Below are 72,089 nucleotides of genomic sequence, written 5' to 3'. Positions count from 1 at the left end.
GCTTAAATTTTTTAATGATTTGCTAAGTTTTGCAGATTTGACCAAATAATGTATCTACGAGATGACACGGTTAGAAATCACCTATGTGAGTGTGAAGTGTAAGCCGCTTCAAATAGAATTTTATGTCAAAAGCCTATTTTCTATACACTCATGAAACCAGGAGGTGCTCATGGCTGAAACGAACACAACCGTAAGAACCATAAATGGTAAAAGGTTAATTGTGTGACATATGGTTGTCTAGGTATAAACCAAAGCTCGTTGTTTCAATGATATCACATCCACCGATTGACTGAGTATATCCGACATATGTTCACTACGGAAAGTCCAAGGGGAAACCTACTTATCCAGATGCAATTGATCCTTGCTTGTAAAGTACACACTCGTCCGTGCATTCCTTATGGAGGGAAGATGAAAAGAGAGGAACTTGAAAAGTCCTCTTATGCTTTAGTAAACAGGCATTTCTCCCTCATCGGTGGTGGAAAGAAAAATAGAAGAGTTTAAATAGAGAAACATTTCTATTAATTGTTAAAAGGTTTGGAAAGAGGGACCACCCTCGCGCCGTCGCCGTCGTCGCTCACTCGGCTCGGCTTCGACTTCGGCTTTGGAAAATGATCTATCGAGAGATGGGCAAAGTTTTGTTTTAATTATTTATTTAATTAAATAAATAAAATTAAATGGCCAAAAACGTTTCGACCCGACTCGGATCCGTGTGACCCATTTTATTTAAATTACTTTCCCGTTTTATTTGAATTTCCCACCGTTGGAGATGACTGTTCTGAAAGGTTGCAACTTTCAGGAACAACCATGACCGTTTGAAAGGTTGCAAACTTTCTGAAATGGACGTGTGGTTTCTGAAAGGTTGCAACCTTTCGGAACCAGTTCCTCTTGGCTATAAATACCAGTTATTCTTCTGACTTTTACTTACGAAAATTTCTGATTTCTTCTTCTTCTTCTACACAAATATTTTTCGTGTACTTTACTACCATTGAGTGGATCGCTGACACCAGGGTTTTGGGTATCAATACACTAGTGATTGAGATCATTCTATCCTGGGAGGACATATTCCAAATCAAACCTCAGATACTAGATGGAGAATAATTTCCTTAAGGGGACACTGTGCATTCAGTGGGCTTGATCTTTTTCCGTTCTGTCTTTTTCCAGATTCAAGTATGTTTTACAGATTTTAATTTTTGTGAATTAATTTTTGTTCTTCTGTTCTTCACTGGTTCATTGGAAACTTTGGTTACTTCTTGTTTCTGCAAAGTTTCTGGTAATCAATATTACTATTTTTTAAAGACAGATTGGCAACAATTATCATATGTACTATATCTAATTATATTTCATGAGTTACTAAAATGTTCTATCTATTTGCATCCTCTACTTAAATAACGTAACATGTCTTCTGATCAACCTCCTTTTACCAATTTTTTCATCATTTAATCCATCTATAAATAGCAATCTCTATGATATTGTTAGCTACTAATTTTCATTTTCTCCTTCTTCTTTTTTTATCAATATATCTTCTTCCTTTTAAATGTTTTCCTTCATTTGGTTCATCATCATGTGGTTAAAATCAAAAGAGATGATATAGAAAAAGTCTCCTCAACTTCCTTTTACCAAATTTTCCATGATTTAATCAATCTATTAATAACAATACTCTATAGAGTGGTTAGCTACACATTTTTATTTTCTCCTTTTTTTATCAATATATCTTCTTCCTTTTAAATGTTTTCCCTCATTTAGATTTTGATTCATCATCATGTGGTTAATAATCAAAAGACATGATTTAAAAAAAGTGATGTGACAATTTATAATCACTTTGATGAAGATTATAGATATATTCTTCAAAATTTTGTTTTATGTCAAACACAAGTTCACCGTATGAAAAGAAAGTTTGATGGCAATGTAAGATTCATCAAAGAGAAATGGTAAGCTTAATTTGATTCAAATTCATCAAGAATGAAGTTTAATGATGCGCGAAGATCATCAATAGAGATAGTCAAATTAGTTTGAAAAAGTAGAAGTTTATATATGTCAAATACAAGATGTTATTACAAAATTTTACACTTTGTGTATGAAAGGCAACAAAAAATGGTCAACTTGCAGGAGTCATTGGTCAAATTCTAGTTAATTTTTAAAATAAATTTAATTATAATATTTTATTTCTTCAGATCTCACTATTGCCATTTATTTCATTTTCTTAGGTCTCTCTTCAATTTATCAATTATACTTTTTTATTTTTTTAATCTTTCCTCAATTTTTCTCTTATTTTCTAATTAAAGGATTAAAAGAAAAGCAATGTTACTATTTATTTTTTCTCAATTTATTTGGCTTTTTACACTCTTTTTTTATTAGTATTAGTTTCATTTTGTTAATTTATTTTGCTCTTTACTCATTTTTGGTTAGTAAATTACTATAAAGTTCACGCATTATTATTTTTAATGAAAGAAACGATAATGGGTGTGCTCAATAGTTACAACATTCTCATGTTCCATATTTATGGAATGCTACAGCCTTTTCATATTCCGCCTACGAGAGTTCAAACAAAAATCTACAGAACTAAAAGATAATCAATTTATTATATTACTAATAAGAGTTAACAAAATTATGATTTTATGATGAGGGCAAAAATGAATAAAAGGTTATTCCAGAAAATAGAAATCATTCTAATTCTTTTTATCAATTAGAATTGATATTACATGCCATTTTATGGAAGTAAGGGCAAAGCCTTTAGGAAATGAAAGGTTAGAGAATTTTTTTATATATAAAACATAGCGTTAACAATAATATTAAGTAGTAAAACTTCATTTAGATTTTAAAAGGAAATTTTCAAATATTTTTAATTTTCAAATATAGTATAAACATAGTTTGTAAATCTAATGAGACTTTTTTGTGTCGGTGAGAAGCGCGATTAAATTTACCCTTTATAAAATAATTCTAAATGATGAGAGAGTCTTTAAGTATCCAAAGCCAACAGCCGTGTACTATGTATGTTGCTACATTTCTCTTGTGAGAAGAATATTAAATACCAACATTAATACTGCATCATCAATTAGTAGTTTAAACTTTTGGGGTCTTCAATAGTAGACAAATGGGGTGTGTGTTTTTAATGTACGGTTTTAGGCATAGATGCTTGTATTTAATTCTAATTAATATTTTTTTTGGTATGTTATTAATATATGTATTAATTATTTAATATTTAATTAATTAGATATTTCACAACATTTTTATTTGTAGGGATTAAATGGTAATTCAACTTTTCACTTTAGAACTTCCCAACTTGAATTAGTGTAGGAATGAAATCATAATCCAACTTGATTTAGTGTAGGGAATTTAAGCTATAATGATCTTGTAATAAATTTGGTTTGAAATATATATATATATATATATATATATACTTCGATGCCTTGTCAGAAAACTGAACAAATCATGTCAAACACTAGTCATCCTGGCTCATACCGTCTTCAGTTCGTTCTTGACTAAAAATGCACTATATATATATCTTTAAACTTAAACTTAGAAAATCAATAGATCAAATACTTGCAATGCAACAAATTAATGTTACCGACTTGCATTTAATAGGTCTATAATATAATTATTCATCACCACTTAACAAAGGCAAATCTATGAATTCACTTAAGTTACAATAAACAATATATCATAAGTCTCTTTCAATATGAATCTGCCTCTTCCAATTAACTTGGGAACAGAAAAACAATCAATTTACTATATGATAGAAAAACTAACATGAAAATTATAAACAAAAATATATATTAATAACACAAATGCAAAATTATTCACTTATGTTGAAAACTAAACAAAGACTTAACAATCATCTTTGGTGAAGTTTTAACATGTAAAACATTATTAAAGAAAATTTACATTCTTATGGAATTAATTAACATGTAGGATGTTACCCAAAGGAGATTCTTCAACTGATGAATGTGTCTGATCTTACTAGATGCAACTTGTGAGTCATCTTCAGGTACATCCTTGAGAACATTCATCACTTCAAGAATATCATTTGAATAACAACTACAGACTCGTGAAGGCTATTTACATACCAAAGAAAAGGAGTATGACGGCTAAGTGAAATGTAGGGTTTTGAGGGCTAAAGGAAGAAGAAAGACTGAAGCTTTTATAGAGCAAAAAGACATTGCACTTCTTAAAAGTTTTTAAATTTACCTCTAAGAACTACATAATTTGTCAATTAGTCCTTCTAAACTTTTGACTAAATGCATACATTGCCCTTTAAATTTAGCATCAAGTGTCAGTTTAATATTTTAGTCCTTTTAATGATTATTCATATATCTTTACATGATAGGTATATGTTTCGTCAACATATATATATATATATATATATATATATATATATATATATATTAAAAGCATGAACTCCCTAATATGAATGTTAAATTATTATATACCCCCAACTTAAAACACCCAATTTATTATTATATATTCTATATTTAATATTATATTTATATACACTATATTATATTAAAAGAAGACACCTTTTCACATTGATGGGTAGTGACTTTTCCGAAAGGTTGTGATTTTTTTTATAGAGTTGTGACTTTTTCGATGAGTTATGACATTTCTGAAAAGTTTTGATTTTTCTGAAAGGTTGTGACTTATCTGAAAAGACATGATGAGCATCTTTTCATACTATCCTTTGTTGTCTATAAATAGAGGGGGTTTCTCACACTTTTAAACTACGAATTTTGTAAGTTTTCTATTCTTCTACTTATAACAAGGAAGATTGTGAGAGTTGTTCGATTAAGCAATTACAATATTTTTTTGTTGGTAAATTAGATAGATCAATAAAAATTGATGCAACAAGGATAATGAAATAACTCACCTTCAAACCAGAAGAGTATCGTGATAATTAATATGCACTCATTTTCATAGCCATAAAATATACATTTGCATTTGCAGCAACTCTTACTTGACAAGAAGTTTAATGATTTTTGGTTGCACAAACTACAACTTCATGTTCAGAATCTGAAAAGTCTCAAACTAATGGAGAAAAAGTATTTGATCAAAAACTTGTTTGAAGAATCCAAACTACATTTAATAAGTATTCTTTCATTTTCAATTTATTTGTTGTACTTTTATTTTTATTCAGTTTAATATAGAATGTTCTTTTTTCTTGGGGGGTGAGGACGCATCTTTAAGACCACAAAGTTAAAAGACATTTTAATATATTCGACATATGATCCTTAAATTAAAAGTCTTCTTTATTTTTTAAAATTTCATATTAAATTAAAACTAAACCAATCTATATCTATCTTTTTTTATCTATACTACCTTAAACGAATAAACTAATAACTTAAATTTTAAATTATTATAATACCCCCAACTTAAAACACCAAATATAGTATATCTTCTATATTTTATATTGTATTATATTTATTTATGTGTATTATACTATAATATATTAAAGGCATACAACTTTTCACATTGAAGGGTTGTGACATTTTTGAAGAGTTATAACTTTTCTGATGAGTTGTGACCTTTTTGAAGGGTTGTGACTTTTCCGAAGAGTTGTGACTTTTCTGAAGGGTTGCAACTCCGAATAGTTGTGACTTTTCCAATGGGTTGCGACTTTTCTGAAGAGTTAGGACTTTTCCTATGAGTTTTGACCTTTCTGAAGGGCTGTGACTTTTCTAAAGGGTTGTGACTTCTTTTTGATAAGGCACCACGAGCAATTTTTCATATACTACCCTTTGTTGACCGTAAAAAGAGGGGATTCATCAAATTTTTAAACTACATTTTAAAAAAATATAATAATAATAATTATTATTATTATTATTATTATTATTCTTAAAACACCCAATTTCGTATATCTTCTATATTTCTATGATAAGAAACAATATGCACATTCTAATACTACACATTTTTAACTATAAATGGAGGGGGGGTTTCATATTTTTAAACTACGGTTTTTTATGTTTTCTATTCTTCTCTTCTTAAAACCTAAAGTTTGATTTATAAACGTTGACAATCTCAAAGTACAGTAAAATTAGAACACTCCGTGATATGAATGTTAAATTAATCTAATACTCCAGCTAAAACATCCAATTTAGTATATCTTCTATATTTTATATCAATATTTTTTTATATTATATTATATTAAAAGTAAATACACCTACAAAACAATAATAACAAAGTTGTGAACTATGGGAAAGGGAGTAGAAAGTTTATTTAAGAGTTGTAACTACGTGATTTTAAGAGTGATTAATTTTTTATTTAGCAATATTCATATTATTTTTAAAAATAGTGTGGTACATGATTTGATTTTCACGTGCAACGCACATGCGTCAAAACTAGTATATATATATATATATATAGTGAAATTGGCAATGTCAGTTTTATCGTTTACATTTTAATCATTAAATAAAATTCATTAAAATAGAACTATGCATTTGACACCAAACAAGAAATAAATGAAGCTAATTAAGATAATTAATGTAATCTCTCATGGTATGAATATGTCAATAAATTACTACTTGAATAATTAATAAATGTATGATTTGCCTTTAACAAAATTAACAAAAACATGAAGAAGTATATATATTTCTCAAAAACTTACAAATAAAGCACAATGAATATCATTTGTCTTAACCTGAATTATTGTAGGAACAGTATTTGATAATGCCTTGTATCCGCTGCAAGAGAATCCACTCTTTGACACATATATTAGACAGTAACACAAGAGACAATTTGCTCTAGTTTTGTAACCAAGCGAAAAGGGATTCATGGACAGAAGTTGCAAGTAAACCCTTGGTTTGCCCTCAACATTGAAGGGTAAAATAGTCCATCAACTAATTATTATGGACATTTTGATAATTTGACTTTAGATTAGGAGCTTCTCATTTATCTTTATAATCTAATTATGTTTTGATCATTTGTGTATTGAACGTTTATCACATCTTAATCGGCATAAATTTTTCATATATGTATTTCAAGTATAGTGGAACGTAAGTAACCATGGAATATTGGTCTCCTTAATTACTCTATAGGATTAAGCGGAAAAGAAAATCTAAATAGATTGTTAATACATCTAAATAAATTTATGTATTCACAAATATAATAGGTAGACAATAAACATGTAGACATAAACAAATCGAGAAGGCACAAAAAGTTGAAGCCAAACTACAAAGAAGACAAAAGAATTAAACAAATCCTTGCAAAAATAACTTATCAAAAGTAAAAGGAGAACTTTAAGTTGAAAAAATTATAATATTATTTGTTAACAACATACTAAAAATTCCATCGACGCTCGATATATGTTGACACCCAATTTTGGCTCTCCACATTTTGTTTAACTAAAGTTTTAATAATAATAAAAATAAAAATAATGAAATATATATATGTTACGAAATTGTAGGAATACGAACAGATTTTTAATTATTATTTATTTTTATTTCATAAATACTATTTTTTATAAAAATTAAATATATTATATAAATATTACTACTTTCTCATTTTTAGATTTCACGTCAAATAAATTTTGTTCTTAAGGGTTAATTCGATTTTTTCTAATTATATATAATGTCTATTGTTACAATAAACATTTTTGACAATTTTTTTTTTAAAAAATAAAAATAAATAAGGAAGGCTTAATTAATTAATGAGTTACTAATTTATATTAATTTTATTTTTTTAGAGTGGCTAATTTTAACAAATAAGCTAGTCTTGCAAAAAATAATAATTAATAAACTATGTCTATTTAATAAAGAAGAGGTTATAATTTAAATGGAGTTAATTTGAACAAATTTGGCAATCCAAGTAATTTTAATTCGGCCAATCCACGCGTGCCACATAAGAAGCACATGAATTGTGTTCTTCAAATTTGATCTCAACCGTCCGATTTAATCTAAGGGCCCAATTTAATTCAGTATTTTTCTATAATATATATATATATATATATATATAACTCTTGATTAATTTTTTACCGTCCGATCAAACGATCAGACGGCCCAAAATAACCAAAGACTTTCTTCTCCTAAATAGACTCTACCACCGCCCCTATACTCTATTTTTTTTTACTAGAAATCACGCTCTTCTGTTCTTCTTCCCCGACAGAACGTCTTCTCCATCAGCCTCTCACACCTCTTCCTCTTCCCAAAAAAAACAACACCCCAAGCTCCTCTCCCATGGCACCATGGCCTCCCCCACGTGATCCCCTATCTCCCTGTCAGAGAACCGGCTCTGGGCTGCCAGAAAAAATGCCCCATCAGTCACTCAAACCTCTCAAATCGATCTGAAAAGGTCGATTCTTTAGAGATTTTTCTTCTATTTCATGATTACTTTGTTGTTTCCTCTTAGAGTTGTGTTTCCAAGAATTCAAAATTTGAATTCTTGGAGTCCAAATCGGCTATAAAATCATCTCTTTGTTCTCATGGAAGGGAATGGAAAAAATCATCAAAAAATCAATAAGACAATTCGGAAATCCAACAAAAATCCAAGGAAACCAACAAGGATCCGAAAAAACCATCTGACAAGCAGATTTTAAGGTGATCTTTTGTCCTCTGTTCTTATTTGTGTTGAAGTTCGAGTTCGAAGTTGAAATCTCTTGACGTCAAAACCTTAGTTTGCTGCTCAACACAAGGTAAAATCTTTTTCAAACCTCAATTATTTTTAGTTGATATGCTTTTTCACTGATGGAAATAAGTTTAGTCTTAATGATATAAACCTATGTTCATCTAGCATAACTTAAACCTCTTGACGTTTTGATATCATACTGTTTGTCTTCGTTTAAAATCGAACGTTGTATTAACCTAAAGTTTCCCAATAAGACTAGCTATAATTTCGAGATGTATTTTTAGGATTGTTCTAAGTTTTGGAAGTGAGTCTTTGCTGATTTGTATCTATCAATTCATACATACCTATATTTTAGTTGAATATGTTGAAAGTTTTTTAATTAATTTGGGGCTGCTTGTTCTGATTCCTCTATAGAGTTACCTTTTTTTTAAGAAAATCCATCAGTTCGATGTTTGTAAGTTGCGGAAATTCACTCATGTTGTCAATGCAAATTCGAGTTGAAGTTAGCCTATAAAACATAAAGCATGTTTATGCTACTGATCTTGAGTTTTTTTAAAAAATAATATAATTTCGTGAAATGTTCAGCTTGATTCGTGTTGCTCTTGGCTCCTAAGTGCCATTAATGTTTGAGTCGATGTGTTATAGCTTAAAAGCTGCATATGTTATCTTGTTGTTTCAAAATTCAAATTCCACTTAAAGTTTGTGAATTCTCTATTCCAAACTTTGTTTACTTCTCCACTTGTAACTAAGTTTTTGTATATATAAGAAGATGTATTCTTAAAAATATGAATGAAGCAGCGCTTAAAATCAGCCTCATGTGAAAAAAAAATGGTATACATCTCCTTGTTTTTGTTTTGATTTGAATACGATTTAGGACGCATACATATGAAATGTTGAGGATGTGTTTCTGGCTTGAGTTTCTAAACTGCAATATAGCTTAATCTCTTTTTTTTCCTAAATAAAAAGCCCCTGTTTAATTTATGTTGGTTTGTTAGCATTTTAATATTAATATTTTAATATATTAATTTGCTTTATTTTGGAGTTAGAAGAATGTTGATTGTTTCAGTAAGTGGGCAGTTTCATTCCTACCTTTGCATACGTTTGTTGACTTTCATTTGCAGAACGTAGGGGGTAATGGCTTTTGGCCGTTGGTGGCACTTAGTGCTGCTTTACTCCATTTGGAGTTACTGTCTGTTATGTTACAATTCCAATTCTTGAAGTAGCTATTAGCCGTTGGTGGCCTTTGCCATTACTTCTCCATTATTCTTTCTCCATTATACCTTGTAACCTATATAACTCCTATTGCCATTTATCCTCACTATTTACTACCCATTATCTTCCTATTAATTGGTAGGAAGACTTCCTCAACTATAAATAGTGATAGTCTTCATTTGGTTTGGGATATACTACACACAAGAAAAATATAGAGTGAAAGAGTTAGTAAAAAAAAAAGAGAGTTCTTATTAGTTGAAGGAAGGTGTTCTTTTTGTGGAGCTTTGAACTCAACTCTTGTCCAGGGATGTTGAGTTATATATTGTGAATAGGTTGTTGTATCCTGGAGGGGACAAGTCAAGAAGGACTACTGCTGGACCGGTGAAAACATTTGCTGCAGTGGGCTTGAATCTCCTTAAAGAGAGTGAGATATCCGCGCCTCAGCCTAAAGAGATTTATTTCTTCATTTTTATTTTCAATTGTAATCTTGTATTTTCTGTTATCTTGTAAGTGTTTCACTAACAATTTTAAGGAGAATTCAAAATGGCTACAATTGAAAAAACCGTGGATGTCAAGATGGGAGACCTTAACAAGCCATTTCGGTTCAATGGTAACCATTTTAAGAGATGGAAGGGTAAAGTACTTTAGTACTTTTCTACTTGAGTCTTCTCAACGTTTCTTATATGTTAACTGAGAAGAATTCTAATAAAGTAGACATCACCTCTATGAATGATGATGAAACTATTTCTCATCTAGAGAAAGTGGAAAAGTACGATGGTGATTTCTTTAAGTGTCGGTATTATATTCTTAATTGTCTATCTGATAATTTGTATGATTATTATGATAGAACTTACTCTAGTGCAAAGAAAATTTGGAAAGCGTTGCAGAGTAAGTATGATACCGAAGAGGCTGGAGCGAAAAAATATGCGGCTAGTAGATTTTTCGTTTCCAAATGGTGGACAACAAATCAGTGGTAGACCAAGCTCAAGACTTTATAATGATTGTTGGAGAGCTTAGGTCCGAGGAGGTTAAAATTGGAGATAACCTTATTGTTTGTGGCATAGTAGATAAACTTCCACCTTCTTGGAAGGAATTTCAAAAAACTATGCGCCACAAACAAAAGGAAACCTCTCTTGAAACCTTGATAATGAAAATCCGCATGGAAGAAGAGGCAAGAGACCAAGATGCACTTTTACAAACAGAAGAGAACAACATCACAACGAAGGTAAATTTAATTACTTCAAATAATGCTACTCCTGAAACTCACAAAAATACTTCTTTGAAGCCTAAGAAGAAAAAATTCAAGAAAAATAATGGTAGACCTCCCAAGAAAAATAATGGTGAAAATAACCAAGCACAAAATCAACAAGTTCAAGATAAGGGACCGTGCTTTGTTTGTGGCAAGAGTGGGCATATTGCTCGATTTTGCAGATTCTGGAAACGTGGTCCTAATCCTCAGGCAAACGTTACCGAAGAACCTTTTGTGGCGGTGATTACCGACATAAACATGGTTGAGAGTGTTGATGGATGGTGGGCTGATTCTGGTGCAAACCTTCATGTCTGTTATGACAAAGACTGGTTTAAAAAATATACTCATTTTGAGGAGCCCAAAACCATCATGCTTGGTGATTCCCACACAACTCAAGTGCTTGGAACGGGAGATGTCGAATTGTGTTTTACTTCTGGAAGGGTATTAACTTTGAAAGATGTACTTTATACTCCTTCTATGAGGAAAAATTTGATGTCTAGTTTTCTTCTTAATAAAGCAGGCTTTAAACAGATTATTGAATCTGATCAATATGTAATAGTGAAGAAGGGTATTTTTGTGGGAAAGGGGTATGCATGTGATGGGATGTTCAAATTGAATGTTGAAATGAATAAAACTTCCACTTCTGTTTACATGCTTTCTTCTACCAATTTTTGGCATGCTCGTTTGTGTCATATTAATGATCGTTATGTTGAAATCATGAGTAGTTTAGGATTAATTCCAATGATTAAAAAGAATTTTGAAAAGTGTGAGGCTTGTAGTAAAAGCCAAGATCACTAAAAGGCCTCATTTTCAAGTTGAAAGAAAAACTGATTTGTTAGAATTAGTTCATACTGATATTTGTGAACTTGGTGGAATTTTAACTCGTGGAGGTAATAGATATTTTATCACTTTCATTGATGATTTTTCTAAGTTTACATATGTTTACTTGATGAAAAATAAAAGTGATGCTTTCGAAATTTCAAAACTTATCTCCATGAGGTTGAAAATCAGTTCGGAAGAAAAATAAAAAGAATTAGAAGTGATAGAGGCCGTGAATATGAGTCAAATGAGTTTAATTCTTTTGTTAGATCATTGGGAATAATTCATGAAACTACTCCACTTTACTCTCCTTCATCTAATGGAGTAGAGGAAAGGAAAAATAGAACTTTGGTTGAATTGACTAATGTCATGCTTATTGAGTCACATGCACCTTTAAATTTTTGGGGTGAAGCTATTTTAACTGCTTGTTCTGTGTTGAATCGCGTGCCTCATAAGAAGTCTAAATTGACACCTTTTGAATTGTGGCAAGGTTACAAGCCAAGTTTGGGATATCTAAGAGTTTGAGGTTGTCTAGCCTTTGTGAGGCTAATGGATCCCAAGATTACAAAGTTGGGTAAGAAAGTTACTACTTGTGCTTTTTTTGGTTATGCTTCAAATAGTACAGCCTATAGATTTTTTAATCTTGAAGATAATATTGTGATAGAATCGGGTGATGCTGTTTTTCATGAGAATAAATTTCCTTTTGATTCTAAAAATAGTGGGGGTCAAAGGATTGAACAAAATATTTTGTCACTACCTAGTTCTTCTACTTCTACTTTGAAAAATAAAGAAGCTGATGATTTTGAATTAAGAAGAAGTAAAAGAGCTAGAGTAGAAAAAGATTTTGTCCTGATTTTTATGTGTTTAATGTTGGAGATGACCCTCTCACTTTGAAAGAAGCATTATCTTCACATGATTCTATTTTTTGGAAAGAGGCTGTAAATGATGAAATGGAATCACTGATTTCTAATAAAACTTGGAAGTTAGTTGATTTACCACCGGGTTGTAAAACTATTGGTTGCAAATGGTCTTAAGAAAAAAGTTGAAACCGGATGGATCTATTGATAAATACAAGGCTAGGCTAATTGCAAAAGGTTTTAAACAACTAGAAGGCCTAGAATTTTTTTATACTTTTTCACCGGTAACAAGAATTACATCCATAAGACTTTTAATCGCTATGCTGCAATTTTTGATTTGCAAATTCATCAAATGGATGTAAAAACTGTTTTTTTAAATGGAGACCTAAATGAGGAAATTTATATGGATCAACTCGAGTCTTTTGTTGAAGCAGGCCAAGAAAGCAAAGTATGTAAACTTACTAAATCCCTATATGGCTTGAAACAGGCACTTAAGCAATGACATGAAAAATTTGATTCCTGCATGATTGAAATGGTTTTAAAACAAATGAGTGTGATAAGTGCATATATCATAAGTCTTGGAATAATTCACATGTGATTATTTGCCTATATGTTGATGATTTATTGATCTTTGGCTCTACCATAAATGTTATTGATGAAGCTAAAAATATTCTTAGAAGCCATTTTGATATGAAAGATCTTGGTGAGGCAAATTTTATTCTTGGAATAAAAATAACAAGAACATGTGATGGAATTTTCCTTAACCAGTCACATTATGTTGAGAAAATTTTGAAAAAATATAACTTTCTTGATTGCAAGCATGTTGCTACTCCTTTTGATTCAAGTATTCACTTATTTCCTGTTGAAAGTGAAAATGATGTAATAAATCAAAAGGAATATGCTAGCATAATCGGAAGTTTGAGGTATGTGACTGATTGCACTAGGCCTGATATTGCATATGCAGTAGGAGTACTTGGCAGGTTTACAAGCAAGCCAGGTAATGAACATTGGCATGCTATAACAAGAGTTATGAGATATTTAATTGGAACAAAAAATTGTGGTTTGTTCTATAAAAAATATTCTGCTGTACTTGAAGGCTTTTGTGATGCAGATTGGAACACTTTATCATGTGATTCATGTTCTACCACTGGTTATGTCTTTACTTTAGGTGGTGGTGCTATTTGTTGGATATCAAAAAAGCAAACTATAATTGCTAACTCTACCATGGAGGCTGAACTAATTGCTTTAGCTTCAGCTTGTGAGGAAGCGAATTGGTTAAGAGATTTATTGTTTCAAATACCTTATTTTGAAAAACCAATTCCTCCTATTTTAATTCATTGTGATAGCACTGCTGCAATTGGTAGAGTTCAAAACCGTTATTACAACGGTAAATCCAGACCTATAAGGAGGAAACACAGCAATGTAAGATCATATTTGACAAATGGTACCATTAATGTTGATTATGTCAAAACTTGTGATAATCTTGCAGATCCTCTTATTAAGGCCTTAACAAGAGAAAAGGTCTGGAGCACATCGAGGGGGATGGGATTGAAGCCTATAAATCATTGAGTCATATATGAGGAAACCCAACCTGGGGACTAGAGATCCTATAACCAGGTTCAAAGGGAAAAACTAATCATATGATGATTTGTTGTGAAAAATGCACTATCTTTTTATTCTCTCCCTATGATGTGAGTGCATTGTTTCCTGTAGTGATTTGTGAAGGTTGAGTTGACAAAACTCTTAATGAATATCTGTAGCCCGTATGGGTGGAGTGTTAAGCTTACAGGAGCACTCTCAACAGATTTCACCTATGTGATGTGTGGAAGTAGGTCGCTTCCTATGAGAATTTGGCTTATTCTCAAAAGCACTCATGAAACCGGGATAGGCTGGCTTTAAAGTTCATGTCAACACCTTGATTATTATGCGTGAGCAGTGATGTTTTATTTCCCTTAAGCAGTCATAGTTCAAGTCTGAGACCACTACGACTCTGGAGTAAAAATTATTGTTTCACTAAGTGGAGGTTCAATGAAGAGCACACCTTCATTATGCATAGTAGTCTTCCTTCAGCTGATATACTCTCTTATCTAATATTAAAATGAATGGGGGATTGTTGGTTTGTTAGCATTTTAATATTAATATTTTAATATATTAATTGGCTTTATTTTGGAGTTAGAAGAATGTTGATTGTTTCAGTAAGTGGGCAGTTTCATTCCTACCTTTGCATACGTTTGTTGACTTTCATTTGCAGAACGTGGGGAGTAATGGCTTTTGGTTGTTGGTGGCACTTAGTGCTGCTTTACTCCATTTGGAGTTACTGTCTGTTATGTTACAATTCCAATTCTTGAAGTAGCTTTTAGCCGTTGGTGGCCTTTGCCATTACTTTTCCATTATTCTTTCTCCATTATACCTTGTAACCTATGTAACTCCTAAGGCCATTTATCCTCACTATTTACTACCCATTATCTTCCTATTAATTGGTAGGAAGACTTCCTCAACTATAAATAGTGATAGTCTTCATTTGGTTTGGGATATACTACACAGAAGAAAAATATAGAGTGAAAGAGTTAGTCAAAAAAAAGAGAGTTCTTATTAGTTGAAGGAAGGTGTTCTTTTTGTGGAGCTTTAAACTCAACTCTTGTCCAGGGTTATTGAGTTATATATTGTGAATAGGTTGTTGTATCCTGGAGGGAACAAGTCAAGAAGGACTACTGCTGGACCGGTGAAAACATTTGCTGCAGTGGGCTTGAATCTCCTTAAAGAGAGCGAGATATCCGCGCCTCAGCCTGAAGAGATTTATTTCTTCATTTTTATTTTCAATTGTAATCTTGTATTTTTTGTTATCTTGTAATTTTTTCACTAACAATTTATGATTATGGAAGTTGTCCCCTCTATGTAGTCATTTGATGAAAAGGCTGTGGTTTCTTTTATGCTTGAAGTTGGTCAATGTCTATTTTTGGATATGTACTCAAACAGTTCCTGATCGTACATTAGCTTCATTAAGTTACTCAAAGTATGATGTTTATTTTTAAGCATGGTCAGGCTCGTCTCAACTTCGTGTTTGAATTTTCTTTAGTTCTCTGTCCAACATGCGTTTTTTTTTGTTTCTTGTGGTAATTTATCCAAAAAATCTGGTTACTGTTCATGTGTTTAAAAAAAAAACTAAGCTGGATGTTCTGTTTTAATGACTGTCATGGTGGAGCTTATGATTATAAAGGCTAATATGTTGCTCTGTTTAAGTTGAGTTCTAACAAAGAATTCAAACTCTTTTGAACGCGCGAGGAAAGTTTTGCTGATACTAAGGGATTTGAATTACTTAATAGGGGTTACCAAGTCGAAATTAGTATGCCATTATATTCTTAGATATGTGCGATCAGTTGAATCTTTTCATAAAGATTGCCTTAGCATTCAATCGACCCTAGTTTTGTTCTCAGAATCATCGAGGGGGTTATTTTAATACTAAGTTTTTTTTTATAGAAACCTTTTTACTGGTAAGATGAGATTCATTTTTATGTTAACTAGTACGTCCTAAATTCTGCAACTTTAAGTTAATAGAAATCTGATATATTTTTAATTGATGAGTTCTTAGACATGGTTTGAAAATCATTTTGTTATGTGTACCTAGTCGTGGCTGATTATATGCTTACGTGGTCAATGGACGCGATCTATATAACTCGCGGCAGAATGTTTTAGTCACTGATTTCAAGTTTATAACATACACCTTTTGTTTCCATTTAATTGAATTATTTCCAGATTAGAGTGAACTTAGTTCAATTTATAGTTCACCGTTTAAGGTTCCTATTTTTGTCGGAGTATGTTTATGTTCTTTTCTTTTTTTTTGAGAGATTTGTGTACCTCTATTGACTTACAATGCAGCGAACTGGTAGAATGTCAGTATGCTTCAGGAAATATTAAAAACACGATCAGACCTTCCTTCTATAGACCAAAAATAACAATTTGTCCCCGAAACCTATAAACTTTTTGTCTTTAAATCTCGTGAATATCAAGTTGGAGTTAACAAAATTCATATATGTAGAGTTAGAATTACATTGTTTCCTTTGAGATTATACTTAAACATGATATAGTTTTCAAGCATATATAAGAAGGTACAGGCACATTTTTGCTTGTGACTGAGGACATCGTTGTCTGGCATGCTATCATTCATCTTTGCCTATTGTTATATTATGTCTAACTTTGTCCTCATTCCCTCTTTTTGAAGCATATAGCACGTATTTATTTTCACTGCAAGTTCTTCTTCTTATAAGTTCCTCATCCTTATTTATTTAACTCATCTAAAATTAAGACACTACTTTAATCTCTTTTCTTTTTCTTTCTTTTGTACATGTACACTCAGGAGCGCATTTGGAGTTATGATACGACTCCATTCATCTGTCCCAAATCAGATTTGTGCTCATCGATACATTATAAGCTCGTGTTTAGCAGCCTTTATCGCGTCAACAGTGTCCAACGCTTCCTTCTCGCTTCAAAGTTTCATGTGCCTTATATACATATATGTGTTGCTATTTTTGACTAACATTTTCCATATTTTCGTATTTATGTTTATGGTTGCTTTTATTTTGTTTGGTTTGGAACAACTAGAACGATGGTAAAGTATAGTCGTTCACCCCCACATCCCTTTAGTTATTGGGTTTATTATACTTATTTAGTTTAGAATGACATTTTTCAACTAAATTTTATTTGTTACTTGACACATTTTGGTGGTTATGAAGACCTATCTTTTAAAGAAGTTCACACGGGAATAATATTTTCAACTGTTGTGAATTTATTTTCAGATTTTTCTTTTTATAAACAAGTATTTAAAGTACAAGTATTAGCAACTTAAAGTTTGATATTTTGGGTCTCAAAAGTGCAGATTTTGGTGGTACAAAGTGCAGATTTCAAGGTTAAATATATCACCTTTCTTGGAGTTAAGAGTGGTATATTGAGTCCCAAAAATGCAGCATTTTGAGCTCAGGAAGTGCAGTGTTTTGAGCCCAAAAAGTACAGCGTTTTGAGCTCAAAAGAGTGCCAAATTTGAGCTCAAAATGTTTGAGCACAAAAAATGCAGATTCTTAGCTTAAAAAACTGCACCTTTAACTAGCTTTACAAAGCAGATTTTTTTTAGTTTAAAAAATTATTTTACATAACTTAAAGTATAGATTTTTGGAACTAACCGTTATTCTTCGAGATTTTAAAAGTACAATAGTTTGGGGTCCAAAGGTGCTTTAAACACTACTTTCGAAAGAAAGAAGAAGCGTCATTTTAAAAGTCGAAAATGGATGTTATAAAGCTCGCTAGAATTGTTACCTTTTTAGTCTTGAAAACACACGGCTTAAGTTATTCGTTCCGAGAAGGACCAAAATATTCATTAGCTTTATCTATAAACTCTCACTTAGGATTTTATGTTAAGGAAAAACTTATCCTTTAAAACTCCCAAATGATTTTGAAACTAGCGTAAGGCTAAAGTTGTTACCGTTTTAGAAATATTCTTTTTTTTAAAAAATAAGTAAATAAATAAGGAAGTAGGTCTATATATTTTATTAACAAAAATAAATGTAACTTATAGAATAAGTACCAATAGTTAAGCCTATCTTATATTCTTTACATCAGCCCTTTACAAAATATTGACTATTCTTACTTTTTTTAAATCAATTATTACTAAAACATTTTGATTTCTTAACATGATATTTCAAGGTTTTAGATATGCCAACAGATTCAAAATACAATGTACATATATATGTCATACGCAGAAAGGTACAAATTTTATATTTTCTTAATTTTTCTCTATACGTAACTTATTATTTTATTACACTTCATATTTTTTTTCTCATATCTACTATCACTTTTACAAATGTCGCTCATTTTTAATTTTACAAATCCCTACACTTTAATATACACATTATTTTACTACATATCAGCACCCAACTATTATCTTATTTTAATTTATTTTTCTTTACATCTTAATTTTATATACAGATAAAACAACAAATTTTTCATATCCTTTAAACTCAAACATTTATTTTTGATACATTTATATAAGACACATCTATATTTTTTTTTAACATATAAAAGTGTCATACATTTTTAGTACATTTATTTATTTATTTTTACCGTATGATAAACATACTACTATTGATTTTATTTAATAGACATACATATGTCGTACCTTGTATTTTACTATTTTCTTAAACTAATAAAATTTACTTACCATTGATTTTAAAGCAAATAAATAAACAAGTTTTCCTAATTATATTTTCCTAAATTGAGTTTAAGGACTATCTTCGGATAGGCTCTGAGGAATGTTTAATACCTTCCCCTCGAGTAACCAAAACCCTTACTCAGAAACTCACTGGTTTCGCAAATCCAAACAGAGTTTACATTTACATATTATAAAAATGGTTTTCCTAATATTTTCCTTAAAATTTTAGGTGGCCACTCTAAAACAAAAACAATTTTCTTTCAAAATCAGAGTGTCGGCCATATTATGTTGTGAACTGTTTCGGCTGGTTCGAAATAGTGTGCGACAATATAAATATTGTATCTTAAAATAATTTTATGTTGAGCTTTTTACACTCTCGTAAGAATAATACAGTCTGATAGTTATTTCTTCACAACTACTTCATCCAACCTCCAACGGCTATAGATATTCTTCTTCTCCCGTTTTTATTATCTTTCAAACACAAAAAAGAATCTAATATGAGGTAAGTTTTAACCCTTGATTGCCTTTATATAGCTCTTTCTTGATTGGCATTTCTTAGGAAAAAAAAAATATCGCGCAATATTAACCTTGAATACATTTGTGGGCATTTGAATGAATACATTTCACGCTTTATTGCCTCTATTAAACCTTTTCTTTTTGGTTATTTTATAAAAAATATTTATTTAATGGATTAATATTTATTGAAACTCAAACTTACATTTTAGTACACAAAGTTTTATAGTCGTTATCAACAGAAAATAAAAATACATAGAAGTTGCATAAAGAATATTATGACCAAACAAATGGTAGAGGGTTTTAGAAACTATGAAGTCCATAATATCAGAACTTATGAAAGAATGTTAAAATATACACATTAACTCATCAAAATCAAATATCAGAATATAAATAAAATATGAACCAGTCATTCGTAAACAAAGATACACTATTTTATCAATATACAATGTTATAAGAGAAAAAGTTGAGGGGAGGGGGGGGGGGGGGGGGATTAACCTAGGATAATTCAAAATGAAGTACTGCTCCAAGTGGAAAAACAATCAATTTTTAGGAGTGAATATTTTTTGACATAAGGAATAAAAATCTTATAATGATCTTATATAGTAATTGGATAATTACACAAAATTTAATTCAGAATGTGAAAACACTATAAAAATAATCCACTGTTGTGGAAGATAATCAGTTGAAAATCAGAGTAATTTTTTTGTAAAAAAAAATCATAATTAAAGAATTAAAATGCACGATATGGATTTTAATTAATTCTGCATTTATGTAGATATAATAGGACTTTAATTAATTTCTAATATTTATTAAATAGTTAATTAGATTTTAATTTAGTATAGAGGCAAAATGTATATATATATATATATATATATACTAGTTTTTCAATACATGATTACCAATTTAGAAAATGTATATGTTATAGTAAATAGTATTGCTTATTTAAGCGAAGATTTGAATAATTACCTTTGAACAAATTAATATTGCAGATTTTTTTGTGAATGCTCAATGTAGATCGTCATATCTCTTATTCACGTGAACCTATGAAGATGGTCAATGAAAAATTTTATTAGTTAAATGCAATAATTTATATTTTTATTTCAATTTGATTAGGTTCAATCATATAATTAGTCGTATCTCACTAATTTTACCTTATAGATGATATTTATTGTATATTGTTCTTGTAATCTAACCAGTTGTTATTGCATAATCAAGACTTTTGTCATCAGTTTTGATATTCCTCTTAAAATTGCTACATAAAATTGATCATGTGTCAAAATATGTTAGTGGTAGATATCATTCAATATTAATTGGGTTTGTATGACCTTGTCCTTTATTTATCTTCTGTGTTTTGACAAGTAAGTCAGCCATAGTATTTATTAACTTCACTTTTTATTGTTATTTCCTATATTTCATATGATGTTAGCAAATTGTATTATTTATTTTTCATAACGTAGATAATTAACATAAAAATAAAGTGGAAAATGGAACGGAGTAATAGTATAAAGATATGTATAACTTATAAACATCCAGATGGTATCTCAATTATAAGCCATTTGGTTACTGTATATGGTACATTTTATTCAAGTATAAAAAGCTACATAAGTACTACTATATTTGGTAGAAATTTTGTATTAGGTAGAAAAGTTAACATAACTTATAACATGTTTGGTTGATAGGATTCTAAATGTTGTTTAAAAGTTATTCATGTATTAATTATATATGGTGTTTAGTTACGTTTTTTGTAGTCTTACATAATTAATATCAACATAACTTACGAGGAAATCTATGTACAATATGTAGGGTAGAAGGTGGAATAAGTGTTGATTTAGAAGCATTTTTAATATTGTTATTAAAATTATGTTGATGTGCTTTTCCAATTCCTTAGTTGCACACCTGTCAGAAGTTAAGCATAATGGCCTAATTACTAAGCATATTGCATTACTTCTTTTGGCAGTTGAATTTGGATTAATTGTCATTTTTCAATACTGATAAACGTTGTTGAGAATGTAGGGCATATTTGTTGTCTGTTCTGTGTTTTTTTGGCAGAAAGTATGTAGTGGTCAACTATGACCATTACTTCTACATTGTTCTTCCTCCATTATATCTGGTAACATATGTAATATCTAGACCATTTATCTTCACTTGGTATAGAATCCGAATTTAAGGATTTGGGTTAAGTTTGAATATAGTAAGAGCAGACCATTAGACTCAGACTTAGAAAGAGTAACCTCATTCCATACCCAGTCCAGCCGTAATTCGAGGACGAATGATCTCAAGGGGGAGATATTGTAACACTCCGAAATTTTTTTGAGCTAAGACTCGAACCATCCTTCGTAGTGAGTAAGTTTTTACCAAGGAATTTAAATTTTTCTTGAGTGTTAAGATCACTAGATGTAGCACCTTGAGTTTCAAGAAGAACTAAAGAGAGTTCATTCAAGTCATTCCTAAGTTCCTTTAAGTTTTGGGTCAACTTCAAACGACCATAACTCTTAGTACATAATTCGTAAGGTGGGCTACAAGGTATTCAATGAAAGGTCTTTGAATTATTTTTCCAATGTCACCGAGTTTGCTAAATTTCGAGCTCAAACTAAAAAGCTATGAATGATTTACTAACGACACACAAACCTGGCAGCAGCTCCACGTTGGCTCCGCGTTACGGAGCCAATACCGACCTCACTGCTTGGTGAAAAATTATTCCGACTCCCAGCTCGTTTTATTTATTTCTTAAAGGGCATTTTAGTCCTAAAAACCCTTAGGAGGTCAACTAAATTTCCCTAAACGTGTAGAAAATTCAGTTTTCCTAAATCAAACCCTCTCATCCACTCCAAAAATTCTAACGCTCAAGGAATTCAAGAAACGCTAAGGCTAAGGTTCTTCTTCAAGGATTTTCCTTCAAGTTCTTCAAGAAGATGGTTCTTTCAGGTATGTTATAAGTTTCCATAGTGTTGGGTTTGTTCACCCACACGCCAATCATATTAATTTCAGCGTTAAATTCGTTCTAGAAAGTTGAAAGTATGATGTTCTTGAATTATGTTCTTGAAATTGGCTTTAGTTCTTGAGATTAGATGAGATTGGTGAGTTCTTGGTGAAATCATGTCGATTTTAGAGTGGTATATGAGTATGTTCTTGTATCCTTTTGCTGGGTATCTAAATCTAAAGAGGAGTTGCGAAAAAGCATCGAATTTAGGCGAATTGGGGTTAGAAAATGAAGAAGGAAAAAGTCGGGCGAATCTGGCAACCCAGTCCGCGTCGCGGACATGCCTTCCCATTTAACAAAAAATTTCTTTGCGGAGTGGAGCGGTCACGGACCGTTGTGCCTCAAAAGTTATTTCGCGATCAAATATTAAAAGGCATCTCCGCATCGCAGACTTGCATGCTTCCAGAAAGTGATTTCTTGATTGATTCTCATGTTTAACTATCTAAAAGCACTCCTAAACATCCCAAGATCTTTCGTATCACAAATCACAATCTTGAATTCATAAATCAATTGAAGGTAGAGTTAAGAGTTGAGTTTTTGAGAATTATTTTGAACACTCTAAGAAAGTCTCTTTGAGTCCTTTTGTGGAGTTTTCTACAACTTCTAGTAACTTGTTTCAAGACTCAAGTAAGTGAGCATGAGAGTGAGGAGAATGTATTCATGAGTCTACTTTTTCATCATGAGATCTTTCATATCATGAACCATAACTCTTGAATTCATAATTCACATTCAAGAGAGAGTTAAGAGTAGAGTTCAAGAAAGTCTTTGAGTTCAATTGTGAATCCTTTGAGATCCATCATCGATTTGAGTTAAGTTTTGAGTAAGTAAGTATGAGAATGAGAAAAGTCGTAAACATGGGTTCCTTATTGATATTTTGACCCTTTAGTCGAGTCGTTCATGCCCATAACTTCCGCATGAACTCCATCAGTTGAGTATCTTTGAGATGAGTAGTATCATTGAAATTCTTGAGTTCCAAGTATTGAATTCTACCTATGGTTATTGAAAACATTGCATTGAGTTGTTCACATCCATAATTTGACATGAACCATATTTTAAGAAGTCTTTTACAAACGTTTAACTTTGTTTTAAGACTTAAGCTTTGAGTTGAGTAAAGAGTAAGAGTAAAGTTCATTTTCAAAAAAATGATGTATGCACTAAGTATTCCCAAAGAGTAAATGTTTTCACATTTAAGATGAGAGGAAACTGAGATTTCCAAAAGAGTTTTGAGCAGTTTGAGTACCATCTCTTTTAAGAAAGAGATTTTTGAGTAATTATCTCCGATCAAAGAAAAAGTTATGTTTTTAAACATATGAGCTGAGTATTGTGAGAGTAGTATTGAGCACCGATATGGGAACGAGTTTGAGTTCAGATAACTCACGTCTCCATAAACCATGTAGCTATCATGGGTAGAAAGGATCATACATTTTAGATGATTCCTTAGTGTTTTTAAGCATACACTAGTGGATCCACTTAATTAAGACATTCTATATGACAGCAAAGTATAGGACAGTTCTGGCAGCGTGAGCAAGAAGTTGTATCATCACTTAGGCTCATAGTGGTGATTGTCGGTTAGAGAAACTCCCACAGAGTTATATTATATTTTATTATACATAAATTGAGTTGTTATTGTATTCTTCAATACACTGAGTTGATTCTACTGTTTTAAAAGTTTTCCATATATTGCATGTGTATTGTTGCTTTATATTGAGTTGAGTATCCAGAGTTGAGAGTCAAGAGTTGAGTACCCAGAGTCGAGTATCATATCTTTGAATTGAGTATCTAATCTCTGAGTTGAGTATCTTATCCTTGAGTACTTTTGGGTTAAGTAAGTTTGAGTAGTTTTGAGTATCCTATAGTATTCCTTGAGTTAAGTAAGTTTGGAAAAAGGTAAGTATGTTTCCTTTTTATCAAATCCAAGTTTATGTTTATGTTTTAGAATTTCCCTTACATGCTCGTACATTCCACATATTGAGCCGTTTGTCCAGCTTCCTTTTATGATGCAGATACACGTATTTTGGGTTATCAACAGGAGCTTCGTTGATACAACATAGAGTTCGAGTTAGCTATGGTGAGTCTGCTTGCTTCCGGGGGGTTCCACTTTTACTTTTAGTTATATCAATTGTTAAGAGGTCGTGGATCTTGTCCCGACTTCCATCTTTGTCAATTAGAGGTTTCATAGATAGACAGTATAGTTTTAGAAGTCTGTTCATTTATTTTGTTAAATGTTTTAAAGACTTAAGTAGCCCATTTTGGGGCGAGTTGAATATATTATATTATTCCGAGTTTTCTTTTAAGATAAATCTTGTATTTAAGTTTTTCATGAGTTTTTATTCAGTTTTAAGCTTTGTATGCTTGAGTTAGTCTTCCGTTTGTAGTAAGTCAGGATGAGGGTTCGCTTGGAGACCAACAATGGTTCTTGAGTGTTGGCCACGTCCAGGGTGTAGACTCGGATCGTGAAAAACTTGGTATCAGAGCACAGAGTTCAAGTGTCTTCGGGTGTCTATGAAGCCGTGTCAGTAGGGTCTTGTTTATGGTTGTGTGGGTCCTACTTCTATAACTAGGGACTACAAACATTTAAGGAAAGTTTCCCTTCTTTCATACTCTTAATCGTGCAATAGAGCTATGTCATAGAGACGTATTCTAACTCGTGCATTCTCATATTCTTTCAGCTACCCCTCGTACTAGAGTTGGTTGAAAAGCAAAGTCAGTCCTTTATCAAATGAGTTACTCTTAGCAAAATCTTGAGAAAGTCATGAGACTCCAGAGGGGATTGAGAGAAGGCCATGAGTGAGTTAAGTGTTGAGTTTCAGAGTAATACCTTCATATGAATTGTGCATTTGAGCTAAAAGAAAGTTGTACTCTCTTCCCTAAGCCTGGTTTCAGTTGAGGTCCTTATGAGGAGGTATGTTTAGAGCTTGGGTAAGATTTTCATCCGAAGAGATAGTATGAGTTATGATTCTATAAGTAGTAGTATAAGAAAGTGCCCAGAGTTAGAGGAAAGTATGCAGAGGTTTAGTAATCCTAGAAAGGGAGATAGTGATGAGGCAAGCTATGTTATTATAGTCATGCACCTAGTAAGTTACTAATGAAGAGTTTTCCCTTATGGGTAGACTAAGAAGTGATGAGTTGTGGAGAGCTCATGATAGGAGGTAGAGTAAGAGTTGCAAGTCAAGATGAGTTAGAGTATACCTTAATTAGAAAGGGGTTATGATGATGTGTCGTTGTGTTAGTAATGACCAAGTGTAAGTGGTGGATAGAAGAGCAAGAGTATTCATGAGGTGATAACTCTAAGCTAGGCTTATGATCTTAAGGGAAATCTCGTAATATTCAAAGTGTTATAGAACTAATTAGGCATTGATGTATAGTGGATGAGTGAATAATACTCAAGTCGTGAAGGGAAATGTGATAGTAAATTGTAAGTATGAATACTAACCGGTGAGGATTGACTATTTGTCATGAATTTTTAGTGGGAGAATGATTATTATTTTTGCATCTAGTAGTTGTAAGTTAGTATAGTAAGCGAGCAATCATATTGATATTCGGGTTTAGTAATAAACATTAAGCTTGAATTTGATATGAGTGTCATGATCACAAGAATGGCAACATGAGGGTGATAATGTTAGTCTTAAGATTTGATCTAGAAGACTTGACATAGAGTAGGTGAGGAATTGAAGTGATTAGTTGCAATAAATATGAGTGGTACAAGTGAGTGACCCTAACGTTTAGATAACGGCAGTGAAGTGTGACTAAGTCACAAGAGTAACAAGAGCATTAAGAGGTGTACCGAGATGGTATGTTACAAGATGAGGTTCCAATTAAGTTATAATTTTCCATGTGTGCCTAGATAGCATAATTCAGTTGTCAATGTGGAATAGGTCCATAGCCTTCAAGTGTCAGTTTTAGACCTAAGGGGGAGATGATAAGATGACAAATCAAGTCAAGTGTTGAGAATTTCTTAAGGAGCTGGTCAGTAGGAGTCCGTGGAGTTGTTAGAGTACTAAGCTTGAATGTGGTGTTGTTAAACATTAGGTGGTTCTTGATATGATCCCAAAGTGGTGGTAAAGAGTAATAGTTTTAGGATCAGATTCCCTATAGAGAGGTATAGAATCTGAACTTAAGGATTTGGGTTAAGCTTGAATATAGTAAGATAAGACCATTAGACTCAAATCTTAGTAAGAGTAACCCTATTCCTACCCAGTCCAGCAGTCATTCGAGGACGAATGATCCCAAGAGGGAGATATTGTAACACCACAGAATTTTTTTGAGCTAAGACTCGAACCATCTTTCATAGTGAGTAAGTTTTTACCAAGGAATTTAAATTTTTCTTGAGTTTTAAGGTCACTAGATGTAGCACCTTGAGTTTCAAGAAGAACTAAAGATAGTTCATACAAATCATTCCTAAGTTCCTTTAAGTTTTGGGTCAACTTCAAACGACCATAACTATCAGTACCGAATTATTTAGGTGGGCTACAAGGTATTCAATGAAAGGTCTTTGAATTATCTTTCCAATGCCACTGAGTTTGCTAAATGTCTAGCTCTGAGTAAAAATTTATGAATGATTTACTAACGACGCACAAACCTGGCAGCAGCTCCGCGATAGCTCCACGTTACGGAGCCAATACGGACCTCACTGCCTGGTGAAAAATTATTCCGACTCCCAGCTCATTTTATTTATTTCTTAAAGGGTATTTTAGTCCTAAACCCTTAGGAGGTCATCTAAATTTCCCTAAACGTGTAGAAAATTCAGTTTTCATAAATCAAACCCTCTCATCCACTCCAAAAATTCTAACGCTCAAGGAATTCAAGAAATGTTAAGGCTAGGGTTCTTCTTCAAGGATTTTCCTTCAAGTTCTTCAAGAAGATGGTTCTTTCAGGTATGTAAGCTTCCATAGTGTTGGGTTTGTTCAACCACACGCCAATCATGTTAATTTCAGCGTTAAATTCTTTCTAGAAAGTTGAAAGCATGATGTTCTTGAATTATGTTCTCGAATTGGCTTTAGTTCTTGAGATTAGATGAGATTGGTGAGTTCTTGGTGAAATCATGTCGATTATAGAGTGGTATATGAGTAGGTTCTTGTGTCCTTGTGCTGGGTATCTAAATCTAAAGAGGGATTGCGAAAAAGCATCGAATTTAGGCGAATTGGGGTTAGAAAACGAAGAAGGAAAAAGTTGGGCGAATCAGGAAACCCAGTCCACATCGCGGACCTGTCTCCCTATTTCACAAATTTTTTCTTCGCGGAGCGGAGCGGTCACGGACCGTTGTGCCTCAAAAGTTATTTCGCGACCAAATATTAAAATGCATCTCCGTGTCATGGACTTGCTTCCACACATTGATTTCTTGATCGTTTCTCATATTTAACTATCTAAAAACACTCCTAAACATCCCGAGATCTTTCCTATCACAAATCACAATCTTGAATTCATAAATCAAACTCAAGGTAGAATTAAGAGTTAAGTTTTTGAGAATTCTTTCGAACACTCTAAGAAAGTCTCTTTGAGTCCTTTTGTGGAGTTTTTTTACAACTTCTTGTAACTTGTTTGAAGACTCAAGTAAGTGATCATGAGAGTGAGGAGAATGTATTCATGAGTCTACTTTTTCATCATGAGATCTTTCATATCATGAACCATAACTCTTGAATTCATAATTCACATTCAAGAGAGAGTTAAGAGTAGAGTTCAAGAAAGTCTTTGAGTTCAATTGTGAATCCTTTGAGATCCATCATCGATTTGAGTTAAGTTTTGAGTAAGTAAGTATGAGAATGAGAAAAGTCGTAAACATGGGTTCCTTATTGATATTTTGACCCTTTAGTCGAGTCGTTCATGCCCATAACTTCCGCATGAACTCCATCAGTTGAGTATCTTTGAGATGAGTAGTATCATTGAAATTCTTGAGTTCCCAAGTATTGAGTTCTACCTATGGTTATTGAAAACATTGCATTGAGTTGTTCACATCCATAATTTGACATGAACCATATTTTAAGAAGTCTTTTACAAACGTTTAACTTTGTTTTAAGACTTAAGCTTTGAGTTGAGTAAAGAGTAAGAGTAAAGTTCATTTTCAAAAAAAATGATATATGGAAACTAAGTATTCCCAAGAGTAAATGTTTTCACATTAAAGATGAGAGGAAACTGAGATTTCCAAAAGAGTTTTGAGCAGTTTGAGTACCATCTCTTTTAAAAGAAAGATTTTTGAGTAATTATCTCCAATCAAAGAAAAAGTTATGCTTTTAAACATATGAGCAGAGTTAAGCGTCCAGAGTTGAGTACCCAGAGTCGAGTATCATATCTTTGAGTTGAGTATCTAATCTCTGAGTTGAGTATCTTATCCTTGAGTACTTCTGAGTTGAGTAAGTTTGAGTAGTTTTGAGTATCATATAGTATTCCTTGAGTTGAGTAAGTTTGGAAAGAGGTAAGCACGTTTCCTTTTTATCAAGTTCAAGCTTATGTTTATGTTTTAGAATTACCCTGACATGCTCGTACATTTCACGTACTGAGGCATTTGGCGAGCATCCTTTCATGATGTAGATACATGTATTCAGGGTCATCAATAGGAGCTTCGTTGATACCACATGGAGTTCGAGTTAGCTATGGTGAGCCTCCTTGCTTCTGGATGGTTCCACTTTTACTTTCAGTTATATCAATTGTTAGGAAGTCGTGGGTCTTGTCCCGACTTCCATCCTTGTCAGTTAGAGGCTTCATAGATAGACAGTAGAGTTTCAGAAGTTTGTTCATTTATTTTGTTAAATGTTTTAAAGACTTAAGTTGCCCATTTTGGGGCATATTGAATATATTATATTATTCAGAGTTTTTTTTTTAGTTAAAGCTTGTATTTAAGTTTTTCATGAATTTTTATTTAGTTTTAAGTTTTGTATGCTTGAGTTAATCTTTCGCTTGTAGTCAGTCAGGATGAGGCCGGGTTCGCTTGGGGACCAGCAATGGTTCTTGAGTGTCGGCCACGAGGGTGTAGACTCGGGTTGTGACAAAATCACAACCCTTCGGAAAAATCACTACCCATTAATATGAAAAGGTGTATGCTTTTAATATAATATAGCGTAAATAAATATAATATTAAATATAGAATATATACTAAATTAGGTGTTTTAAGTTGGGGGTATTATAGTAATTTAACATTAAGGTTAGGGAGTTCATGCTTTTAAGGTAGTATATATATATATATATAACTCACCCTCTGTATCAACAGAATCAATAGGTTAACAGACTCATAAATACCATCATTAGTTAGAAAATCAATAGGTTTCTCAGTGTCAAGTAATGGTTCATCCAATTACATGATAGATAAATATTTTTAAAATGTATTCATGTTTTAAGTTTTTAATTAGGTCCAGGAGATGTAGGTTAGATTTAACTAGATAGAATTTTATTTTTTTATCAGTGAAATATTTCATTGCATTACTTTAAAACATGTTTTAGATGTTCATAAGACATCATTGTATTAGTTACAACATAATTTGGGAAGGCAGAATCCCAAAAAATCCTATTTATACATGAAATAGAGAATTTAGCTAGATTATGAGCTAACACATTCCATATTCGAGAAATATATATATAATCTTAATTTCTTCAAAAGACTTCATCAATCGCTAGACATCCTCGCAAATAGTCTCTATTTCCTAGGATATCATCAAATTCTTTTGTAACATTTGTACAATATTCTTTGCATATGATAGTATGTGAATCTTTGACCAACTTTTTTGCAATGTTCTTTCCACAGACTCACGAATAGCTATTGCTTCAGCAATTATGAACTTTCCTACAAATTGAACAAGAGTGCCAAAAGGCATGAAGCAAATAACCACAACTATCCATAGCAACCATTTCAATGCTTGCTTTTTTCTTCCCTCTTTGTAAACCTACATCTGTGAAAACAACAATTCCATCTCGAGCAAAGTAATAGTTACATAATAAATCTTGTTATGTATAGGAGTCAAAGCTGCCGAATTTCGCACAACATCATTATATTTGTGTAAATCAAATAAAGTCTTATTAACTATGTCATTAGGTTCATATATACCACCACTAAAGCACAACGAATTTCTCGTTTTCCACATTTGCCATAAAAGAAATACACTCTATCTTAGTAGCTCAATAAATTCTACATATTGACATGTACTACAAAATAAGTCATTCTACCATATTGAAAAATTCATAACATCTTTTAAATTAGGTCAGTTGATGGAAGCTAACTTTCACACTAATTGAGCTTCCGGGCAACTAAAAAATATATGATCAATTATTTCAGTTCTAAATCATAGACCCTGCAAACATCATAATTTTGATGCGATCTCTTAGAAATATATACATTAACATGAAGGACATTAAGAATGCATTTTATAAGAAAATGTTTTTATTTGTTTTTTTTATTTTAAGTGAATACAAAAAAAAATCCAAAGACTTGAAAAGACTGACCATTGGCTTGAAGTCTTTCACTTCTAGAATCAATACTATTAGCTAGACTTTTCGCTAGATGATAATCATTTCCTAAATTGTATAATGTCAGATAATTTTATCATAATTTTCAATACTAAATATTGAGATAGACAAAATAGAGTTGATAACATTAGGGTAAAACTAGTGATGAAGATCTTGAATATTCCATATATGATTGTGTTGATCTATAAGATCGCTTACCCTCAACTTTAGATTTATTTGTGTATGTCCTTGTAGAAGTGTAAAACCGATTGAATTAGGAATCTAAGGATCACTCCAAACCTTAATATCTTCTCCATCTTCAACTCTTCATTGAATTCCTTCTTACGACAAATTTCATCCCCACATAATACTTTTTCAAATCCAAGAACTTGATGAGGGACATTTTACACTCAGGAAAGAAGTATTCATAAAATATTAAATTTTTAGCATCCTATGAAGCAAAGAATCCTCTTATTAAAACTAGGTGGAATTCTTTAGTCAATAAAGTTTGGTCCAAACAGTTGTATAATCTAATTCTTTAGTTTAATTTAGCAGTTCTAATAACCCTTATCTATATAAATGAGTGCTGACACACAGTTTTCATCATAAGTAGGAATATAAGTAATATCGAATAAGGTTCTCCCATGATGAAATCAATTAAAGCAATTCAAGTAACAAAATATACTCATATAACCCACCCAACAACTAAAAAAACACAATTTTAATGTATATTTTCAGGTGATGGTAAAAGGAATATTAGGAAAGAGATGGAATATATATTCTCATCCCACAAATTTCATAGATGGAAACATTAAGAGCTCTAACTTTCTAAACGAATTATGTGAACAATAAGTAACCGTTGATGACTTGTGCCTTTAAATTACAACCAAATTGAACATATTGTGGCGAAAACGTGACAATGCTACCAGAATTTTAGGTTGTATAAACATACTATCATGTGCAAAATTTATTACAGAAACGACAATTTAAGTTCTTAAATAAGGTATGAATCCTGTATGACAGTGCTACAGCATTTAAGCTATTCAAGGTTACAACTCTTTTATTGTTCTCTCACTTGCACACTATAGGAATTATGCAGCCAAAGAAACTGTGGAATTTTAGAAAATTAAATTCTACCAGCCAAGCTACATAAGACAACCAATTGGAGGACAACCAAAACCACTGGAGTACAACTAGTTACTGCTAAAAGAGGAAATAGTTCCTGGAGAGTGGTACAGTAGTAGCCGGGGGGCATGTAAGGGCTGTTCCATCTGCAGTCACCGTGTATGTCTCAGGATCGACTTTGATGTCAGGCAGTGCATCATTGAGCTTCATATCTAGTTTACTGATATTTCTCACATTAGTTACAGCTTCAACCCTCTTGTTTAGTCTATATGAATCTTTTATTCCAGCATCCAAAGCTGCCTGTTACATTTAGAGTAGTTAAGAGCATATTTTGTACAACTTCCCCCCAATAATTTGATCCATTTTTGTGTAGATGCAGAGCTTATGTCTAGCAAGGCTACCAAGAACATCATTAAAACTTTAACTGTCCCAACGTCGACTCTTATTAAGTATGGTGGACTGACATTGTATAATTATTTTATCAGGTTAAGTTACCTAAAGTAGCTATTAGCAAGTCTAATATTGTAACCTGGAAATTAAAATAGAGTAGATAGTAATTTTAACAGGTTATGCAAACAACCTTTACCCTGTTAGTGTATACAAAGTAAATCCCAACTTCTAAATATATAAGAAAGTGCCCACACACTTTTGGGGCTGAGTGTGTGTGTGTGTGTGTGTGAGAGAGAGAGAGAGAGAGGGAGAGAGAGAGACATGCCTTGCTGACAAAAGTAATTGAATTAGAACTTGCAGCCTTGGAGAATGCTCCAAACATAGGCCTCATTGTCACCTGTGACAACTTGTGCTTCTCAGTAGTGAAAATACAGATAACAACTCTGACTTCAAGGGGATGACAAACCCGAATAAAGGTTTAATTGGCAGAGGCTATTAGTAAAACATAAGCAATAATTCAAGATTCAGACATGAAGATGAAAAAGTGAATTAAACTATACAGTTGTTTCAGAAACATTACTCCGATGTTGGATCTCTTGGATGCAAGAACTTAGGTCCAATAGCTGGTTACAAGCAAAACTGTGAATAAAAAAGAGTGCCAATGTAAAAAGTTACCGGTTCAGGAGTTGGGATACTAGCATTTGGGTCTCCCATGTTTGACCAAGCTATTACGCCTCCTTTGATCACCATTTCTGGTTTTGCTCCGAAAAATGAGGGTTTCCACACCACAAGATCGGCTAATTTCCCTACCTGCAAGACATCCAATAAATGAAACTGCAATCTATGACAATGAGAGTTGAAGTGCTAGACTTTTCGGAGGACAATGCCTTCAGAACTACAATGATAAAGGATAGAATAATCACCTCTCAAGATTCTAATAGCTTTATGCAACGCAAGTTTCTAGAAATTAGTTGAACTAGACGTGCTTTAAGTTTTCTAACATGGTTTATATTATTGTGATTTTCACTCGGTATGTTGTTTATATCATTGTGATTTTGTTTCGAGCTAATCAAATCAACTCCTTGGCTTTCTCTGTTTGATTAAAATGAGATTAATAGTTTTTACCTAGAGCTCCTGAAAACTGCATATTTTGATCCGCCCAACTTTAATAAGGCCGGATAATACCACATTTAGATTGTCGACCCCACCCAAACAAAGAAAAAAGAAAAGAAACCTTCATTGACTGATGATACAAAGGTATGTGAGTCCACATCATAGGATCTGATAAAAGTCGGTCATTTCCATACCTGCAGCATACTGATAAAATCAAAGACAAAAATCTATCGGCAAAAAGACTAGAAGCTTCCTTGTTTTACCAAATTAAGTTACTCCAAAATCATCGCCATAGAGCAGATATTAACTTATTCTACATTTGAAAAGCCATAGAAGGGTCTCCTTCTTTATCTCAACAAATGGAGTAAACTCAGTGTACTAAAATTTCTTAATATGTGATTGATGAGATTTGGCTTTCGCTTTATGTTATGCTAAAAAATGATATTAAACGTGTTTACTTTGTACTCCTTCGAGATGAATTCAACTCTATCTTTTCCTTATTTAGTCAATCCCCCGCCCCCCAAACTTAACATAGACTCAGATATTAGGTTTGTATATGGGATCTAACATGGTCACGTCCGATGTTTTTACAGGCATTTTGGAGTATTTTGAAGGACTTGCAGAAAATATATCCATACCCTTATCATACACCTTCAATACATCTAGGTAAATGAAGAGTCCATGTATCATAAGCAACCCCACCGTCTAAAAAGTAAAGAAAAATTTGTCTGATTCATATAATCACAGAAGAATTTGTCCAACTCATAGAATCACAGAAGCATCTCTCTAGAGAATTTGGAATTGAAAGTCAAAGGTAAAACAATCGGTAAAGAATTAAACAAACATGAGATGAACAGTGATGATAAGGACAGACCTCAACTGATCCGACATATTGAGAGATCCCATTAGCAATTGCTGGATTTATAGTGTATTTTGCGATGTATCGCTTGATCCGGAAATTGTCATTGTCTGATCCGTCAATGTCCAATGGTCCTCTAAATGACTTCATCTTGTGGGCAGTCTGCCATGTTCTACAAATGACCTGGTAAGACAAGTATCTGTTCAATATTATATCATACAGCCAAGTTTCGTAGAATATATATTCATCTCAATCACATTCAGTGCTAACTCACAGCAGGTAGCTGATTACAGGCTTAGCAGAAGAACCTGACACTACTCAGTTAATTGATATTTTCACATCGACTAGACAACATAAATTGTCCTGTTGCAATTAGATCCCCTGTCCATTTTTCTACGCCCACTGCAGACACACATATACATTGATAACAACAGAGTTAAACTTTATCATATACTTCTGCGTTTTGAATCTCTCCCTTGAGCTTTTAAGAAGATTACAATCAAGTTATTATTATGATTTTATGAAGGATGGCACTCACTGTACAAAGGAGATAAAGCAATTTTAGAGTCTTTTCAAGTGTTATGAGATGGAAAACTAAAGATAATAGTTTAGGAGAGCTGGAAGGAGATATCAGTTTGGCGCTGCCTCTCCTTCAGACCAAACTACTTGCTGCTTGTAAGTTCCTCGCACAAGGAAAATTGCAGTCTCCCGTCAAAATCTGGTAACTGCAGGGCGTTAGGTCTAGGATATGACCTACTCAATTACTTTCTTTTTCTATATTCCACCTTCAAGAAATAACAATAGCCAGGAAAGAAATAAATTATACTATATATTTGATGGCACCTCTACTTCTTCATTTATTTTCCTCAGCTTAATTAGGTTCCGGACTTCTGGTACATGGGATTGTAAGTGAGATTTGTCTTACAAAAAGTTCTCTTATATGCACTTTCGGTTTAATCATGACATGAGCTTATTATATCCCAAGTTGTGTGGACTCTTCACTATTGGTGCCGCACCCTTATTGGATTTTCCAAAAATACACAATACATTTGGAGAATCTGATACGTGCCCGTTGACATTTTTGAAGAGTCCAAGCAACATAGATTATATCAACTAACAAGTAAGAAAGGACAGATATTGCTTTCCTGGGAAGCCCTAATCATAATAGCAGGATACATACTATAACCTATGTTGAAGTGTTTTGACCATCTCACATAAAAGCTTAAACTATTAAAAAGACTACAGTTTTATTTACCTAATTATGTCTTCACCACGCCACCTTACTTGTGGGCTTGATTGTTTGGAACTTTGGATGATTCAAGCACATGGAAATTCTTTTTGATAGTGGTAGTGGTGAGACTCAAACCCAAGACTTGTACCTACTTTGGTACCATAATAAAATGGACCTTGGGTCTATCTCAATCCCCAAAGTTAGCTCAAGAGGTGAGGATTGTCTAAGACCACACAAGGAGACTACAACTCATTTCATCTACCAATGTGAGACACTTAACACCCCCTCCACCCAGGGGGCAAGACTAGACATTTGGAGCTTGGACAACATAATATGGGGCAATATTGAGTAAACCATAAGTAGAAATACTCTAATACCATGTGAAAATAGAAAAGAAGCTCATTGACTTGATTTACAGTGTACAAGAGGTGCTCCTTATATAGGAGTCTTAGGCTACATTAAATGGCGTAGGTAAGCAATTCCTATGCTAAAAGGTAAGTAAATATTCTATAATTAGATTCAGAATATCCTAGTGTACCCTATAGAATATTCTATATGATTTTCCTTATATGATACAATGAATCTCGACACATATTCACTTAATATTCTAACAACATAAATAGAACATTGGGTTATTGTAGGTAGACGTTCAGAACGTCGAAGTACAAGCTGCATACTGCAGTATGCTGATGTGATTATACAAAAACCAGTCATTCTGTTTACTGGCCCATAACAGATGATATCCTGAAAAAAGCTAATAATTGGTTAAGTTTGCCTGCAATATCATATAATTGGTTAAGTTTGCCTGCAATATCATATAATTGGTTAAGTTTCCCTGCAATATGATGTTTCTCAATCAAAAAATTTAATAGGAAATTAGACTACTGAAAACCTCTCCAATTCGACCCATGGCTTGTGAATCAGAAGATATAATGCTAATTGCTCCCATATCATGCAAAATGTCTTCTGCAGCAATTGTTTCAGCCCGAATCCGGGATTCAGCAAAAGCTACATCCTCTCGGGAGTTCTTGCAGAGATGATGGCATACCATCTGCAAGTAGAGGTATCAGGACAATATACTATTCAGGAGCATAGAAACTTCACCTCAATATAAGCTTCTCTTACCAGCATGTCAAGGTGCTCGTCCACAGTATTCAAAGTGAATGGACGTGTTGGATTGGTTGATGAGGGAATTACATTCTTTACACCACAAACTTTGATTATATCCGGAGCATGTCCACCACCAGCACCTTCACTATAGAATACATGTTACAGATATGAAATAGAAGAATTCTGTTTATTGATCTTACAGGTAAGCAGCAGCGCTTTCTAATCTTTTTTTCTCAATTCGTCATTCTTGGCTCTCTATTTCTTCTTTTTCCTGTATTCCTTCAGAGTTGGAGGGAGAAGGTATGTAAGTGTTTACCTGTGATATGTATGTATGGTGCGACCTTTAAAAGCAGCAATTGTATGCTCAACAAATCCAGATTCGTTCAAGGTGTCAGTATGGATGTTGACCTGCATTTCAGAAGTCATAATCACCTTTTAATTAGTAAAACTTGGTTAAATCTGCAAACTCTGAAAGGAACGAGCACCTGAATATCATATTGATCTGCAACGGTTAGGCACATATCTATAGCAGCAGGAGTAGTTCCCCAATCCTCATGAAGCTTTAGTCCCATTGCTCCAGCTTTGATTATTTCATGTAGGCCATCAGGCTTGGAACTGTTGCCCTGCAATCACAGGCGAACCCAGGATTCTCAAGGTGCGCGCACCACTATCTTTAACACAATCATGCCAATTACTAGCTACAAAATTTTGGCGTGCAAATCTATCAAAGAGGGAGGGGGTGCAATGGCACCTACACACCAAGGTCAAAACCAAACAAATAAAGCAACTAAAATGGAACTAAAGTTAATAAGAGCCCCTTAGGTGCCACTGGCGAAATGCTATATATATGTTGTTTTTTTCTGTTATATTTTCCTAACAAGGTTCTGAGTTCAAATTCAGCTTGCCGCAATTCTTGAATCTTTTTTGTTTTTCTAGGACATCTTTAACCATAGAATTTGTTCAACTCAAAAACGTAAAAGAATAAGGTGCATCATTGTAGGCTCAGAGGATTCAGATCCAGCTTTCAAAGCACACAGGCAGGGACCTTGACCATTGCCCCCAAACAGCAATCATAGTTTAGGGTGCCCAAGAGCTAATATAGACCATATATAAGGTATATACACTTGTATATATAAAAAAAATCCAAAGTTAATCCCAATGTAGGTCGTCCTCTACCTGCAATACAATTGGGCAAAGAAATAAATGCACCACAACATGCATTCCACATTGTTTTAAGAAGAAACATCTTCCTATGGACTTCAAGTTGGAAAACACCAATGTGTTACGCTACAGAAATCAGCATAAAATTATCTATTTATGCCCAACACAGCAAACACAGAAACAAAGGTCTTTTGTTACAATTTGTTGGTCCCAATAGTAGCAAAAAGGGTGAGGACATCTAGTTCTGTCTCTGTGAAGTGCTAGGTTATGCCAGTTGAGCTTACAAGCAAGTGAAACATGGTTCGGAAATCTGAAGCTACACACAGTTACCCTGTTACAGTAAATCTCAGAAAATAAGCATATTTTTTTCATCAGTAAAACAAGCGAGCAAATAAGTATACTTTTCCAGTGAAACCAAAATTTAGGGGAATTTCGTCTGTTGACTGCAACATCAATTCCATGTGCACATGCCCCGGTGTACAAGTGGTTGCACGTGTCCCATGAGCAGGCCCTGTACCACCTCCCACCATTGTAGTGATTCCTACAAGGGCCGTAAAGAAGGAAACACGACGAGAAGTTAAACACAAAGACTAGCAATCTATCACTTCACTCCTCTTTCCTAAAACACAATAGATTAAGTTTGTCTTACATAAAATTAAGCCACTTATAGAACTACAAAAAGCAAGCTTAAGACTCAGCCTGTTGGGAAAACAGCTCATATAAAGCCTCGTCTACTTCAGCTTGCAGATCTGATTGCCCATATGACAAAATGATCCTTATAGCATCCGAATGCATGTGGTTCCGTCAATATTAAGACAGTTAAACAAATTAGTTTATGGATGGACTGCCAAAACCTCGGATTACTAACCCTTTTTCATAATTAGCTTAGATCCAAAAGTAGAGCATCAACCAACCAACATCATCTAACATTAAATCTCATACTTAGAATGACTATCAGCATTTACACTGCATCCCAGCATATGTACATTTTTCATTGCAGATGAATAATAACTTACAGCTGCCAAAATCTTTGAGGTCTCTTCTGAAGGTGAGTTAAGACCATATCACACAAAAAAGGAAGGGAGAGAAAAAAAAAAAGCAACAATAGTCTCCAACATTCGATCAAATTGAATCTCCAGAAGAACACCAAACACGAGAGAAAATATGCTCAGTTTGGTAGTGATCGTACCTATCAAAGACAGGAGTTGATTACATAATTTTGGAACACTACAAGAGCATGGGGTATCCTATTGTTTACAGATCTAGCTATACACAGTTGTTACATAAACATTCTACAAAAACGTAAAAAAAAAAATAGTATTGGCAATTTTCGAAGGGAATTCTAAAAATACAATATAAATTATAAAATTTACCACTTGATATTGCCTCATATGCCAGTTGAGGGCATATAAAGTGCACATGACAATCTATAGCTCCTGCTGTTACAATCATTCCTTCGCCTGCAATAACCTCAGTGTTAACCTGAAAGATCACGAGTCATTAGCTTCACATTCTAGTGCCTTCTGGCAACTTATCATCATAATATTCCCGACTTACCCCAATTATCGCATCACTATCCATGATATCTGGGTTACCTGCCTTACAAAGGGAAACAATATGACCATCTTTAATTCCAATATCACACTTGAAAATTCCTGTATAGTCAATCACAACAGCATTTGTTATAACAGTATCCAAACAATCTGCTGGAGGATATCCACACGCCTGACCCATTCCATCTCTTAGAACTTTTCCACCCCCAAACACGCACTCATCACCAAAGATACCAAAGTCTTTCTCAATTTCAGCAAACAGGTCTGTGTCACCCAGACGCATTCTGTCTCCAGTAGTGGGGCCAAACATGTTGGCATATTCCTCATGAGTCATCGAAAACGAAAAGCAAGATTCTTCTCCTACAACACCTTCCCTGCAAAATATTTTTCAAGCTAAGATATCCCTTTTTCTCGCAGCTACATTAATTAAGCAACAAAAATTCTCAGGGAAGTTCCAAGAGAAAAAAGTTAACAATACTACCAGACCTTGGATTTGGCTCTTCCAAATGACCAAATCCTCCTTCACTTAGAGCTCCCATTAATGTCATAACTTTTGCATCATCAACGGGACAATCAGCAATTGCATTACCTCCTCTGATCACTTTTTTGCCACTAATCCCAATAAGAACAACACTTCTTGTTTCTCCTGGCTAAAAAAGTGATGAACATTTGTCAACTCCAATCATAAGCCAGAAGAAATGGAAGAGAAATGTCAAATTTGATTAACATGTTTGAGCACTAGTACTTCCCAACAAAAGGACATGACTGGAGATGAGCAAATATAAAAGCATCTAAGCATGGATAGGTGACTGCTTAATTTATGCACGCTATTTCATTTCTAACCAGTACTGGAAATGGAAGGACATCCAATGGAAAGAATCTTCTCCAATTACTCTCAAACAATACTGTTAATTTTCTGTCAATCAAATATTTGACAAGTTCTCTGTTCAATATTGATGCCTTTTTAGACTACTTTAACCTGGGGTATTATGTCAATTTGTTGTTCTTCATCAAGGAGCTTTTTAGTTCCAAATCAAAAATTTGATGAAACTATAACATAAACTAGCTTTTTAGACATCTCAGGTACATGCTCTATAAAAGGTAGGTAGCCTATTCTTTCAGGTATCTTTCTCCACAAATTTACTATGTGGAGCCATTAGCTTTGTAAAGATATGACACTTAGGCCTAACTCAACCCCAAAAACTAGCTCATGAGGGGCGAATTGTTCAAGTCCATATAACAGACCACTAGTCCATTTCCCAACCAATTTGAGGCTCTAACCCACTCTAACACCGCCAAGACCCAATTGGAGCGTGGAAAATATAACATAAGGGCCCAGACATGGGCCCAGACATGGAAGGACTTGGCTTTGATACCATGTAAGATATGGTACTTGAGCCTAACTTAACCCCAAAAACTAGCTCATGAGGGAAAGGATTGCCCAAGTCCATATAAGCAAACCACCGGTCCATTCCCCAACCAATGTGGGACCCTAACCCACTCTAACAAGCTCATTTACTCTATCTTTAGATGCTTAATCACAAACAAGACGAGTGGCTTGACTCTTGTACACATCCCTTTTTTTTTCGTTTAGTGTTCCTGATAAAGTAATATGTCCCCAATGCATTAATCTATCCCACAAATCAATGCCCAAGCCAATTCAGGAAAACCTTAATTCAGAACCAAGCTCAAGAAGCATGGTTGTATGTAACTCCACCATTCCATGTATATTTCCATATTAAAAAAGTGATTACTACAGGCAGAAGAGATTTTCAGAAAAAGAAAGATATGTGTTTGTTGCTTTTGCAACACTTTTCCCATCCTTGCAAAAGCAAGACATAGATGAAGTTAAGTGTTGCTTCAAAGCTAAAAGGGTCAGAAGTCTTACTTCAAATCTCGTGGCTGCTCCTGCAGGTATATTTAGACGCATGCCATGTGCTCTCAATCGATCAAATATCAAGGATGGATTGACCTCGATAAAGTGGTAGTGGCTGCCAACCTGTAAATATTATGGTACAGTTACCTCTTTTCCGCATTTTTCATTTCAAATAAGAGGGATTGGGAGCTTCAGATTGACTCATTAGAAATACATTCAAGACAGTCAACCCCATTGTATATCTGGATACTGAATATACTAAATCTCTAAAGAGAGAAACATGATCATGCACTTGGAACAGGCTAAGCACATGATCCAGAAGTTAGCAACTTACAGTCACCTAATAAGCAGAAAACTTAACAATTTATGTCAAATAATATGAAACTCGTTTCAGCAACAGATGTAGCATCACTACACTAGCTATGTCCCCTTCTATACTTTAGTAAGTCATGCAGGATACCTTCGGCATAACTCAGAATCTAACAGGACACTCAAATATTTCTCTCCCACTAATGTCTTATCTATCTTTCCATATTTTTCTTCTTTTCATTATTCATTTAGGAGGGTCAGGAGTGGACTTACAGGGTCAAGTAGCGGAATGTTGTAAAGCATAAAGGAGGGAAGAAATTCAATAAAGACAAACACCTGAATTGGTCTGTCACCTGTATTAGTGACTTTGAGAATTACTGCCTTTCTTTGAGGATTAAGGACAATAAGTCCACCTCCAAAGCACATCTGGCCAGGAATTTTGCTATCTTCAATCACCGGAAACTTTTCCTGAGGAGGAACTGCAAAATGATACCTTTCAAACAATAAGTATGTGAAAGTATAGATTCTTATCGAATATAATTCACTTCCAGAACAGCATAATGCTAAATATATTCCTGAAATTACCAGAGTTCGGTAGCGATATCACTTTATGGCAAAACTTGCTCAGAGATTACAAAGGGTAGCTCAAGTGAAGCCGCTACAAGTACACCTAGGTTTAGGTATCATATGGGTCTAAAAGGATCAGAATTTTTATTTGCAAGAAGTACCACTAAATTTTTGCACACAGCAGGAGGGAAATTCTTAGTCCATGAAGAATTGTTCTAGATGACAGTCAGGCCCTCCCAAACCATGTCCTGAGAGACAGAACGGGGGTCGGCCGGAGAATTCAGCGGGATGAGCCAGTGAATAGAAACTCCAAATTCAATTAGAAATGAGCTCTGGGCAATTGATCTAAAACAACTTAACTTCGAAATTTGGAAATCCAAATCAACGATGGGCCATGTGTGTCAGCAAGCATCAAACTCAATTTAGAGGACCTTATTCATACAAGTGAAATAATTCTTCCACCAAATTCAAACTCTAGTCATATAACCTTTTTCTTTAACTAGTCAAATAAGGTTTGCAACACAATTTATGTACAAAGAGTACCTCTTCCATAAGATTTATTTCTATAGAGAAGAGTGAAACCACACTTCTTGCAAATGAAGAAAATTACAGTTGAAGATACTAAAAACAGTATATGAGATGATTACCAGGAAGGAAAGAACCGTGCAGAGCTAGATCCAGATTCCCATTTTCACATGCTATAGGGTCATGGATGGTGATTAATTTTGTTCCATCTGGAAAGGTCCCCTCTACCTAAATTATATTACCACTGAATAGTCACCAACTACCTTGAACTGCAGATGAACATGACAACAAGAATCATCAAAGACAGAGAAAATGGGACATCTGTAGTACCTGAACACAATCCAACATATGAGGAACAGTTGGAAGAACTTGTCTCCTGAAAACAAAAAAGTTAATTGTAAGCCCATTGATCTTCGTCAAAAGCATGCAGTCATTCAAATTAATATATTCTTTGAGGCATTTCAGTCCACTCATATTGATTTCACCTACGATCGGTTAACATGCACAGTTCTCACAATGCACTCTTTACATCATCCATGTTTATTAATTGATTCCCTTCTTCCATTTTCTAGGTGCGTGACTTTTTTACTTCCTGGTGCCAAGGCAGTCATGTTCTTTTACCAAGAAATAAACACCCCAAACAAGCCTTTCTGCAAGAAGTCACACTTAACAATCTGAATGCTGATGCATACGATACTGCTATGCTCAAATTATTCTATTTCCTGCAACCTCTTTCCTGTGTCAGTTCACACTGTTTGCTTTCTTACATGGACAGGTGGAACTTTGAAGTGTTTTTTTCGCTTGATGACACCCTATAAAATAGAGAACAATGCAATCGGCCTGTTTGCAAAGTGTTCTCCAATTAATTATAAGCTCTTCTTTACATAGCAAGGGTTGCATTAATCTCATAGAAGATCATTAAACTACATACTATCTACTGTCAGGTGCAGTATACCTTCCAAGTAATTGTCGCCCGATGTCCATCAGCTCAGCCACACTCTTATCTCCATCACGGACAAATTCTAAGACCTAATAAGACACAATAACAGATAAGCTTCCAACAGTATATTACAACTTTTTATGCATAATCAGCATATAAAATAATAGATGAATCATATAGTCCCCATATATTGAGAAAGTCAACACCAATTTCAACTAAAAATTAGAACCTTTACCATTAGATTTACAAAAAACGGCAACCAAATCAATCAATCATTCAACCATACCTCAATCCCATAGAAATCGGCTCTGTAAATTCTCATATCATTGGAAATAACACAAGTGACATTTTCTATCAACTATACTCAATCCTCTATACAAATTCTGTATCATTCACGTCGATTTCATTCAAAAACATAAATAAATAAAAAATTGTTTGGATTATAGGATACCTGAGTTGCAATAAGAGCAACGGCTTCAGTATAATTAAGAAGTTGAGCTCGAGCAAGACGTTTTTGAGCAAGATAACCAGCATTATGGAGCATCAATTTCTCTATTTCTCTTGGAGCCAACTTCATTTTTTCGGCTCACGAATCAATAGCAGCAGCCCTCAAGATGAACAATAACAAAAGCACACTAGGAAGCCATTGACGGGTTGATTAAAAAACGAATATCCCAATTTTTCAAGGGGAAATAACTGCAATCTTTACCCTCCTATATTTCCCTACTATGTGTTTATTATTACATATTCAAATTTCGGATTTGATAATTGGGTAGTTAAAAATAGATATCATATATCAATTTTTTAAATTTTTGTTTGGTAAACCGATCGACCTAAATTAAACTTCGATTTGATACCTTATTCACTAATACCGTATTGAAGTTATAGCCGATTGTATTACAAAGTTACTAGTATTTCTCCAATCATTTCTATTTTATTTTTCAATGGAGCTACAATATTATAGAAGATTAACAAGTAAAAAGACATCAAGAAAACAAATTGATACAAATAAAAAAACATATATATTTGAATTGTTTATGCTTATTCTATAATTTTCTCTTTGAACTGGTACTAATAAGTAATGAATATGTTGATATATGACCTTCATTAAGTAAATAATTTGGTATTCGGGAAATATCGAATACCAAATGGTGAAAAAGCTCAAAATAGTCCCTTATCTTTGGATTAGGATCTAAAGTCATTCTTGAGTTTTCACATGAAGCGGTAATAGTCCCTCATGTTTGCAATATTAGTGCACTTGTGGTCCTCCCCCAAATGTTTGTCTATTTTTCAACAAGGATTTTATCCACAATTTTTATGTATGAAATGTTCAATTGTTTATTTATATATATAGTAGAAACAATAACTTTATGTGAGAGAAGGTGAGAAGAGTAACACCTTGTTTTGTTTAGTAGAAATATATTGTAGCTAAAATCGAGAGGTTCATCACATAATTTTCACGTGCAATAGTACAATTTTTTCTTTTCTTGCAACATCATATGTTAAGATGTTGTTAGTTTAGTTGCAATAATATTTCTACCGAATAAAACAAGATGCTCTTTTTCTAATTTTCTCTCACATGAAGCTATTATTTTTATTAAATATATAAAAAGGCGATTGAATATTCCATACATAAAATTGTGGACAAAAATCAATATTAAAAAATAGGCAAAAGTTTTTGGAAGGTTCAAAAATGCACTAATATTATAAACATGAGTGACTATTACTACTTCATATGAAAACTCAAGGATGACTTTGAATCCTAACCCAAAAATAAGGAATTATTTTGGGCTTTTCTCTACTAATGTCTCGTACCAAATCCAAATCTAAAAACCATAATACCAATATTTTACTCCTGAATGTCATATCAAATACCGAATTACCGAATATCAAATTACCAAAGATTTCGATTCAATTCGGTTTTCGGTATTTTATGCTCAGCCCTACTTGTTCTTAAGAAACTATAAATAGAAAGTGGATTTACTACATTACTCTTTAAATATTATAAATACAATGTCTTAATAAATGTAATATAGAAATGATTATGATTAATGGTAAAGATAAATTAGGAACTATGTATAAAATTATTTATTGATTTTATAAAATTGATAAGTATTATTGGACATTTTAAAATAATATAATGGACAACTATTATTGAAGAGAGAAAGTATATTTAAGCGGCAAGTGAGTTATTTTACTTGGAAAAATTAGCAAACTAGTTAAACTCCCTAACATAATTATTAAAAACATCTACACTTTAAAATAATTATTGAAAATGTCAATATGTCAATATTTTAGCAAATAAAATGAATCATAATATAATTAATTTTCTTTCCTTTTATTTCTTAAATCAGGCTCCACATTGGACTAATTTTACTCCCCCTATACGTGAAAAAGAAGAAAAAAAACTTGCATTACCCACTTTCCCCTCTTTTTAGGTTTTTAACCCAAAATCCTCCTTTCTCTTTCTTGAGTTTTTCACCATTGTTCTCTCCTTTCCTTTTCCTTGTCTAAGAAAATCACCTCTTCTATTTTCCTCCAATTTATTCAAGAAATCTCACAATTTCTTCAAAATATTTTCACCCACTCATAAAGGTTAATACATTTTCACCAAGTATCTTTTGAAATTTCCCACTATTATGTAAAGACACTATTAATAAAATAAATAAATAAAAATTGGGTGCTAAAGATTTCGAATAACTTGTTGAAGACCAAGTTGAGGAAGAACAATTTCATATTAGTTTGTTTTGTACGTATTTATAGTTTTTTAAAAAAAATTGTATCCTTTCTCAATTAATATTCAAATCAATATGTATGCTATTAATATTTGTATTCATTCAAAATCTCATGTTGCATAGTTTATGAATCTTGTATTTGTTCCTAATTTGAATTCACCCCAAAGGTATGTCAACTAGATATGTATTTTATTTATAGGAAGAACAACTTCCTATTAGTTTGTTTTGTTTTTTTATAATTATTTTCAGAATTTTGTATCATTTCTCAACTTGTATTTCAAACCGTATGTATGCTATTAATATTTGTATTTTTTTCAAAAATCATGTTGCATAGTTTATGAATCTGGTATTTATTCCTAATTTTGTATTCATTCTAAAGGTATGTCAACTAGTTATGTATTTTATTTAAGAATAATTGCAACAAATATTCACTTATTCCTTTTTAGTTTTATATTTCATTCTCACTTTTTCATCATACTATTTTTTGTATTTTATATATTATTATACAAAATACTACATAAAAACTAGAATGAATACAAATACAAATAAAATACATATTGGAATGAAAACGACTTAAGAAAGGATACAAGATTCTGAAGAGAAAGAAAATACATGAATACAAATATGTTTCTTAAATAACTACAGATTTGTCACGCCCCGAGCCTACATCATGAATGTGACCGGCACTCGGAGACCATTGCTGACCCCAAGCAAACCCTTGGCCTGACTTACTTAACTCAGCGGAAGACTTAACTCAACAAAATAAACTCATGTAATAGTTCAAATGATAACATCTTAGCCAAATTGGCAACTTCTGTCTCAAAACAAAGTGTCTGCAAATACATAGATGAGAGACTCATAACTAACTGTCTGACTGCCTATGAAGCTTCTAGAATACTGAGATGGATGATGGGACAGACCCAATAACATCCTAATAATGAAAGACTAAAAGCGAATAAAAGAGTCCTCTGGAATGCAAGGAGGCTCACCACTGACTCTGAGTGATCAACTGGATCAACGAGATGCTGGATGCTGATCTTGGTTACCTGCGTCTGCATCATAAGACGATGCAGGCCAACTGGCATCAGTACATTGAATGTACGAGTATGCGAGTTGGAATGTTAAACAACAACTTAAGCTTGAAAAGAGTAAGAAGGAACACTTACCTTGGCTCTGTACAACTCATGAATAACTGAACTCAATATAAAGCAATAAGACACATGCAATATATATATAAAGCTTGTAAAATAGTGTAAACAACTTAGTTCGCTAAAGATAAAGCAATAACAAACTCAACAAAACTTATATATAAAAGTAATATAAGTTTTGTGGGAGATTCTCTAACCGACAACCACCACTATGAGCCTAAGTGGTGATACAACGTCTTGCTCACGCTGCCAGAACTATCCTATACTTTGTCGTCATATAGAATGCTTAACTTAGTGGATCCACTAGTCTATGCTAAAAGCATCTTAAGGAGTCATCTAAAAAGTATGATCATTTACTACCCATGATGGCTACATGGTTTATGGAGACTTGAGTTAATATGAACTCGCATCCCCATATCGGTGCTCAATACTACTCCCAAAATATACTTAGCTCATATGTTTGTAAAAACAAAACTCTTTCTTTGAATTGAGGTAGTTACTCAAAACTTAGCTTAAAAGCTCTCTTGGAATCGATGTTACGTTCCCTTTTCTTGCTCAAATGTGTAAAAACATTTATAAACTCTTTGGGAATACTTAGTTCCCTTATAGCTTTTGAGAAATGAACTCGACTCTTTAATTTTTGCTTAACTTGAAACTTGAGCCTTAAAACGAAGTTAAAACGTTTGTTATAGACTCTTGAAAACTTTAAGAAACTTTGCTTTGACTTGCTTCTTAACTTCTAGACTTTGACTCTTAGCTTCTATGACTTGGATCTTAACTTTCCTTGAATTGGATTATGGATTCAAGGTTCATGATCTCATGTTTATGGATGATTTCATGATCTTTAAATGTACCTTAGAGTGTTGGAATCAACTAGAAAACATAGGTACATCGCTTAGGAACAAGTACGAAAAGGTGGGGAACGAATGGGGAAAACTGGCGTCCCTGGCGCTCTGAGAGGCGCGGGGCGCCATCCCTCAAACTTCAGAGGAGTTGCTGGGGCGCGCTGGCTGGCGCGTCACCCCAGAGGGTGAACTTCAGAGCCCCTTTTGGGGAGCGCTGGCTAGCGCGAAGCCCCACCTTCTTCCCTAGGTTTTTGACGATTTTTCTTCTCCGTTTTTCATCTCCAAACCCTCCTAACTTCCATGGTTCTTTCCCCAAACACTTAGGATCATTAGTACCCTCAATACTCAATAGATTTAACTCGAAAAACAACCCGGAACCACGAATCAAATCAACACTAAGCATTCAACAATCAACCAACAAGAATCCAACAATGTTCTTCAAGAACTTCCCTTTTTTAACATGTAAACAACTCAAAATCGTTGAATTGAAACAAGTTGGTGTGTAGGTAAACTAACCCATCACTAAAAGATCTCACATACCTTAATAGGGATCACCCCCGACGAATTCCACTCCAAACGCTTGACGTTCTTGGCGAAATCTTGGCTTTTCTCCCTTTCTTTCTTCTTTTCTCTTTTCTCCAAGCCCTAAGCGTATTCTAATTTCCCAAAACTGAATTAAGTTCTGTTTTTACCCCAATAAATCCCTAAAAATGAATTAGGAAATTAATTAGAGAAAAGACTAGTTTGCCCTTCCTTAAATCCGGATTTGGACTTTCCTCAATCCAACAACCCAACTTCCGAAAGGCATAACTCACTCATACGTTGTCGAATCGCGCAAACCTGGCGGCGTTGGAAAGATCTCTCCAAGTTATTTCCAACCATATCAAGATCTGCTCCTAACTCATCCTGAGCTAGGAGTTATGGCCGTTTGAAAATGGCTAAAACTCACTTTCTTAACTCAGACAAAACTTTTCAGATTTTCTTATTCTTTCCAAAAATCAATATTTTCATAATTTAAACTCTTTATAATCTTTTCTAGGTGCGAGATGTTACAAGATTCATTTGGCAAACCTATTGGAATGAATACAAACTAATAAAAAATACAAGTTTCATTATACAAAATACAACATGAAAACTAGAATGAATACAAATAGTATACATATTGGAATGTAAACGATTTAAAAAAGGTTACAAAATTCTGGAAAATAAAAATAAAAATACATTGTGAGAAAGACACACACTTGAGTTTTCTTGGAAAATGTAACTGATGAGAAAATTAAGTGATATTTACTTTTTTTGAAATATTCTCTCCCTTGATTTTCTCCCTTCTGTTATTAAATAATTATATTCTTTCAAATTAAACAAATTAAAAAAATACATAAATCAGATATATAACAAACTAAAATATTAACACTTTTAGTAAATATTGAAAATATTGCTAAGAGATACTATTAAATGCTAAAATATTGACATTTTGAAAATTTTCCCTTATTACTTTAGTGGAAAGATTTTAGGCGAAATGAGTTGACACAACTTTTGTACTCCACTTCATTTGTCAATTGGGCTTTCCTAAAAAAAATTCTTATTCGATTAGTGTGTAATAGAATTGATTATATATGATATTTTACGTTATTTTTAAATATTTTTTTTAAAAAAAAAAATCAAATAGGTCACTTTTGCCAATTTTATAATTCATAATAGCTATGTTCTTCATATTTGCTCACAAATTAAGCATTAAATTCATGCTAAATAGGAAGTTTTTTTCTCTCTTTGACTTGAAATTTAAACTACAAAGTACACAAACATAAAACCCAGGGCGGAGCTACACTATAATAAGGATGGGCAGGTGGAGATTCTTCGTCAAAAAATTACACTATATATATAAGTAAAATGATACTTTAAATGATTAAATAAAACATTTTGGATACCATTGAAATAACAAAATTGTGTAGCCTAGTGTTTCCAAACACTTAGGGCTTGTATGGAAAGTCACAGTGGTAATTGGATTTGGTGTAGTTACACTATCTGGCGTATTTGGTTGGCCATTAAATTACTTGATCAACTGGTAATTGAGTGTAATTGGCAAGGGGTAATTACACACTCCAATTCTCAGGGAGGGGCTATGAATTGTTGGTAATTACATGGTGTAATTACAAGCTGCTTACTTTTTATTTCTATTATTTATTTTTTGTTTTAATTTTTTTTATTTTTCTTATCCTAAAAATTTCTATAGACCAAACACGATTAGCTTTGGCTAAAAACTTCAAAATTGATTTTCTTGAGCTCTGGGAGACCGTTTGAGGTGATTTCAAGACTGGTTGGTGTGTTCAGGAAGTTCGGGATTATGCGTTAGAGTGCTTAGGAATTGTCGTGGACCTCTTGTTTGAGGTAAACTTTGCCTCGAAGGGTTGTCAACTCTCTTTATTTATGCTTAATTTGTGAATTTATTGCATGTCTGTGTTTCGTGCTGTTTCGAGCCCCGAATTGTGTCCCGTTTTGGGGTACGAGTCCAGGGCTTAAACCGACCTTTTTACTAAGTCAATTTTGAAATTTCTGGCTCAAGTCTCACATTTTCTTTTTGACTCAAATTTTGATACATTTCTAATTAATGTGTTTTTGGTGTCTAAGCGATCGTGTTGACGTTGTGATACTATTTTTGATAGCGTGACAACGTTAGGAGGCCGTACAACAGAGAAAAAGCTCCAGACTTGTGAATTTGGAGCGCGCAATCTGCTTTGAGGTAGGCTATAATTTTTCGACCTTTAGATTGAGCTTGACAAAAAGTAAATACATGTTGATTTGTGTGAATTTGGGTTGGATACATTAATTGTTGAAGATATACTTCTAAATTGGATAATAGCTATTAAATAAATAATATATCTGCAAATTGTAATTATTTTAACTATAGTTATATATAGTAAATACATAACACATATACTTGCTACACCATGAAATTGTCCAAATATTTTCATAACCAACGCCTCTAATACCACCAAACTTTCCGGAAAAGGAATAGATATTATCAAGCAATTAATTAATTTCGAAAGAAAAAAAAATCCTCTTGAAGCATTAATCAAGGTGATACATAATCTACATTTTACAACAACCAAACATAATTATCAAATCACATATCAATTAACTATGCTCAAATCCCAAATCAAGATTTGGCTTATATGGATCATTATTCCAATGTGAAGTTATTTCTAAAATTATTAGCGAAAATTCCCCATACAAACAATAATTCCTCAGGGACTTGCACAAAAAGCCGCAGATCACACAACAAAAAAACAGAAAGATTTTTTTTCCGATAATACAAAAAAAAATGTCTCAATTTTCTTGTGACAGATGATCTTTTTCAAGAAGATAACACATTTTTAACCTCAGAAGTAACTTCCTTTGGTGGTTTCTCAGCATGAAGGCTTGCAACAACACCTTTGGTGGAATAATAATTGATTACCTGCATTATCAAACAATTGTAAAAGGTCACACATAAACTTGACTTCCTTTTGCACGCATAACGCAGATACAAGTAGAAATATTTATCCGTCATATCATAAAATGCTGATACGAGCTCATATAGCAAAGTTTTTCATACTCAAATGGATAGGTTATCGTAAGATACTTGTGCGTCTATTGCTACTCCGTTAACTGCCACAATTGTTAATCCACTATTTCACGGTCAAGTAATTCTACATCTTTGTTTCAATAGACACTTCAAGCGCACTCAAATAACACATCTTAATCAGAATAGTTATCCTACTGTCGAGGATATCAGAAGTAATTGTTGTCTAGAAATAAGAACTAGATAATTTTTCTTCACAGTTAAAAACGAATTTTAAAATCCTGAACATCCTTATGGTAAAGTATAAAACATACAAGTTATAATACTAAGAGAAAGTAAGAATGAACTGTAAATACAAACCGGCTCAGTTTGACGGTGAAATGCGTCTAGCCTTGATTTGAGAACCTCAGCAGTATCATCTTTCCGTTGAATTAAAGGCTCTCCAGTGACCTGCATGCAGAAAGATACATCAGTAAACCGCTCAATGATATTTTTGAATAACTAATATCATTGATCATCTTTAGCTACAACATGAATTCAAATACACTACTGTTTCTTCACAGGAAATACTAAAGAACGACGGGTCCCGGATTAAAATTTGAGATTCCGCATTGATTTTGATGATTATTTTTCCTTTACTGTGACTAGGTTGTTCTATGTTAGTTTGAATTTATGAACTCCAAATCGTTAATATATCCATATACACTGGCAAAGGATATCGGCTGTACGCAATTTGTCCATTACATACATATCTGTGCCCATGCAACATAACTGAAGGCTTGAGACTGTCTCGACATCTTTTGTTTCCTTTTTGTTTGTTTTGAGAAATCGAGCTCTTGATAGGGAAATGGTTAATTGTTGGCAATGTTTCTAAAAGCGAAAAGCACCAAAAAGCGACGAGGTTTATACTTGTAACAAATAGCCAGAAGTAAGCACAAAGCTTCTTTGACATAAAGCGCACAATTTACGGAAAATAAAAATATATCCAACACATATTAAGTTAATAATATAATAATCAAATTGCAATTAAAATTACTAATTTCAGCATCAAATTTATAGTTATGCCAACATCAGTCCTAACCTCTGAGAGTTGAGATTCAAAAAATTGACAGCTTCTCTTTTGTGGGGTTGTTTGGTAGGGTGTATAAGAATAGTGCTAAATAGGGTTTATCAATAATACTGACATTTGTTATGCTAAGAACACTGTTAATGCATTGTTTGGTTTGGTGTATTAAAAATAACATGTATTGCATAATTACTAAAACAAACTATTTGTTTACAAAAATATCCTCCACAAATATCGTGGAGAGGATGTGGAAATGGTTTTGAGGGGCAATTGAGTCTTTAGCCCTTCTAATGCATGCATTAAAAACTCTTGCATCGCTAATACCATAGTTTTTCATGTATTAGTTATACATAGCAATTTTGTTGATCGGACTTTTCAAAAATATCGACAAGTACATGTCGGATCCTAGAAAAGTAGTTCATTTTCGAAGGATCCGACACGGAGTGGCATCCTTTTTGGAGAACCCAAACAGCATAGCATAGCATAATCCCAAATAGAGTGTATAATGCTTCTATTAGTCATACATAGGCTGAAAAAGTGTACCAAACAAGGTGTTGGTAATATACAAAACTAATACATGCATTATTTTCTCTAATGTATCCTTACCAAACAACCCCTATGTGTCTCATTGTTTTTTTTATAAATGTAAAGTACCTATGTGTGTCAATGTTTTGAAGCACCCATTTCTCTGAACTAAGGCTGGGCACCGGAACGGGTTGTACCGGTACCATTCCGGTCCGTTCCGGTCCGGTAGTATTCGGGACGGGATGGGATACATTGAACCGGTACACGGAACGGAACGGTACCATGATTTGGTACCGGTATACCGGTACCGGTTCATCCCGGTTCATTCCGGTTCTGTTCCGGTCCGGTCCCGGTAAATCATTTTTAATTAAAATAAAAAATAATATTTTTGTCATTATTTACTTTTATTAGCATTTCTTTTATGTTTATTTAATTTTTTTAAAATTACAAACTTAAGTTATTTAACTTACAAGTTATAAGTATAACTTAATAACTTATAAACTTCAAAAGATTCAAATCTTTAAAACTTATAACATAACTACATAAGCTCAAAAACTAAAAAAAAAAACTTTATTAAACTTAACTTACAAACTTATATACGTAAAAATTTTAAAAAAAATCTTTAAAATAAACTTAAGTAAAATTATTATAAATTTTAAAACTTAAATACTATAAACTAATATAACTTAGAAAAATAAAAAAACATTCGAATTTTCGTAATTCAAAATAACTCAAAAAAAATAATTATTTTTTGAAATAGCTATATGTGCCGTCCCGTTTATCCCATCCCGTTCAATTCCGGTCCATTCCGGTCCGTCCCGGTTCTATCCCGGTATATAGTGGGACGGGATGGAACTGAGCCTCCATCCCGGTAGTTCCGGTCCGGTTCATCCCGGTACCGGTCAACAACCCGGTCAAACCGTCCCGTTCCGGTCCGGTACCGGTTCGTTCCGGTCCGGTGCCCAGCCTTACTCTGAACTGCATGGCTTCACCTAGAAAGCGATAACCCCTCCCTTTGCATTGCTTCATTACTTAACAGTTTACACGACCAAGCAATGGCTTTTACAACACTGATCCCGTTGGAAATGTAAGACATAAGACCAACAACTAGTTTTAAGCCAAACTAAGCCATCTTACCAGGTACTTCGTTGGAAAACTTTAAGGGTCAGAAATTACTGTCCTTCAGCTAATTATTGAACAAGTTAAAGGTGCCTTGAGAAAGAACTTCCTAAGCAAGTAAATAAAATTGGGAGACTCATAATAACGCGTCTAAACTCCCCAAATATTATTTTTAGAAACTAAATAAGGAAAATGGTAGTTAATTACCACCACTTTCTGGTTTAGGAAGCTGAACTCCCAGAAAATTTCTCCGCAGTTTAGAAACAATAGAGAGGTCAATGTTAATTACCAACAAGGATAATTTGTTTTCAGCAAATGTATGTAAAGCGATAAAGAAACTACAGCCACTAGAGGTATGACAACCATACTTTGCCATTCACACAGAAGACAATCCGTAAAACTAATGGCAACTTAGCAAACTTACATCATCGACGCCAGGGACTTTTGGGGGTTGGAATTTGGTGTGATAAGATCTACCACTTGAAGGGTGAATCCATCGGCCTGTGATCCGCTCTTCCAAGATTGCATCATCAATTGCAAAATTGAGCACCTTATCAATCTTGGCCCCCTGCTTCTGAAGCATCTCATCTAGCTGTATCACGTCACAATGAAAAGTAAGACCACTAATAGGATGAGAAGTCACGATGCAAAATTTTCATAGTTTTGGACAACCTTTTCTGCTTGAACCACTGTCCTTGGGAAACCATCAAGAATGAAACCTTTTCGACATGAAGGTTTCTTCATTGCTTCATCAATTATACCAACAACTAAGTCATCAGACACAAGTTCACCCTGTAAAAATCACCCAAAAAGGACATCATTCACCAAACAGAGAAAAAGTACTTGAAATAACATTACGAAGTTTGTTGCCCATCCCCAAAAACTGACTGCCACTTACATTGTTCATAGCCTCCTTGGCCTTAATCCCGAGTGGAGTTTTAGCAGCAACAGCAGCTCTGAGCATATCACCGGTGGCCAAATGGCACAAGCAGTATTCATCCTTTATGATAGGAGATTGTGTACCTTTTCCGGATCCCGGTGGACCTGCCATTAGTTTCACATTGTTAGCACTAGCTTTGAACTTCACAAATCACTTCATCACCACAATTGATAACAATATTTTTTCATTCAGTATCAATGTAGAACTCCCTGAAGGAGTAGATATCATGAAAATTTGAACCGAGAACTGGCAACATAGCAATGTCAAAGAAGCCAGGTGAACACTTTGTCAACAACATCAATGATTTGCAAGGAGAATATTACACGAGATACATATTATGAAACATTTTGCGCAAGATTGTGAAAGTGTAAGTCAAAAAACAACACTTGTTCTTGATCTTGCATTTTAATACAGTAGCTGCATTTATAGAACTTCCCATTTGTGCTAATAAAAGCACAAAATTAACAAAAATAATTGCTTTAAACGGATTGAAGCTAACTTTTCAACAAAAACAAGTTTCTGCTGCCCATTTGGATATCAACGCAAGCTGTAAATATCAGTGTTTTCAACAGCAAAAAGTGCATAAAAACAACAAGGTCCATGGAGTTCAGGACTTCAGGTGAGAAATGAAGCACTCAATTTACAAAAAATAAAATAATACCAAAAGTATATGAGTTTTAGTAATATAACAATCAAATTGCAAAATTAAAAAACTAATTTCAACCTCCAATATACAATAACAATCCAAACTATTCAAAGTTGAGATTCAAAGAACCAACAGATTCTCATTTAAATCACTTTGTACATATTGTTTGAAGTGCACACTTTTCTGAATCACCCATGACGCAATAACTCCTCGTTTTGCATCGGTTCATCGCAATGATCTGATCTATCCTTTGCTAGGTACCAAGTAGTGTTTGACGCATAAAACACCAATGCATCAATTCTAAACTTTCTAAACTAGTTGGGGTCGGTGGTGTGAAAACAAGAAACTCAAAATGGAAGCTTTCTTCATGCTCTACAGCCTTTACTCAATTTTATTTTAAAAGATGCAGCTTTATTCATTTGTACACTGCATTACCAAATTCATCCAGCTAAAATACTCTGGCACATTCAATAAGATACAGTTTAAAGTCCCCATCAAGCAAGTATAATCACAAATTAGGTTGAATCCTTTGATACAAATCCTATGTATCCCTTCATACTCTATTCGTATCAATTTCATTTCAATACTAAATACTCCCTCTGTTCCAACTAACCCGGAAATCTTTCCACTTGATGTCCAACACTTTTCAATTTCTATGCAACTTTCACACCTTCAAACATTCAAATTTTAACTTTAATGCAGTATTTTCTCAATCAAACTTACATTCAACCATTACTATAATATATATATTTTTCAACTATCACAAATGTAATATCTAAGTCAAATTAAAAATCATATGTAACTAGTCCAATCCCACAGAATATCAACAATTGTTCTTCTGACTGATTCTTAGCTTAGAAAGAAAAATCACAAATATATATGCTATACTGAAAGAGGCGAAGCGGATCCATTTGATAACAGTAAACGAATTAGAGTATTGAAAAGTTGAATTGAAGAAGTACCTATGAGAATGAGTCGTTTGTCAGGCTTAGAAGAACATCTCAGACGGCGGAGAACTTCAGACATGAGGCTTTCTGAAGGAACATCTTCTAATGAAGCAGCCATGCTTGCTTTCTTGTTCTTTCCCTTTGCGTGCCGTGCCTACAACACTTGTTGTAATGGGATTTTGGGTTTGGTAATGGTATTGGTAGGTACACCAAACTATAGATACACAAAAATGACTTTGTAATAGAGGAATAAAATAGTAGAGCAAAGTCAATGACGGGTTTTACACACAACCTCTGTCTTGAAATTTGGGCCCTTTCTATTCTCGATTGGTGGGCCGCTCTTCAGTCTACAAACCTTTTTTCTTATTTTCAAGGAAAAAGGATTAAATATGCCCCTAAACTATTCGAAAAGGTCTAGATATACCTCTCGTTTAAAGTTTGGCTCACTCGTGCCCTCGCCGTTCAACTTTTCGTCTAGATATACCCTTATGGGCGTTAAACGCCAAATGGAATTGCCACGTTATTTTTACATTACCACGTCATATTGAAAAAGGGTCAAATATACCCCTAAACTATTTGAAAAGGTCTAGATATACCCCCTTTTTAATAAACTACCCGACCCATTTTCAACAATTTTTTTAAATTTTTTTTTTTTTTGGTAAATCTCGAAAATGAGTAATTGACTAATAAAAAATAGGAAAAATATATAAAAAAATTAACGCCAAAAACTCACAAATAAATGTAGTAACCTTAAATTCAACAATTTCAACAATTTTTTTAAATTTTTATTTTTTCGATAAATCCCGAAAATGAGTAATTGATTAATAAAAAATATGAAAAATATAACCTAAAAATTCAGCATAAAGTCATTTTCATATTTTTTTATTAATCAATTACTCATTTTCGTGATTTATCGAAAAAAAATAAAAATTTTAAAAAAATTGTTGAAATTGTTGAATTTAAGGTTACTATATTTATTCGCGAATTTTTGGCGTTAATTTTATTTTTTTTTCATATTTTTCCTATTTTTTTATTAGTCAATTACTCATTTTCGGGATTTGCCCAAAAAAAATAAAAAATTTAAAAAAAATGTTGAAAACGTGTCGGGTAGTTTATTTAAAAAGGGGGGGGGGGGTATATCTAGACCTTTTCAAATAGTTTAGGGGTATATTTGACCTTTTTCCAATGCCACGTGGTAATGTAAAAATGATGTGGCAATTCCATTTGGCGTTTAACACCCATAAGGGCATATCTAGACGAAAAGTTGGACGGCGAGGGCACAAGTGAGCCAAACTTTAAACGGGGGGTATATCTAGACCTTTTCAAATAGTTTAGGGGCATATTTGACCCTTTTCCCTATTTTTAAAAGGGAAAAAATGACAAATATACCTCGAACTATCGTAAATAGTATGCAAATATCTTCTGTCATACTTTTACGATAGTTCAGGGATATATTTGTCCTTTTTCCCTTTTTAAAAATCTTTGTATTTTTTTTGTGGATAGGCGAATGAGATCGAGAAAGGGAGAAGAGAAGCGAGCGATATTGACAAAGAAATCTTACTTATTAGTATCATTGACTAATAAGTAATCTCTGAAGAAGAAATCTTACTGATACCATAAAAATTCGCTCACCTCTCTCCTCCCTCTCCCAATCTCGCTCGCCTCTCTCCTATCTCTGACATGTAGCTAGGAATCATAATTAACAAACTATAGTTATGAAACCTAATTAAGTTTTTTTTTTTTTTGGTTTCCCATCCGGTGTCCGGAGCCCACATTGGAGCCCCGACTAAATCCAGATTGCGCTCTGCAGGGCCCATTCGGGGGTGGTGCTCCCAACAGGATTTTCTTCATACCCAAGGCTCGAACCCAAGACCTATGGTTAAGGGTGAAGCATTTTCACCAGTGCACCACAACTCATGTTGGTGAAACCTAATTAAGTTATTTTTTGTGGTTATTTGCAAAATTTCCTCTTTTCTAAATAACTAATCCCTTTGTCCCCTATTAATTGATCATCTTATTGAAAATAATTATTCCATATTATTTTATCGTCTTACTAAATTAAGAAAACATTAATTAAATCTTTCCTATAATACATTTACAATTAATTTCTTTTGAAAGTTTTCACATTTGTTTGTAAAATTCTCAAAAAGTTTTTAAATGGGTGAATTAGTAAAATTATCTTCTTATTTATGATTTCTTAATATGTGTGTAAAAAGAAAAGTGATCAACTAATATGAGACGGAGGAAGTGATAGTATAATCATTAATAATATTAACCATGTTCAATTTTATTAAAACCAGTACACTACAACTCACGTTCAATTTTACCTTTTTATTGAACTAAAATTCAATCAATAAATGTTGTATTTTTTTTTAGAATAACTTTGTGATAGTGTATAATAATTATGTTATAATTTTTGTTTTTTCGATAATTTTGATAGTTTTCACAACTTGTGTAGATTTTAAGTTTATGAGCAAAAAATACATGATCAATTTTATTAAAAAGTAGTACACTACAACTAACATTCAATTTTACTTTTTTCTTGAACTTAAATTCAATCAATAAATGTTATATATTTTAGAATAACTTTACAATAGTGTATTATATTTTTATTACAAACTTTTATTTCTTTGATAAGATTGTATAGAGATATGAGACAATTTTGATAGTTTTCACAACTTATGTACGTTTTATGTTTATGAGCAAAAAATACTAACTCAAAAAATTCAAATGGCAAGTTCAAATAAAACTCCAACATTATTTTCATTTCATATGATTTATATCATAATTTTGTAGAAATCTCTCGTCTAGGATTAGAGAAATCAAGGATGTATTGATGATAAAAAATTGTTAAGTACATACTCCTTATATAGGGAGAGAATTGTAGAGTCCTAAGTTAAATATACTTAGAGTCCTACTACAATACCTATTACTACTACTACTACTATAATAATAATAATACAATTATAAATAATTTAATCCTAGTTGTACTATAATCTTAATCGTAATCTAATCTGAGTCGTAATATAATCCTAATCAATATAAGTAGTCTAATCCTAGTGTGACTCTAACTCTACAGTAGTGTTGTAAACACGTGTGTTGTAAATACATCAGTCAGCTTTGTTGGACTTGTTCCTTTGACATGTTCCAGTCATCAGCTTCCTTCATTTTCAACAAATTTTATATTGTTATTTTATCTCAAATGTTCAAACAGCTCTTATTTTATTGGAGGTTGTTTCATGTGTTGTAAAATATAGGGAACGGATTGCCTTGAATATAAGTTGAGTGAAGTCATTGTAGGATAGAATTGAGAGTTGTATCACTTCATTTTGGATTTGTTTTTTTTTAAAATAATAGATTATTAAAATAGTGGCGGTAAATGGGTGAGTTGGATTAAATTGGGATAAGTTAAAATTGGGTTAAGAAAAAATAAATTGTAATTCTCCATTTTAAGATGGCTTTGAGTAAAATATGAATTGGGTAAAATATAAGTCAGACCCATTTTTAGTGATTAAAACATGTGCTCCAATTTTTAGTGATTAATAAAAAGTATTTGTAGAGCAATTTGATAGCGTTGTTTCCCACCCAGTGATTAAGAGCCTATTTGTATTGACTTAAAAATTTGTCAAATTTACATTTAAATCATTTTTAGTCTTTGAGAATGTTTGACAAAGTTAAAATAACTTAAAATAAGTTTTAAATGACTTAAAAATGTTACTTTCTGCATTTTTTTTCTAAAATAATTATGTACTAAAAGTGACTAAACTCTACTAATTTATTTTAATATAATGGGCGAAGTGGTATAGGGAAACCAAATTTTAAACTTGGCCCTTTATTATTAACTAAATTATTTATCTGAAAATTACAATCATATTAATTAACTATAGTTAAATGAATGGTTCGAAATTACCAAAAATAACCTTCTTAATCAATACAATATGACTCCTCAATTTAAGGTTAAAAAATTCTAATTTCTAACAACCAAATGTGAATTAAATAAAAAAACAAACAATATAATAAACGCAATACCAAATTTAGAGTTAGATTCTTACTCCAAGATAAAATGAGCCATTCTTACTCCAAAATTACCAAAATGGAGCTACCAAACTCGAAAAAAATCTATTGTAAAGAAAAGTTATAATTTATTTAGTATGTAAATAAAAGTTATAATTTATATCATAATATTTAAACCATTTATACTCTTATAACGATTATCCTCAACAACATAAAATTTATTATTACTTTAAATCATTTTCCACTTTCCATTTATATTCACCAAATTCTTTATTTTTTATCAAATTTATTACCAACTAAATTAACCAACAAATGGCTCATCGTAATAATCTAGGTTCATCTTATCGGTCATATGATCGAGAACTACAAGTTCAACGTGACAAGATTGACCGTACTATGTGAGATGATTATATTTAAGACTCTACACCTTATGTTCAATTTTTTTTTTATTGATTAAAGTTTGATCAATAAATGTTGTACTTTTTTTTAATAGCTTTGTGATAGTATATTATGTGGTTTTTTTTATAAACTTTTGCTTATTTGGTAAGATAGTATAAAGAATTGAGACAACTTTAATAGTTTTACAACTTGTGATTTTTTTATGTTCATAAGAAAACCTACAACATAAAAAGTCCAAATTGCATGTCCAAACAAAACTTCAACTTCATCTTATAATTTCATATTGCATTTCCAAACACGCCCTTAATATCTAATTGAATATCTTTATAAAGACACATATTTAATTGAAATGTGGAAATTATTCTTCAACAATCATACGGTAATTTATAATTACATTATGACAAATAAATAGATCCTTGTAGTCACTCCCATTATTTCATATTAATTGAATTTTCGGGACTTAATTCATTGTTTAAAATAATTGAATTTTTCAAAGTTCAAGATGAGTGTTTGAATTTTTCTTCTTCTATCTTTGCCATTTTCTTTGATGAAATTTGATATTTTCTAGGAGATAAATTGCACTACTTACAAAGTTATATTTAAGATTTCACAAAGGACAATACAGTAGAAAAGGGAAAATGCATAAGTACCTCACCAGCCTATGCCCAAAATCCCTGAGACACACCTAACCTTTACTTAGGCCCTATTACCCCCCTGAACTTATTTTATATATAATTTTCTACCCCTTTTCGGCTTACGTGGCACTATCTTGTGGGCCCAGTGCGTGTTGACAATTTTTTCAAGGATAGTGCCACGTAGGCCGAAAAGGGGTAGAAAATTATATATAAAATAAGTTGGGGGGGGGGGGGGTAATAGGACCTTAGTAAATGTTAGGTGTGTCTCAGGAATTTTGGGCATAGGCTGGGGGGATACTTATGCATTTCCCCTAGTAGAAAATATAGTTTTAAATATGTCGTTGAATATTTTTCTTAATAAGTGTATATTCCCTCACAATTCAGTTAATATGGAATAGAGAGAGTACTATCGAGTAAAAATGACTTTTCAAATAGAGCCTTAATGATATGATTTAACATATTCGAATAAGACATTGCAATTTAAAATATTAGCGATAATATTAAAATATTATCTACACATCACATATATACCAATGATATTGGATATCTCAATAGTCATTCTATACTTTTATTGGTTATTGAAAAAAGAGATGCATTTAGGAATTTGTTAAAACCAAGTAAAATCCTGATTGATATGATATCCAATCAAAAGTAACATTGGGTTTGGTACTTTTTTTCTTCTTCTTCCTTTTGAATGAATTTTAGTCTATGAAAAAGCCTTTTTTTTTCTTAATAATTTATTATACTCTGTTATTATTGATGCTTTGCGAACTAATTTCAATTGGCTATAAGTTCTTTTTCTTTGGTTGAAATCAACTTAGTATTTTTCAATATGACATGGATTTGTTTAGTTCTAGCATGTTGATGTAAGCTATGTTGTTCAGACTCTCCAAAAATGATGACAAACTCATTTCAGATTCTTAAAAAATGTACTACTTTTGAAGGATCCGACACGCACCTATTAGACATTTTTGAAAAATCCGAGCAACATACTATGTAAGATAGTTTGAAGATTCCTTACCTTCATATTTCTTCTTAGTTTTCAACAGATTGTTATTGGCTTGTTTCATGATGTTTCCTAAGGGTGAAATACATGGCTGTCAATGTCAATTGCTGGATATGCTCAGTATGCTTCCTGTGAATGTGATTACTAGTATTCTTATGCATTTGCCTTTACGTGATGTTGTTCGGACAAGCATCTTGTCGAAGAGTTGAAGATACAAGAGGCGCAAAATGTCAGAGTTGAAACTTGATCAAACACTTTGTGATACAACAAAGGGAAAGAAATCACCAGCGATTCAATTTGGCAACATTTTCAAGCACCTTATGGCCCATCTTGCAGGACCAATTATGAAGTTTATCATTGATATTACTGGCCTTGAAAGTTGGCATGTTATTCATGAGATGACATATTTCCTCTCTAGGAACGACATTCAACATCTTTTGCTTAAGCTTCCGTTGGGTTGTCTGTGCGAGTTGCCCTATTCAGTTTACAGTTGTTTGTGTGAAAAATAAAGATGATTTTTTTGGAGGTACAAATAATCCTAAGATATTTAGAAGAACTTTCTAGAGTTATGTAGAGTAGTACCTTAAGCACTTGATGTATCTAGGAATTGTGTAGATGTTCTAGAGAAGTAGATATTTATAGTGAATTATAGAAAAATGTAGATTCTTGTTAGATAGTTAGAAGATAAGGTCATCTAAAATTTTCTTGTAGATCTATCTAGAATAATTTCTAGAAGCATCCCTACTCTAGTATAAATAGGGATTGCCATAGTCATTTGTAAACAACACAAGAAAACCCAAGAACAACTCAAATTTAAGAGTCTTCTTCCATAAAAAAGTTCTCCTTTCTAGCTTCCCCTTTCTTAGTTGAATCTTCCGATCTTAGTTAACGATCCTGTGCTAGTAGAAGGGTTCTCCGGTTATACTTTTCTTCTGCTATTCTCTACAGTTTGGAGTTGAAGCACTTGTCTGTCGAAAATTGTCCTATATTTCCTTCCCTGGCCTTCAAAGGATTTGATAAGTTAATTAGCTTGGAATTACGTGGCATTGGAACTATTTCCATATTTCTTGAATGTTTGATCTCTCATTGCCCCTTTCTCGAGCAATTGTTGCGGCATAATCTTTTAACAGATGAACGTGTCATTGAAATTAATGCTCCCATGCTGAAATCTTTTGAATTCACAGGAAATTTGAGTTCTATTTGTTTGAAAAATATCCCTCTTTTGGAAAAACTCTCACTTACGAGTACAAATTCTTTTGTGGGGGTACGAAGGTGTGAAGTTGCCAAATATTTAGACAGTTTTTCTTCTCTACAGCATCTCCACTTGAACAACAACACTCTTAAGGTTAATTTCCTTTATAACTTCTCTTTAACTTATATTTTTATAGATGAAACATTGTTCGGAATTTGACTAATCATATTTTTTGCCTTTTTCTTCTTAGTTCTTGGTTGCTAGAGCAGGTGTAGTTCCAACAAGACTTCCTTTTAACCTTGATTATGTTAGACGTCTTTACGTATCTGGTATTAATCTGGGTGAATTTGATGCGGTCTCATATTTTCTTTGCTTGATAAGAAGCTTCCCATCATTACAATTTGTGCAAATTGAGGTCTCACAAATGTAGTGTATCGACAATTTTTCTAGGGTTAACATTGCGAATCGAAAATAAGTTTCATTGTTCAATGCTACAAACTACTTCATAATTATTCTTAGCTTTAGTAGTTTATTACTTTCATAGAGATTTATGAAGTGTGAGTAAGATATTCTTACGAGAGCTACGTTAATTCAAGGTTTATTTTATTTATTTATTTATTGAAAAGCAGGCCTTGCCCAATTTATTAAAACAAAAATGATTATTTACATGACTTGAGCAAAAAAATGACCTAAGTCCATTTCCAAAAGAGTAATAAACCAATTGATTTCTTTCTCAGAATGTGTCACGTCCAAAATACTAGAACTTATAAATTGTTTAATCCTCTTCATCTCCACAATAATTATTCATGGCACCTCCTAAATTCTTTCTAATTTTTTTTTTTTGAGAATTACTGAGTCAATCTACATGACCACTGAAATTAAATTATAGTTAATACAATGTTCCACAGAGAGGGGGAGCTCAGTGGAAGTTCGTGGGTTTGGACTAACCCAATAGCTTTTTCTTAGACTCTGTATTTGTATTAGAATATATATATATATATATATATATATATATATATATATATATATATATTTGTGTGTGTGTGTGTGTGTGTGTATTTAACTTGTGAACTATAAACAAAATTGATTGACGGTTCAATTATCAAATCTTATGCTAGAGTGACCACATCTAGGCTCTCACTAGATTTGCTGATGAAAGTGGTCTCTTACTTGTAATATGTGTTTCCGGACCTGAGAACCTAACTTCCATTCTACCATTTGAAGTCTATGTGTCTTACACTTCTTATTCTTTAATTACTATAATTATTTTTTATCATTGAAATCTATAGTAGGGGTAAGGATAACGTATTCATCACGTTAAAATTTTTGTAGGATGGTGTTGTTGTAGTGCATTAAGATTTTTTCGTATGAATTGTCTTTTTAATGATTGCACACATTATGAACATGCTCATATTCTTATTTGCTTGACAAAAGAAATTAAAACTAGAAAAAATAATCGTTAATAAAGACTTGGCGCTGTCAACCTCCATCTAATAGGTTGAGCCAGAGATACGATAGATAATTAACTTGACACATGCTTACGAAACTATCTAATCTACATTCAAGTGCAAGAAGAACTTAGAGTGTAATTCTTTTAATTGAGCCGAGAGGCTTTACAAGACTGATAGATTCACCGTTTTGTACAATAAATCCACACGAATGAGTTGATAGGAATTATTTGTTTGAATTTTGATATCCAAGAATCATAACTCTATTTTGTCTTTCATTCATCATATAAAAATCATAGTATAGTACATTATAATAAATCCCCATTAAAATTCCTATTTTAAATAGTAATCATTAGATTGGATTTCATTTACAAATTCTAAGTTCTCTCACCATGCTCTTTGTGGGATTCAATCCCAATCTTGTTGGGTTAATATATTTTTCTAGCGTTCAATTTGTTCCTAATTGAGGATGTAATTTGGCGACATGAAAATTTTGGCACTATTATAGGGGAGTGAGGTTTAGAGATTATATTTTTGTAGAATTTCATCGAGTGATTATTATTTCATAAGTTACTCTGGTTGTTGTATTTAACAAATCTTTAGATGCGGTCAACAAACCTGTGGCTAATCAACAAAGGGAATTCAACCGCGGTAGAGTTTTAATTACAAATAAAGAAAAATAGAGAAAAAATAACAGATGGATTTAAAGAAGTTCGGCTTGGCATAATCCTCCGAGCAAAAGCAAATATAGTTTTTCACTATGAAAGAAAAGAAGAAGTGTAGAATGCTTTGAAATCTCCGACTACATCCCCTATATAGAGATCTCAAGTATACTCAAACATATAAGGAAAAGGTTCTCCCAATCCTAGAAGGACAATGTATTCATTTTCCAAATCTATTAGGGAAAAGGGTCTCCTAAACCAATATGAATTATGAATTTCCTAAAATATACTGAGGAAAAATCAAGACATAATTAACAAATCTTCCCCTTGGCTTTAACTTTTTTCAATAGGAATAATGTCTTTGTGCCTTTCCCTCAGCCCTCGAAAGGGCTTACTGAGTACTATACAGACTAATCAAGTCTAGGCAATGCCTAAGCTAATTATGATGAAAATCTTACAAAAAATACTTTATCACGAACACTTGTAGATGATGTATTCCAAGTGAATTATGTGAGGTTATTATTCTCTCAAACCCTAGGCTTCCAGAGTGCAACATATAGAAGGAAGAGAAGATACACTAAGCGGAGCAGCTATGGCACACAATAATTTAAACTTTCTCAAGTCAATAGATGACAATGATTAAAGGTGAAGAACAAAGCCAAAAAAGCTTAGAACTAGTGTTTAATTAGGTTGTTGTCGTTGAGTTTGTAGTAGGAGTGTTATTGAGTTATAACATTTCTAACATGTAGCTACAAATTGTAATTAACAAACTATAGCTATGAAGCATAATTAAGCTATTTTTGAGTGACTATATGCAAAAAATCCCCATATATATACTAGTTTCACGGCACGTGCATTGCATGTGTGTTTCATATAAATAGTATACAGTGTTGTCAATAGAATTAATATTACTAAATTAATATTTTTAGTAAATAATTATATTTGAAAGAACATATGACAAATGCTTTGAAATGATTAATACATATTGTCATAGAGTTAGTTGTATTTTGAGATCAAAATAACCAAATATCATTGAAACATTTCTAAATATATTCATTCAAAGTTCTAATATGGTGATAAAGTGACATTTCTTTAGTAGTATTAATTTTACTTCACTCAATTTTGTAAGCAAATCTAAGCGACAAAATTTTAAAAAAATATCCATACAAAAATGTCACCAATAGTGTTTCCTCTTGAGGTTATGAACTGTAACGACCAGGTTCCGTCGTTATAGACAAGCCAATGGGAAAAGTTTTTGGGTCGGAAAACTTTTTCGTAGTAACTTGAATTTCCCAACCTAGTCCAGATTTGGACAAAATCAAAATCATTAAGGTGTAGGGAAATTTGGTAACAATCATGTGATTTATTTATGATTTTGATTACATGGGTAGTTAGATAAGTCGTTAAGGAATTCGTACGACTTTAAGAAATTGAATTCGGGTGAGTAGAACTCCCGAAATCGATCTTAGCATGAACGGTATTTTCTGAGCATTGTTGGTTAAAGGTGTGTTGTGAAATGGGGGTCTTGGAATTATTAAAATAGCTCACTGGTTCCGTGCAAGCTGCTGGGGCGGGATTTCTACCGCCAGGGCGGGGCCGTTGTGGCGGGTTCGATGCGATATACGGTAGTAAATAAACCCCAAAACGTCTTTATTCTGCACTTTTCGATTTTTAGAGTTATGGAGCGAACCCCAGGCGACTCTTGACAGTTTTTCACCATTCTTGAGGCTAAAAGTAAGATTTTCACTCCTCGAATCCATTTTTTTGATTCGTAGAACGTAATAGAATGAGTAATTATCGATGGGGGATGGTTTTGAATTGGAAACCATGGTGGAAAAAGCCCTAGTTTGGATACTTGGGATCATGGGTATGACCTAGTGTTCATAGAATTGTTAGCAATCCAGGTAATTAGTGATTGTATATTGATTCATGTGTTATTATGCTTGTTTGTAGACCAAGAACAAGTGGAACGAATCCGAAAAGGGAAGGATCCGGTTTCTTAGGGCTTCAAGCTTGTTTCGAGGTAGGTAATGGTTGTGATTCTATGATTGTGTGATGTATGTTTGTTCTTGCTTCATTATGATAGATGTTTGTATATGAATGTTGCATTATTGATCACACTTGTTGTAAATGAGATAGATGAATGATGATTGCCATGAAATCATGACTTAAATGTATGATCTTGATGATATACTTGTGATTGTGATTGTGGTGTATTGAATGGATCGGTTGCCACGTTCTGGCATAACTAACTTGGATCGGTTTTCACATTCTGGTATAATTATGGGATCGGTTGCCACGTTCCGGCATAATCATTGGATCAGGTACCACATTCCGGTATGGTAACTGTTTGGGTTTGGGTTCCATGAGAGGACTAATGCCTTGCCATAATTGTGTATTTTGAGAAATGTAAAGTTGTTCGTTGTTCGTAAATGTTGATAATATTGTATATGTTCGATATATGCATATGATTATATTAATGCATTGACTGATGTATGTTGCACTTAGTGGGATAGCCACATGATCCTACCAGTACAATGTGGTTGTGTACTGATACTGCACTTGCTCTTTCTTTGTTGAGTACAGGGCATCTTCAAGCGGCTATTGACAGACCTTGCTTAGAAGATCAGTGATCGTTCGAATTCAAGGGTGAGCCGTTTCTTTCGGGTTGTCATGAGTTCTCTTTCGTCTATGTCCACCATTTCAGACTTAGACTTTTCTAGTTAGTTATTAGTTCATTAGTTTGGGGTTGTATCCCTTCTTGTTTAGACTTGTTGAACTTTAGATGTTTTGGTACATTGACTTTCAGGTTCTAGGTTATTTCTTCCGCATTGTTTAGTTCGTTGTTAGATCTTTTGGATGTTTATGGGAACTTCAGTTTTTAGCTATTATTCCTATTTCGTATCCTTAAATGCTTTAGTTTTTGTTTTAGTTGATTGGTTTGGGTTGTAGTAGTGGTTCTTTCATCGGAGGGTAGTGTGGGTGCAAATCACGACAGTTTGGGTCGTGACATGAACATAAATGATGGACACCATTTAAGTACAATTTTTCTCTTAAATATTCATTCTTGAAATTTAGTATGTGCATGACACTAATAAGGATTACCATAAATATTTCAATATTTTGTCTTTATACATAATCTATCTTTTACAAAATATTAGTACTCAATTAATGTTTGAGTATGACTATCATAGAGAGGTAATTTTACAAAAATAAAGGGTACTTTGTTGTTATAACGAATGATGGTCAAATAGAGGTTTGAGTGTATGTAAAATATTTAGCTTGACCAATACTTTGTTATATATATATTAGTAGCATAATTTGATGTCAATAAATGAACAACATCACATTTGGTAAAAAAAATAAATTCAATTCTTTAAAAGTTTCTACCTTAACTTTATAGAATTGTAGTCTTCTCCTTTTATTGCTGCATACATATTATATAGTTGTTGTCTAATGAAAGTATCTAATATCTTATAGAAGTTGTATTGTGATATAAAATATTAAAAAATTTTGATAATAAAAATTAATTGATGAATAAAATTTAAAGTATTATTTATAGAATCTTTAATTTGATATAAGATTATTTTATGATCAATCACTATTTTCTTATCTATTTTTATATAGCTAGCAAGGAGTGCATCTTGTGACATAACATTTTCTCAAATTAAAATGAACATAAAATATCAGGAAATTCACACTTAAATAATTTCATATTCATCAATATAAATATAAAAAAGAAAAAATAAATGGAGTAATACTGTCACGCCCCGAGCCTACACCCTGGACGTGGTCGACACTCAAGAACCATTGTTAGCCCCAAGCGAACCCTTGGCCTGACTTACTTACTCAGCGGAAGACTTTACTCAAGATAAATACTTTTAAAACAATTAAACTGAACTGCTCAAAATATAACTTAGAATATATTATAATAACATTCACTGCCAAAGTGGCAACTCAAGTCTCAACTTAACTGAAAAGGAAAAGTAAAGACTCATGAACTAACATCACTAACTTTGTCTATGAAGCCTCTAAACAACTGAGATGGACGTCGGGACAAGATCCACGACATTCTAATGAATTAAAATACTGAAAACAATAAAAAAGATCCTCCGAAAACCTAGGAGGCTCACCAACTGACTCTGAGTGCTCAACTGGATTAACGAGGCGTTGGATGCTGATCCTGATTACCTGCTTCTGCATCATAATAAGATGCAGGCCAACTGGCATCAGTACATTGAATGTACGAGTATGCAAGTTGGAATTCTAAACATAACTTAAGCTTGAAAAGAATCCGAGAGAAACACTTACCTTGGCTTTACTCAACTCCTGAATAACTTAACTCAATATAAAGACAACTTAGTTCGTTAAAGAAAATGCAATAACAAACTCAACTTTACTCATTTAATAAAGTACTATAGTTTATGTGGGAGTTTCTCTAACCGATAACCACCACTATGAGCCTAAGTGGTGATACAACGTCTTGCCCACGCTGCCAGAACTGTCCTATACTTTGCCGTCATATAGAACGCTTAACTAAGTGGTAGTCTATGCTAAAAGCATCTAAGGAGTCATCTAAAAAGTATGATCCATTACTACCCATGATGGCTACATGGTTTATGGAGACGTCTGAACTCAAACTCGTCCCCATATCAATGGTCAATATTACTCCCAAAATATATTAGCTCATATGTTTGTAAAAACAAAACTCTTTCTTTGGTTTGAGATAATTACTCAAAAACTAAGCTTAAAAGCTCTCCTGGAAATCTCAGTTTCCTTTTTTGCTCAAATGTGAAAACATTTTAACTCTTGGGAATACTTAGTTCCCGTATAATCTTTGAAGATTGAACTTTACTCTTTACTGAAAATTAGCTCAAAGGCTCTTTTGGAAATCTCAGTTTCCTTTCTTGTTTAAATGTGAAAACATTTACTCTTTGGGAATACATAGTCCCGATATACTCTTTTGAAGAAATGCACTTCAAACTTTACTCTTTACTCAACTCAAAACTCAAGTCTTAAAACAAAGTTAAAACATTTGTAAAAGACTTTTGGAAAACTTTATGAACTTCTCTTAACTTGACTCTTGACTTGACTCTTAACTTCTCTTGACTTGACTCTTAACTTTCCTTTAATTGAATTATGGATTCAAGGATTGTGATTTGTGATAGGAAAGATCTCATGATGTTTAGGAATGATTTAGATAGCTAATTATGAGAAATGATCAAGAAATCACTGCCTGGAAACTAGTCCGCGACGTGGAGGTGTATTTAAATTTTGGTCACGAAAATATTTTTTGAGGCAGAGAGGTCCGGGACCCCTCTGCTCCGTGAGGATGAATTTTTCGAAACTGAGGGGTAGGTCTGAGACGCGGTCTGGGGCGCCAGATTTTCTCAATTTTTTCCTTCTTTCGTTTTCCAGTCCCAATTCACCCAAACTCTACTACTCTTCTCAACTTTTCTTTAGATTCAGATACCCAACATGTATACACAAAAATCTAACTCAAACAACTCAAGGAAACAACATTTTAACCTCAAGGGACTCCTCAATCTCAACCTAACTCAAGAACAAATGCAAATTTCAAGAACACCATTCAAGATTTATCAACTTTCAACTTTCTAGAACAAAATTT

General features: G+C 33.0%; 2 protein-coding genes across 4 annotated transcripts; both read right to left on the bottom strand.

The window, feature by feature from the left end:
- Nucleotides 1-31,840: 31,840 nt before the first annotated feature.
- LOC125817251 (urease) lies at nucleotides 31,841-44,249 on the bottom strand. 3 transcript variants are annotated; one of them, XM_049496802.1, is made up of 18 exons: nucleotides 44,023-44,249; nucleotides 43,587-43,660; nucleotides 42,962-43,007; nucleotides 42,754-42,859; nucleotides 41,876-42,018; nucleotides 41,243-41,353; nucleotides 39,841-40,004; nucleotides 39,359-39,728; nucleotides 39,175-39,283; nucleotides 38,203-38,342; nucleotides 37,126-37,263; nucleotides 36,957-37,048; nucleotides 36,656-36,785; nucleotides 36,423-36,581; nucleotides 34,315-34,482; nucleotides 33,003-33,137; nucleotides 32,649-32,724; nucleotides 31,841-32,233 (listed from the first exon to the last, which is right to left on the bottom strand). In XM_049496802.1, exons 1-18 carry the CDS (start codon nucleotides 44,146-44,148, stop codon nucleotides 32,016-32,018), a joined length of 2,505 nt encoding a protein of 834 aa, XP_049352759.1. In that variant the 5' UTR covers nucleotides 44,149-44,249; the 3' UTR covers nucleotides 31,841-32,015. The 3 variants fall into 3 exon arrangements, with proteins under 3 accessions (XP_049352759.1, XP_049352767.1, XP_049352764.1); XM_049496810.1 differs by lacking the exon at nucleotides 44,023-44,249 and having other exon boundaries at nucleotides 42,754-42,875; XM_049496807.1 differs by lacking the exons at nucleotides 31,841-32,233; nucleotides 32,649-32,724; nucleotides 33,003-33,137; nucleotides 34,315-34,482 and adding an exon at nucleotides 35,912-36,274.
- A 7,338-nt stretch (nucleotides 44,250-51,587) lies between these two features.
- Nucleotides 51,588-57,324, bottom strand: LOC125817292 (adenylate kinase 4). The gene is made up of 6 exons (XM_049496836.1): nucleotides 57,120-57,324; nucleotides 55,470-55,615; nucleotides 55,244-55,363; nucleotides 54,996-55,163; nucleotides 52,222-52,311; nucleotides 51,588-51,756 (listed from the first exon to the last, which is right to left on the bottom strand). Exons 1-6 carry the CDS (start codon nucleotides 57,220-57,222, stop codon nucleotides 51,655-51,657), a joined length of 729 nt encoding a protein of 242 aa, XP_049352793.1. The 5' UTR covers nucleotides 57,223-57,324; the 3' UTR covers nucleotides 51,588-51,654.
- Nucleotides 57,325-72,089: the final 14,765 nt, after the last annotated feature.

Source organism: Solanum verrucosum, unplaced genomic scaffold (genome assembly GCF_900185275.1).
Source record: "Solanum verrucosum unplaced genomic scaffold, falcon-dt-bn FXZP01000122.1, whole genome shotgun sequence".
Taxonomy (NCBI): domain Eukaryota; kingdom Viridiplantae; phylum Streptophyta; class Magnoliopsida; order Solanales; family Solanaceae; genus Solanum; species Solanum verrucosum.
The sequence above is the reverse complement of the archived record's forward strand: the minus strand, read 5'-3'. Positions and strand labels throughout refer to the sequence as shown.

What these genes read in the sequence shown, in the direction of transcription:
- LOC125817251 (XM_049496802.1), bottom strand. Translation starts at nt 44,148, where the DNA reads ATGAAGTTGGCTCCAAGAGAAATAGAGAAATTGATGCTCCATAATGCT. An exon ending in ATATGTTGGATTGTGTTCAG is followed by an intron (nt 42,860 to 42,961) that starts GTACTACAGATG and finishes AATATAATTTAG; the next exon opens with GTAGAGGGGACCTTTCCAGA. An exon ending in CAGATCAATATGATATTCAG is followed by an intron (nt 37,049 to 37,125) that starts GTGCTCGTTCCT and finishes TCTGAAATGCAG; the next exon opens with GTCAACATCCATACTGACAC.
- LOC125817292 (XM_049496836.1), bottom strand. Translation starts at nt 57,222, where the DNA reads ATGGCTGCTTCATTAGAAGATGTTCCTTCAGAAAGCCTCATGTCTGAA. An exon ending in CCAAGGAGGCTATGAACAAT is followed by an intron (nt 55,364 to 55,469) that starts GTAAGTGGCAGT and finishes TGATTTTTACAG; the next exon opens with GGTGAACTTGTGTCTGATGA. An exon ending in TTCACCGTCAAACTGAGCCG is followed by an intron (nt 51,757 to 52,221) that starts GTTTGTATTTAC and finishes TTGATAATGCAG; the next exon opens with GTAATCAATTATTATTCCAC.